The sequence below is a fragment of the Pleuronectes platessa genome, chromosome 7, assembly GCF_947347685.1.
Source record: "Pleuronectes platessa chromosome 7, fPlePla1.1, whole genome shotgun sequence".
Lineage (NCBI taxonomy): Eukaryota > Metazoa > Chordata > Actinopteri > Pleuronectiformes > Pleuronectidae > Pleuronectes > Pleuronectes platessa.
In genome coordinates this window covers 15,307,467-15,379,373 of record NC_070632.1, presented here as the reverse complement: position 1 = coordinate 15,379,373, position 71,907 = coordinate 15,307,467, and the positions used below count along the sequence as shown (strand labels likewise).

Here is a 71,907-nt window from a genome sequence, read left to right as displayed (position 1 = left end):
GGCTGACACCGTCTGACTACTGACGGTGCAGCACAGACAATGAATCGTCTGAATAGATCCAGTACATCACGAGTGAGCTGCATTGTTTACAGTCATACTTGTTATCAGATGGTTATAAAATGATGAATCTGCTTGGTGTAATGAATATACCACATTTAGAGCTTTGGACCACAGCTATTGTGACATATTATAAAAGCCAACACGGTGAGTTAGTGCTTATTTATCAGCTGCTTAGCCTTGAATTCTCAAAGCAGCCAGTTCCTCCCTCCTCCTGCTGCCCAATCAATTAACACGCGGGTAATACCAGGCCTATTAGAGGCAGCCAAACCTTCCCAGCCCTGTCATCTGCTGTTGGAACAATTGCTTAATATAACACCAGACTCAAAGGAGCACTTACTGGGGCCCAATCTTCTGGAATCAATAACAACAGGCAGGCTATATTGTTTCAAACAAGGAAACAGTGGGGGATGAGAGCGGGAGAGGAGAGAGATGGGAGGTGGGTCAATACAAGTGCCCCGTTTTAAGAGACGCTGGCTCAGCCATTAAAAAAAAAAAAAAACATTGTACGGTAGAGAGCTGCTGTTCTCCGACATGGATATAAGCACCACTTCCTGGGCAGAGGGCAGGGCAGAGGGCCCGTGTGTTGTTGAGGTCTGAGAAAGGACGTGGCCTCTCACCAGGCCCCTCCAAGACTATGAGAAAAAGTCATGAGGTTTGACCCCCGAGCGGCAGCACAACAGCTAAAGGGCAGCGGTCTGGAGGGAGACGCTGTGAGACCGTCTACGGCTTTGTCGTCGGCACAGCGGGACGCCGTCGGGGAGTGGCAGCAGCAGCCATGGCATTTACGGTCACGGGGAAGATTTCATTTTCTTGATGATAATTCCTCGAGAGCTGTCCATCAAGGTTGATCAAAATTCAAATTGGGCCATGAGCAGATGATTAGAAAGGCATTTGCCATCCACCTAGCACAAATGTCACCGCCTCGATAGCATAACAATGACGGGGCAGAGCCACCCAGCCAGGCTAATGGAGAGCGTTTCTCTAGTGAGTGAAGCTGTTGTCTCTCTGCGGCCCGTCAATGTCAGAGCTGCATGGATCACATCTTTCCCTGTGCCAGCCGGCAGACCTGGCTGGGGACAAAACCACGTATCGATCCGCCTGTAATCACATGAGCAGTTTGGGCTTCAGAAAAACTTCATCCTGAAGTGCTTAGCTTTAGGGACAGGATCCAATTTCTTTGAGCAGCAGAGGAGAGGACTGAGGGAATGAGGCAGAAAGATAAGGTGTCAGTGATCTTTACTACAGGCCTGAAAACAGAAACGCAGACAGATATCGACAGTGGGCCGTCTATCATCGGCACTGGAGGCCCAACTCTGCCAATGTATGACCCAGTGGAAACAGACCTCATCACCACAGGAATCCTTTAGCACACAGGCCAGCAACCAACCCTTACAGCTCTCCGCTGCCAAATTGGTTTGGTTCAATCATTTAAGTGAAGTAACAGGGCTTCATGCTAAAATATGTATTTTCAACAGGAGTATCAGATCGCTGATGAATAAAAATCAACTGGGGAATGAAATACCACATTCCTCATAATCCTCTCACGGTGTGCTCTTGTGCATTCTATATAAAGAAAAAAGGAGAACAAAGATGAAGAGCTCTGACAAATTGTGAAGTTTCTGTGAGGAGTGAGAGGAAAAAATGACAGGCGTTCTGATTTTGAATAACGCGTCTAGTCTGGGAGCAGAGGAAGAGGTTCTGACAAACAAAGGAAACAGGTGAGTGATTACAGCTGCGTCTTTGGAAGAAGACCCCGATCCTTGAGGGAGGGGAAGGAGAAGGATCATTCCTGACTCACTCTGATCTAAACACATGAAGGTTTCACATACATATCAGACTCAGAATCTCCAAATGAACACTGGCAATAAATGAATCATTAAATAAATGTATCACATGCCTGTTTGCCCCGTGTGTCTTCCCTCCACGTTCTAAAGACATTCGAATTGAATGCTCTTAAAGGTCCAGTGGGAAAAATGTAGGTAAAAAGGATCCATTGGTGGAAATTGAATATAAAATAATCTTAGTGATGTTTTCTCTAGTGTGTAATTATCTAAATTGTACGAATTGTTGTTTTCTTGTTGTTTTAGCTCCCCGCTTGGATCCTCAATGATCTGAGATTTATTTTTTGAAATATTACAAAAAAAGAAGAGTAGGAAAAAACGAATAGAAAGAAAATATGTTATTTTACAGCAACATATTGGTGTAGACACAGGTGGACAATCTGCTGACAGACAGACCGAGCGAGCCGTCTACTGCTGCTATCAACCAGCCCACCATGACTTCTCCCAGCTCCCAGCACACTACCTGCATACGTCCCCCCCAGTTGCCATGGCAATGGAGACTGGCGTAAATAGTGACGGGCAAACCACAGACATCAGAGCGGCTCTTAAGCAGAAACATCAGACGACTGCTGGCGGAGGTGATTTATTAAGCCCGTGTTCAAAGTCCATCTGAACCATAACAAGCCCATAAGCATGCAACGGATCGAATACATTAAACCGGTTGAGAAAGCCCTCTCCCTCTTCATTATGGCGTTCATATTACATTCCACCATGCATGAAAGGCTGAATGGAAGGACAAACAATAATCTGAATAAAATATACCAGCGTGTGCTGGAAATCTAGCTCACAATCTTATTTGGAGCATATCATGTTTATGCACAGAGTGAGCCAGAATTTGCTCCTAAATAATTGACTCCTCCAGTGTGAAGATCTCGGGAGAGCCTTTCGGTTTATTCGGTGAATGGCCTTTGCAGCATGCGCGGCACATTAGCCTTTCAGAAATGTCTTGTCAGACCCGCCACCAGGCTGTACGCACACTCTCCTCTATTCGCCTTCCCCTGAATAATAACCTTCAACTAACCTTTAAACCACGGCGAATAATTTCAATCCTATTTTCATATCAATGGCTGAGTCAAGCCGGGCAATTATCTTTTATCCGTATACTTTGCCGTCAGTGGAGAGAATAATAAAGTTTTCCCTCGTGAGGAGCTGGAGAAGGAAGAAAAGAGAGGCAGCCAAAAAAGCGAGGCAAGATGCAGGAGATGCTATCTAAAGACATTAATGCAGCGATGAATTATTCAGTAATGACTACAAGATCTGTCAAAAAAAAAAGAGAAGCGCTGCTAACATCTGCACCGTGTTCTGAGGGGGCTGAGCAGAGCAGGGCATTGACGCCAGAACGCCTCTGAAGATAAACATGACAAATTGGCAGATCATCTGTTCAATTAGGATAGCAGAGCAGGTGTGCCGGTGAGGCGCCTGTGCCACAGGATGACACGGTTACCAAGCCAAACCAGAGGCATGATGGGAAATACCTTGTTTGTGTGACAGTGATTTAGAGCGAAGCACCATAAGGATACCCCAAGAAAAAAAAAATTGGATATTCCCCCTGGTGCTCATTAAAATTCAACTGCAGACGGCACCCTGCACTGCCCCCCCCCCCCCCCCCCCCCTCCCTCCATTTCATCGCTTCATCCTCCTGCTGTTGGCTCCTCGACTGCCTGACTGGACCTTCCAGGATCATTTCTTATTAATCCATAAAACATACCGTCCTGGTGATTGGATTGAAGGGATCAGTGGAGCAGCAAAACATGAGATATGGAAAAATATCATGCATTTCAGCGAGCAGGCAGGCAGGCAGTTTGTGGGGTAGGGGGGGGGTTGGCGTTGGGGGAAGAGTAGAAAGGAGAATAAGTGGTGAACAGGGAATGGAGCTGTGAGTGAATATGTGTGCATGTGTGTATGTGTGTGTGTGTTTGAGAGAGAGAGAGAAAGATGATGTTGGGGGGAGGAGAATCATGGGGCAGAGGAGGGAGGGGAGGTATAAAGGGAGATGGAGAGGAGGGGGTGGGGGGGGGGTGCAAGCAAGAAACATGTTTTGAAATATTAATCCGTGGTTCTGGCCGTGGGCTGGTGCACAGAGATGAGAAAAGAAAAAAAAAGAAGCAAGGGGGAACCTTTGAAGCGAGGGAATGTTCCCTGCGTTTGTGAAGTAGGCGCAGGCGGCCATGTTGCCGGAGAACAACTGGGGCAGGTGCGGAGTGCGTCTACCTCACATCTGAGAGCCCTCGTCCCCGCTCTCCCCCGTACATACGCCTTATTGGTGCAGCGTGTATTTAGAGTGCTCCCTTTACCCGGCCCTGACACAAATGAGATGAGTGTGTTACAGTCTCTTAATCCCCGGTGCCTTGTAAAGCCTTTGAAAGGAATACTTACTGCGGCATAAACTATCGTTCACATTCTTAAAGCGAGCACATGAGGATCTGCGCTCTGAGGCGGGAGACGACTTCCTGCGAGCGGCGTCCACCGGCTGTGGCATCATCGGATTTAGGCGAAGAGGAAAAGGGTATAATAGGATATCAGAGGATATTATTGAACCCTAATGACCTGCTGAAACCCTGCAATGGGCCTAATGGTTTCAGCACTCTGTTGTGACGGCCCTGTTATGGCCGCGGCCCACTTGCTCACAGCCAGCTCGCCGGCGGCATCACCTCTCTGCCATCTCTCAGTGGCATTACACATGATCGCAGTACACGCACAACACTCCCCAGTCTCCAGCTGTAACAGAAACACAATACACAAGCAGAGGCATGAAGGCGTCTGCAGAAAGTGGCATAAAGTGAAGGCTCATTAACCATGGAAGAAAAAAAAAAACTCATTTAGGTGGATAACTCAATATGCAGTCCTCGGGTTTACCACGGCAAACACATCCGCTGTGAAGACAATACATTAAAACACTTTGAAAAATCACATTGGGAAAAGTCATCGTCATTAAAGCGTACTCAGGCTAAGTATCTTAGATGAATTATGCTCCCTGCATCAAAAGGCAGCAGGAATAACATTGAGAGTGTGTCCTTTTCTTTCTATTCTCCGGCAGCACCCTGCTGGGAAACTTGAAATTACCCTCTGTCTGGCTATTCTCCACTAATAATAATGATAAAGTTTATACTCCCTAATTATGCAAAGAACTCTCAATTAGCATAACTCGTCCTCTGTGTCAGTACAAACAGTAGAACACCCCGCGGGCCCATGATGGTTTCATTCTCAGCCTGTTGTTTTTTGTTTTTTTCCCTTCTTTAATTTCTTTTTTTCCTGGCTCCTCTTGTGAGTTAATGAAGATGTATGTTAATAAAGATGGTGGTGGGGGTGCAGGTGTAAAAGGAGCTGCTGTCTAGGTGGCGGGGATGTGTTAAGTATGCTGCCCTCTGCAGGCCCCCCAGGGATGCTGCAGGGCTGTGAGAGGCACAGGCCTGGGGACTCGGTGGGGAGGCGGTGACACACTCTCTCTCTCTCCCACAGCCTGCAGCGGAGATTAAAGATGTATGTTTAGGGCAGATCAAATAGAATTCAGAAATCCACAGGCCTACTGAGAGAAAACAACACATTACCAAAGATTTTAAATAAAACCATACACACTGTGTGCTCGAGGCTTCGTCTGAGCCCCGAGTCCTGGCGGCTGATAACATCCATCAAGCCTGCTATCATCAAAAGAAACAGGCCTCCTGAAAACCAGAGCTACTGGTTGTGATTTGTGCATTTTTAATGACGATGCTGTCCTGAGGGGGAGGCATGAATGAAGCTGTGAGCAAATGTCAGATTCTTCCCCTTGCAAATGAGTGTATAATGGTTGCATGGGAGATGGCAATCAGTCCTTACAGACACAGATAAATGACTCCAGGGACTCAAAGGTGTCACACATAGTTTTTTTTTCTTCTTTTTTGATGCACAGGAGCAAGGGAGGAAAATAAGACATTAAAGGCGGCGGGAACAGCGGCGGGGAAGTGTGCACTATGTACTACTGAGTGCTGATGAAAGTGCCTGTAAGTCCTTAAGGGTTTGGCAGTAAACACTACAAACAGACAATCCCCAGAGAGCCCCATCAGCGCCCTCCTCCTCCTCCTCCTGTCTCTGAGGAAGTGCTCTTTGAGAGGGGACGCCATTAAGACCACACCGATTGCCCGAGACGCAGCATTTCTTTGAAAAAGTCCAGCCAGATGCCAGGAACCCTCAAATAGATCCAGCTGCTTCTGCTGACTCGTGCTCTATCAGGTATCCTCAGCACTGGTGAAAGTCACAGCTGATGGTGTGGAGTGGACACCCATCCACCACATGACGCAGCGATATCCAATCAGCAGACGGCGTTTTACACATCAGCAGCACTCCAGAAGGCCCGTGTGTCGGCTCAAGTGTCCACATTCCTGCTCGGTGGACGCTCGGCCTGACCGCGGACACACACACGTAGAGTGACGCGTACAATGAGCAGGGTGGAGCTCTGTTTCCTGTGAGAAGGGGAGATGAAAGGTCACATCATGGTGTCAGATTAGACATGGCTTTGAGTCCCGTCCTCTCAGAGCTCGCTCAAACACATTAGAGGGACATGTTTTCCCATCGCCTCATTTGAGGTGTGCTTGTGAGCCTCACAAAATCCTCTCCCCTCTTTAGATCCCACTTCCACCGCCTCGGGCGCTCGCAGAGAAAGAGAGGCAAGAGTGAGAAGGAGAGTGCGTGTCTGTGTGTGCATGTCTGTGTGTGTGTGTGTGTGTGTGTGTGTGTGTGTGTGTGTGTGTGTGTGTGTGTGTGTGTGTGTGTGTGTGAAAGAGAGGATTTCATGAATGCCTTCATCATTTAAACGGCTGTGCTGTCGCTGGAGCGCAGCATGAATAATTCATTGAGACTGCTCCTTCTTCAAACAGACAAATAGAACAGGATTACGCCTCCACAAAGCAAACGGTAAACACCACAATCAAAACAACAGAATTAATTAGGTAATTAGGGAGACAAAATAAATGTGAAATAATGATAAACTCTTCAGAGACCGCAGCTGCAACTCTGTTACAGTTTTCAAATATGCAGATACGAGAGTTCAGACTACATTACGGGCTCAGAGGATTGTTTGGAGTGAATGGCATTGGCAACCATTTTTATAAAAATGATGAGATTCAACATATAATCCAAGCATTGCAGCGTTGAGGAGGAATTTCAAAAGTGTATTTGCAAGACGGCCTCACACAAATCTATATGAAGCCAATCAATCAACAGATGATAAATATTCAAAAGCTTTTCCAGGAGATGATCAACACCGAGTGTATTTGCTTACTTATTGTTTGTACTGCTTAAAATCCCAGGGCTAAAAGGACCCGTGCTCTTTATCGACGCTTGCGTTTGAATTTTGAGATTATAAATCATGTCTGTGATGAATACATTTCTATAAACACAATGACACGGCTGAGTGGGAAAAAAAACACAGATGGAGGCTTACATAATTGAAGAATGAACTGCAATCCAGCTCAAGGATTTGTAGTTCATTTGCAGTCAAGAGTTAAGAGGGCATTTATCTCCTTTTCATTCCAGCTGGAGTATTTCACTGCTCTGTAGCTGATTAAAAGTGTAAGCAAAGAGAATCCCCCTCATCTGTCGGAGAAATCCAACCATGAAGAACAAGTGACAAAAAGCATGTGGGGGGAGGAGACCTACAGAGGATTTTTGTTTGCCTTGTGATCTGGAAAGGTCAGATGCTAAACCCTCCACTAGCGGCAATTAATGTCTTCCACTGGCGGCGCAGGACGTGCGGCGAAACGTCAGCCGACATCCTCGGCTTTCATCACATGACGGAGCATGGCAACCGGGGGTGGGGGGTTGGGGGCTTAGGTGAATATGAGCTATCCGTTTCAAGCAATATTTAAATCACATTTCCAATTTGCAGCCCTTGAACAGCAATTTAGAGCGGGATGAGGAGGTTGAGGCATAATGACAGCTTCTCCAGGGTTTATTGAAAGTGATGAATGCTCAGAAGAGGGGGGATTGCTCAATGTGAATTCATGAATTTGAAAGAGATGATTTAAGCAGAGATCGGTTTGAAAAGTCCTACAGCTCAATGTGACGCAACGTTTCAAGGGCAGGAGCATGACCAAGTGAAAAAAAGGAAAAAGGAAAGAAAGACATCCTTTCAATCGCCTGAAAAGCCCTTTTTTTTTTTGGCCACTGGAACAAATTAGCTCTCTAAATCTGATAATGCATCCACCCGCACCAGTTTCATCAGCAATATCAGGGCGAGGGGGACACTGCATCACACACTAGAGTGGAGAGAGGCAGCAGAGAGCGTGCAGCATATAATGATGGATGAGTATGAGGATGGAGGACAGGCCGCGATGTGGACCCAAGCAGCAGGGGTCACGGAATTAAGGAAAGAGAAGCAGTCGTTATGCCGGAGTGTGAGTACGAATTTACTGCCGAGCTGCCTCTAAACTGCAGGGACTAACTATATAACCCGCTGCCGGATGCAAACCCCTGAAGACGGCATTAAAAGGCTCTACAAGACCGACTGGAATACAGCGCTGCTATCAAAGGACCACAGGAACAGCTCCCCTGTGTTGGGAGAAAAGAAAATACATCACTAATAAATGAACATGAGATACAAAGAAAAGGGGAAAATCTGGGACAAAAACGAATGAGGCGCTCCTGTTTTGTGAGAGTCAAATGGAATAGAGAATGAGGAGCTGCTGCTGCTGCTAATGTCCTGCAGGGGCAGGGCGGCAGTTTTTTTCGACGGCAGCACATCCCCGTCTCTGCCAGCACTCATTTACTGTTCTCATTAATATCCCTGCTCTGAGGAGGAGAGAGACAGCAGCCGTGAAACAGCCTCCCCCATCTCCTCCTCCTCCTCCCTCCCTCCCTCCCTCCATCCATCCATCCGCATGTGCCTGTTCCACTGGGTCCCCCTCCCTCTCCTCTCATCTCCGCCTCTCTGTAGTTCAGTAATTGGGCTCAGCTCATTGTTATTCAAAACCCTGTAGAACCAATTAGCTGCAGACCTCCTGACCCTGGGTTGCTATGTAATGGTGCAAGCTAAAGACTCTAAGTGAGGAAGCCAAGAGCAAAGGTTTTAAATTCCTTTAGTTCCTGATTAATAATCCTGTCAGGGCGATCAGAGACATTAAAGAGAGACTCTGGTTCGGCTCCTGCTTTTATGGCTTCTCCCTCATTTCTAGGCTGTCCATTAAAGCTTAATGATGCCGGGGGTTGCTCTCTCTCCTCGGTCTTGTCAGATAAATGTACAGTTAACAGGATAATGAGGAATCCTGATCCCCCAGCAATCTGGGACAAAGCAGCCCTGTGACCCCACCGGGGAGAAGTAGGGCGTATAGCTAAGGGGAAGATGAGCGGACAGCAGAGAGGACGGCGGTGGCGGCGGTGGTGGTGTGGATGGTGGACCCGAGATGTCCGGCCACCCCGGAGGGTAGAGATGAAAGAGACAAGGGCAGATAAAACCTAGGGTGGAAAGCAGAGATGAGAGGGATGCAGATAACACCTCATGCAACATTGATGAGGAGACTGAAGGTAAAAGAGGAGCGGCGGCCGAGGCTTCCTTGACAGCTGGCGCTAAAAGTCATTTGTTTAGCTGGGAAACACGGTGCAGATGTTACAGTGCAACACTGAGGAAATAACAACTAATCAGCTGCCCAGGAAGATGGTTTATTAAAACCTGTTTATGTAAGCTGGTTTTATAGCAACATATGTCCATAGATTGATTAATTTTGCATAACAGATCAACACGCCACATGCTGCGTAACATTTAAATATTTAACAGCACTCCGGGGCTTAAAGCATTTTGGGGAAATATACACTTCATCCCTCTCTGGCAGAGATTCAGATGAGAGGATCAACGCCTCTAACAGGTCGAATGAGAGCAGCACTACAGCCTGTTTACATTCAAGTGGCGACAGCGTTGTAGGAAGTGTGACTCTCGTCCGTTGGGAGGGAAGGATGACGTAGTGCGGCTTCACTCCACAGATGGGGGAGGTCAGGGTGGAAGGATGCATCGACGAAATGCCATGGGAAGCAGTTGTACGTGTTGGGACTGTCACACTGGCAGTATTGGCAACAGTTCAAAAATCTATTTTTTTCTATATGAAGACGACCAACACCTGACTCTCCTTTTTAGAGACTCAAATTCAAGTATAAATCAGTGTGATTAGAACTCAGTAAAATTGACCGAAACTATCTTTGAGAAAAATTTACTTCACGCATACTTTTACTTTTAGTCACTGAGGAGGCGGTATTTCAGACCTATTCTGCAGCCAACCACCAGGAGGCATTCGAGACGTTTTGGCTTCAGTTTTAGGGAACAGTCACATGGTTCATCTTTATATACAGTTTCCACTGGTCAAAAAAACTCAAGAACTCTGACTGGCAGGGATTGAAAACATGACACACAGCCGGAAAGAAAAACGTTTGGCAGTCAGAATGCTGATGCTGTACCTTCTCCTGAACTAGATTATGGCCTGCATTGAATTTCCAGGCGTTGATTCGTAAATAGCCATGAAACTTTATGTATTTATTGTTTTTTACATCTTGGCAACAATGTTAAACAGCAATTTGTCGTGCACGGAGCAACATTGGCAAAACAAGAGGTGAGAGAGTATCTCACTTCCCGGCACCTTCGTGAAGTTGAACATGACTCACTGGAGAAAACAAAACTGAGAGACAAATTCAAGAAAGAAGTCAATCGCGTCTTCACCCTTTAACTTTGGTGCAAAAGAGGAATCATCTACTGTCCTTTTAGTGGTTAGTTTCCATTTTATGGAACAAATAATTGTATGAAATCCTCAGGAGGCACAACACCTACTTTTCAGATCGGCCCATATAAGGCCACTGACTTGTCCTGTTTATGAATCGTCTCTGCAGGGGATTACAGTTTGGGAGCCAAGAGGACACAGAGCTCACACCTGTTTTCTCAAACCTGTGGAAAAGTTGTGGTGTTTGCATTCCTCGCACTCAAGTGCTTATTTGGTCGAGCTCTCCGGGCTTGGCCGAGAGTAGTGGGAGGATTCACATGCGATGCTGTAAACACCGGGCCGCCTCGAGCCCTTTGACACTGATGCATCGCCTCCCAGGCTGCTATAAATCCTTTTACAACTAACTCCATAAAGCTCTTTGATGCCTAAATATTTATGGTTGCCTGCGTTTCCCTTGAGGGTTGTTCTCTGTCAAAGTACCAACAGCACTAAGTCATGTGGAGCGACTCCAGACATCTTATCAGGGAGTCAGGGTAAAGGGCCTGGTGGTCTGGATGTCTCCACCAGGAGGAGGAACACACAGGGAGGAAGGACCACTAATGAGTGCTGCTCCCTCCATCACTTCTGCTCACCCACCTCTTCTGTTAGTGGACTCAATTGACCCAGCAAACAAACACACCGCTGGGTGACCTCTGCCGACCAGACGGACAAACAAACAAACTTTTCCGTGTCAAAACTACCAAGCTGGCCGCTGACAGGGACCAGGATGCGCTCGACCCAGCACAAACACGCTGGAAATATCAATGGGCAGAGGATGACAACAGACATGACAGGCCGTAACCTTACCTGGCTGCCGCATGACTGACGGATCAGGGGGTCAAGCGGTGTCACCACTGTAGTACACGCTGTCAGCGTGTGGATACGAGACTGTCGGAGGGTAAATACAGGTGTGCTGACAGTGAGTCTCATCGGTGGGCGCCTTTCTGAAACATCTCATTTTACACGTCGCGGTGCTGTCTGTTGCTAAACACGGCTGCTCCTTGAAACAAGTGACTCTGAAAAAGCAGCAGCGGGCCTGATGAGTCCTCGAGCTTCCTCCCAGTGCTGTGATTACTGACGTTTACCCTCTTTAATATGTGTAATTCCCATTTTCTCTGATTCACGAGTAAGAGCCCTCAGGGGGACCACACTAAGTGGCAATCTGCCAAAGAACCTCCTGCAGGAGAGGCTCGAAGTCCCGTCTCCTGCAGCAGTTAGACGCAGCAGTGGCAGTTACAGGTTACACTCACTCTACCTTTATTATTGTTATTTGCATCTCGGGGCTCGGATGATAGCTTGATTATACAACGTCTAATAGCATGTGCTTCACATGCAGGTGTGACACCATTTGAGTTCATACCTATATAAAGGAACAGAAAAATACTGAGATGCTGTTTGACAAACACTGGCTATCATGTACTGCAAATTGCACATTAGAGCCCATATAATTACCACAGCTTAGAACAGCCGGCATAAATAAATGACCACAGAGGACGCTAGGACAGGTATTTTTCTAAATACGTTTTACAATACAGCCCGATATAAACACTTCACAGTAAGTCATAAACACGTGTGCCATCTAGTCCGACATGTGCACAAATATCACATTGGAAGTTCGAGCCCAGTATGTCAGCTGACAGCAGCAGATCTCGACGCCACCCCACATCAGCCGATCCCCTCCAAGGCTTTCTAATTGGCGAAGCTCATATTGCGCACTCTGTTTAATCTGCTCTACTCTTCCTGCTTCCACTGCAAGAGACCCACCTCATCCCCAGCACCTCCATTTCATACTGAATCTGACCTAATCACAGTCACGTGTTGTCACTGATGCTGCTCTGCTCTGTGTCAGGCTCTTTTAGACGCTGCTCCTCCTGCCTCACTTTTCACGGAGGCTCATGGTAGCAGTGAAGGAAAACATTTAACAGAAATAAAGAACTTTCTGGCAGGGTGGTGTTAACTGAGGGAGTATATTTAAAATCATGAGCTTACTTCATTTTGCTTTGGCCTCAGAGTGTTTACAGAGTGAGGCCTATTCCCCAATGCAACAGTCAACTGAATCATTACGGCTGAGGCAGGGCCTCTTCTGAAACCACTTCAGGAGTTCCTTCTCCCCCTGAGGACTCGTCACACATATGCAAATGTTTCAGTGACCAACCTTCACCTCCCTTTTCACCTCCAATCTGAGTGAGCGAAGAGGTGAATACAAGCGTCTTGTGGTCAAGCAAGTCACAGTCATTTTCAACTTTGACGAACTTTGACCCTTGGTATTCGCTTTGCATTCGTGCACGTGTAGCCGCACCCCCGAGGCTGTCGCAGGTGCGCTTTGCTCTCGCTGAAGGAGGCGGGGTCTAATGTCAGTGCTCGCTCTGATTGGATCAGTAGACCAATTCCCCTCTCATTATTGAGTAGTTTTGGATGTATAAAATAACAATGTAGAAAGTAGAAAGTGCATGATATGTGTAGTGGAGTAAAAGTCAAAAGTACCAAAAATAAATGGTAGGGATATGTGCTCTCCATGTCTGCATGTGGAGGGACAGCGGGGTTCCAGAACAGAGCCATACCGCCAAACATAACATATAACTATTATTGAAAGCAAATTCATTTTAAAAAGTGGTCCTGACTGAAATGAAGAAAAACCAGGCACTTCTGTTCTTTTCCCATCTGGCCTCAGCTCTTAACTTTATTTCCAGTGATTCATATTATTTTTCCACATCCCTCCTCTGCACTGACCCCCGACGACGGCTGGCTCCGACCCGACCTGAAACAGTAGCAGATCCGATCGACACACAAGCAGAGCCAAGCGGTCCGCTGTCAAAATATTTTATTCCCCCGCTTCAGCTAAACAATGGAACAGAACTTCAGAGTCGAGTCAATATAATATTGGTTTTCTCCCACTTCCTGGCAGGAGGTGCTCTTAATCTCCACCGGCAGAAAGGATGTGAGAGGTGGTGGTTTCATTTAACGTCTAGTTAGTGTCCTCTTTTCATCTCTGGGTTCCAGAGCGAGCTTCAGGCCAAACACAGAAGGCCCTCTGTGGGAGAACAGCTACTCGATGACAGACCCACCAAGAATGTTGCCCAGACCGCCACATGTAATACAGCACCAGAGTTCCCTTATTAAGGAGTGAAATAATTTCCACCAAAGTGGTTGGTGGTGCTGACAGCTCAGATTAATGCTCTCTGTAAAACAGCCAGAATAACAACTGCTCCTGCATGCATCGTGAAAACCAGTACGTTTGGCTGGGGGAAGCCCGCCAGCTCTACAAATTCATGCATATTTGGGTCTGTGAACATCTGCCAGTGCAAATAATTTATGCTGTTCTCTCAGCTAAGGGGCAGCGAATCCCCTCAGAAAACTTTTCTCAAACTTCAACAGCAAGCCTGCGCGTCCCTCCCCCCCCCCCCCTCTCCCTGGTGTGAAGTGGTGCAGACACACGCTCCAACCGCAGACCAGGCTGAACGAGGAGGATCCTGAGGCGTGTGGGAAAGTCCCAGGCACCACTTCAGTCGACTGAGAGCCAACTGTTTCCTGTCCCTCTCTTCAGGGCCTCGGGGTTAGGAGTGTGCTCGTCAAGGCCATACACATAACATCCTCCGTGCTGCAGCATGAATGGAGCCTGGCCCTGGGTGGGATCTCCAGAGCGAGCCCCAGACCCCGGAGCAGCTATCTGCATGCACGCCTCACTGTCAGGGCCCCGTAGACGCGTTCCTCCACTGGAGCAGTGAATATCTCATGAGCCTCGCGGAGGACGTGGATCAAAAACATTTGAGCTCGCCGTCACTGCACCGCACTTCCAACAGCCCTGTTGTTGTGTTCCAACACAACGGTATCAGGTGATTAAACATCCGGCGGGAGTCGTAGTGATATTCAGAGCGCCACCTCCAACAGATGGCATATTAATCATTAACTGATTCTCTGCCATTTCTGTTTGATCTACGGCACAGTATTCTGGGCTAATTCAGCTCCACTATGAGCTGCTCGCTGATCACGGCACGACTATTTATGAGTGCGGAGGGAACCTATCATTTTCCTCTAAAATTATAATAATACTCTGCTCTCTGTTCCTGCAGTGAACCATCCAGGCTGGCTACCGAACCAGTCCTTACACCACTACATCAGCAGGAAAATGGAGCAAAGACCATCCAAATATTTATGTAATTATTCACTTGACAACTGATTATAATGCCTTACTTTGTCCTTTGACTCACACTGTGGGAGTGTGGGAAAAAAAACTAACTAACTCTGCAAGGCGTGTGTGTGCGTGTGTGCGCGTGCGTGCATCACACAAGGCAAAAAGCTGTCAAGAATCTGTCCTCTCCTCCTCATTACTACTCTCGGCTTCACTCTCCCCTCGCGGTCCACGCCGCTCTCCTCCTCCTCCTCTCCTTCAGCAGACTGGCAGGAGGTCAGCATCGGGCCAATCCCCGGCAGCCCCAGCAGGGAGCTGCTGTCAACAAGCAACACGGAGAAGTTTGAACACCGAGGGCAACGCTGTGGCACGTCGAGGTCAGGAGGAATCACTCAACCCAGAACTGACCAACAGCAAAGTTGGAGGAGATGTAACTGTCACGGTCCAGGACTCCTCGTGAGATACCACCACCACATTCCCACACATCTACAGGAAGCTGCTGCCTGTCAGACGGGAATTTACAGAAGGCACGTTGTGTTATGTTACTTTGCAACTAATTACATTTCACATTCAGTGGACAGTTTATTACTTACTTAGAGCTAAAACAGACGAATACAACAGACCTGCAGTTTGTCCTACCTCCATGAACCTTGTTATTATTATTTTAGAATAGTTGGCACTGGTTTGGATTTCACTTTAAGGAGATTTTTGCAGCCTTTTAGGTATTATGCTATATTGAGATTAACTCTACTACTTTATCAGGATGAGATGAAATTGAACATTATGGAGGAAGGATTCACAGTACATTATTTGTATTAGACTGTGTTAGTTTAATTTAGGTGTTCCTAATAATTTGGCATCTGGAGTGTCTCATACAAACTGTTCTCATCTCAACAGATTATTCCTCAGCGAAGTCTGCCCTCTGCAGGTTAAATCATGGTGTTTTGTTGTTGAGGTTTATTATGGAAACAGATTTATTGTAAAATTAATATTTTTACTTTTTGTTTTTAAAATAAGAAATCATTTCAGAAAAAAAAAAGACTAAATTAGAGCTGGATTGAGTACAACAACAACAACAACAACAAAAACAGTAAAAGTTAATGTTACTCCACTGAGCTGAATAGACAAAAAAGTGTATTAATGTGTTGCCATAAACTATAACTCTTCCTGCAGATTTCCATAAGTGCAGGCTGCTGTATAGATAATAGATAATAAACTATAATGACACTCAGCAGAGTGGAAACCTCCATTAAGGCTCAATATTCTCCTGATGAAACCACATTTAAATTCACTTAATCCATAACATATCTTCGTAGAGACCAATGAAAATTGTGGAAATCTGCCCCCTGATCCGAATCTGAACCAAACGTTCTTCGTTCCTAACCCACAACAGCTACACTGGTAACTGGTAAGTAGCTTATCACCAAATCTAAATGAACACAGGGACAAATCTCCAGCACTGAGATGTGATCACAGGCCGACACTGAGCCGTGGATCAAAGCTGAGGGAGACACTGGGGAGCAGCAGATGAAAGAGGAACATTAAGCTGTTTACTGAGGTGACATGAAAAAGGTGTTTTAGCTCAGTATTGGGCCTAATGAGGGAGACGCAGGCTTCTCTTATTAGATATTCAGAGCTGTCGGTTCTCAGCCTTTCACATCCACATGAAAAGAAAACTCCTGTTTCTGCCGAGGTGATGTCTAATAATAGTATAATTAGCTTTCAACTATTTTGCTGACAGGCTCACGTTCGCTCTGAAGGTAGCTGAGGTCTCAACACTGTCACACCACAGACGGCTGGTTCCCAACCTCCGGTCTGGACCCCCCACAAAGAGTCAGAAGATCAGTTTAATCGGTCAGGAAACCTATTCATGATAAAACTTTCTAATCTTTGCAATTTTTATGCAGTATAAACTTCTGATTCATTATACTAATTAAAGAATAATAATTTGAATAAATTAAGGGAAAAAATTGTCTGTTTGAACAAAAGCGGTTTTAGACATGGTGTTTTGAGAATGTGTGGAAAAACAGGCCAGGACAGTTTCTGGAGTTCATCTTTCACATATGAAGGCGCGTGTCCAGCAACAGGAAAAGGTCCGGGACATCCAGGCGAGGGGAGAACCCTGGTTAAAGCAGACAGGAGACCGGACACCAGCGTCTGCTCTAATCGTCAAAAGTTCTCCAATCTCATAAGTTGACATCTTCATCTTCCAAGAGTATGAAACCTCTTTTTCATCCTGTATTCTTTTGAGTTTTTCTGCCGTATGTTAGAAAGGTCAACTACTCGTCCTCTCGTTCACTTTTCCTTGCTGTATTCTCACAGGAGCTAACTTGGACATTTTCCGGACGTTTCACTCAGGTACTGGCATGAAAAGCTCTGCAGATTGTCCAGAGCACCTGACTGAGACAATTGCCAACAGCCCCTCCGGAAAAATTTCAGGAAAAGGTCCACATTTAAGTTCAAGTCTGAAAGCAGCTTTAATGAAACTAGATAGACGGAGAGGGGGTGGGGGTGCAAGCTGCTTTGTTTTAACAAGTCACAAGCTAAAACTTTTGCAAACATAAAATAATGCATGTCAAATCTTATCCTGCAAAGTGACTAATAAGTGCAGCTGTCAGGTTCACTTGCTCCAATACCGTGGTGGAAAAGAAATATAAAAGTCTGGTTCTTGAGTGGATTCACTTTGCACTGGGGTGGGTGGTGTCTCGGGGAGCTCATCACGCACACATGACAAAAAAACCAGAGTGTAAATTGAGTAAAGTCCCCGACACGCTCAGAAGTCTCCCACTGTGTTGGGATCCTGCGCTGCACAAAACCACTACTATGCCGCATTGAAAACCGATGGATCAAACGGGCCTCGGCCTTTACTTGGACTGTGTTATTGGAAAAAAAATCTCAGTAAGAATTACAGAATCTGGCCACTTCTCAGGAAAACAAATGGACACAGATGTACTTTTCCATTTTACAGGCTGTTTATGTCTTGCAAATTCCTTCTCCAGAAGAGTGGGGTATGCTCTTTCATGTTTTAATGGCGCCGGGTGACCGCAAGCCTTTGTGGCAAATGCACTTTTCCAATACTAATGACATACAGTCACATGAGGCTCTTGGCAGCGGCGTGCTACTGAGGCTGCATGCCCAATGTGTAATTAGTCTACCACTAACTCCTAGTCTGGGGAAACATTCACAACCAGATTAAACACTGAGGGTTTTTCACCTCAGAGAGCCCGAAGCAGATGGATTCACTCCGGAGGCGTCGAGGAGAAGCACAAATGGCTTTCATCAGTCACTTAAACTGATAACACTTGTTGTCTAATGGATGTGGGGGGGGGTCTCAGCAGCGCCTGGAGGAGTTTGTCTTGAGTTTACGGTCTGGGCGAAGGATTGTATGACTGTCTTTTTATTGGCATTACATCTCTGCAGTAACCTAATCCGTCCCCGGGGTGGCCGTCTCTCATGAGCTTCTGTTAGAAGGAGAAATGACTTTGGAGAAATAAATGTAAAGCAGCCAGCGGGGTCAGCTTCCCAGCACCTCACAGGAGCTGCACATACACTGAGAACCACAGAGCTTCAGTGTGAAACTGCTGCCACTGTTGTTCTGTGCAATCCTGCCCCCTGCTGGCTCTCACTCAACACTACACCAGATCAAACTTTTTCAGACGTGGAGGAGTTAATTGGATATTTACTTACAGGTAAGTATAAGGGATGTTATAATTATCATAACACAAACAAATGGCAATGTTTTCATTGGCATTTGTTTGTTTGTTGGCAGGATTATTCAAAAAAGACTACTGATTGCAATTTACTTTTGTGGAGCTGTGGGATATGACTCGGGGAAGAAACCCTTAAGTTGTGTAGCAGATCCAGTCCAAATAAAAATCTTTCATTAACATTGCAAGACACAACTTTGCAAGACTTTTTTTTTGATTTCTCAGAGAATAATTCATGAATCGAAATGAAAATAAAATGGAATTTAAGGGGACTGATATGTACGTGTGTGTGTTTGGAATTTGGTGCCGCTTGATTGAATATAAGGGGAGTGACTGTTGGGGCTTGGGGGGAATGAGCTCTACTTTCATATTGATATTCACAAATTTGAGATAAAACTACCAGAATGTTCTAATATTTTGGTTTGTTCGATGATTATATGTGAGAGAATGGATATTTTGCCTGTGTTTAATGTGAGCAGTCTGCAGAACGTTTCTGTGTAAATGATTTTGTATCTGATCCCTTGAGTACATGTACATGTAATACAGTGATAATGTGACCAATCAGCCATGGTTGTAGCCCTATAAAAACTGTAGGAGGTTGAATCGAAGATCACATCTTTTGTTTTTTAACAATGTAGCTATAGTGTAGTTTGATATATCGTCTTCTGAAATGTAGTGAAACCCTGAAAGGTAGTGAAAAATGGCAAAAACCCAAGTTAAACAACCTACAAATTGAGCTGGATCGGAAATTAAACGTATTATCCAAACGTTATAGTTTATACATATAAAAGATCAACTCTTATTTGCTCTGATATATAAAGCAGAACCACATATAGATGTTACAATACTCATATTAAATCCAGTCCATCCCCACAGGGCAGGGAACTGAGGTCGTGTCTGGTGCCTGATCCAAGCTGTTCCAGTAGACCTGTCTGAAGTGAGTCTTTTAGATGAGAGCAGACACATGAGGAATATAAACCTGCAGAAACCATCACTCAGGCTTTGTTTCAATAGCCGGGGCTGTATCATGCACATGTCTGTCTCTCTCATCTGTGGGGGTTATGGCAGCTCTACGGCTCGGTGTCACCAGGGTCACATTAAAGCAAATCACACAAGAGGGAGGCCTCTGCGTGACCCGGCCTCAAACGCAGAGTGTAAAGTGTTAATCGCGGCGGTAAACTGAGCCAAAACCGGCACTGAGGTGTCTCCCTGAACAAATCTGCAGAGGAGACCTGTGTGTGTGTGTCTGTCAGTCTTTCTGACGGGCTGTTAGAAGCTATCAGGCCGCTGTGATCTGAGAGCACACCCCAGTGAGGAAGGCATATGGTTCTGGTTAAGGCCGAGGGACATTGGATTGAAGAAATTCCTCTTGAAACGGTTCTGAGCGGCTCTTGCCAAAACAACTGCGAGCGGCTGACACAGACGAAACCACAAATCAGCCTGAAACTAATATTTAGCTTCTCTTTTTCATGTCGAGTAACAACAGCGGGGAAGACGCCAGCTGGAGGGGATTCTGCTGAACACGTTTCGGAGCAGAGAGGTGAGAGGAGGAAGGGGCTGTGGCCTGGTTTCAATAGCCTATTACGTTTCTTTCCTCTACCGCGCCACATGCTTTCCATCACCCAGATGTTATTCCACCACTGGCACCCTGCTCAAACCCTCAGAGCAGGAAAACCATTTCAGCCGATATGAGAAGAAAATGCTCACAAGTGTCTGCGTAATCCCCAGAGACTGATCACATTCACCAATCCACTTGAAATTATTTTCAAGTGGAGTAATAAAAGCTTGGAGGCAGAACTACAGCACACAGGCCCCAGACCTTGTCTTGTAAATGTTTAAATTAATACCACATGTCCAGTTCATACCAAGTGAGCCATAAATTACAATAAATATTTTTTTAAAGGATGGAATCTTGGCTGAAGTCACTAAGCCACAATTAGCTGAAATAAAGCAGGTCGCCATGGTCCCAGGTTACTGAAAGCTACCAGACAGAACATGAGCAGATGATTAGGTTTAAAAAAATCCAGCAGAGCCTCAAAGTGAATGAAACAAGCCGAGGACGGGATCGTAGGAGGCAGAACAGTAAAGGCACCTGGAACCATGAGCAACTCCACATGTCAGAGGACACTTTTAATTAAATATAATATCAGGATTATTAGATGTTTGAGGGAACTAACAGTGGCCACAGGTGTTAACTGTCATCTAGTGACAACAATGTTTTCATCAGTGTTTTCCTTTAGCAGCACTACACAAAAACTACTTGGACGGACCACCAGGAGACCTGGTAGAAGGTAGTATGGGTCACGAAGGAACCCATTAAAGCTCGGTAGGTTATTGATCGATCACTTAGAACAAGCAGAGCTGCAGAACAACAGGAGCAGAAACATGTAAGAGAGAGAGAGTGACACAGACCAAGGCAAGTGACAGCATGTGAGAATACAGCAACTGGTCTCAGAGATTTGTAGCATTCAAATAATGACAAATAGCCTAAACTGTACATACAAGGTGCAAGTTCACCGCTATACTACTAACTTCTAATAGAGCCTGACCCATAGGGATTTTCATTGGCCAATACTGATACTAGGGAATAAATCTGTCTGACACCGTGATATCAGCCGATATATTTACTATAAAAAGATTTAACAGTAATTCCTAAGATGTTACGACAAAGAAATTTAATTGATGCTTTTATAGTTTACAGTTTAACCATAAACTTTGAGTAAAACAAAATTGCAAATATATAGAACATGAATTAAGCACATCTTTTCAAATAAAAAATAATTTGTAAAAAATGTTTACATATCAGCAAACATAAACGCTGATAGCACACGTCTGTGTAAAGCTCATATCGGCCGGCTGACAAATCAGTCTGGCTCTGCCTCTAGAAATCCTTGAGTGCTTTAGGCCTCTCTCACAGAGGATCTGAGCCACTTGTACACAGCTTTCCGAAAGCGAATCACTACGGCGCCATTATCGTAGCACTACTGACAAATCCGTCTGTGTTTAATCAGATTTATGAACGTGTTAAAGAATATCCAAATGTGTAATGAGATTTGTGAATGTGCACATGGACCTGCAAATGTGTATTTAGAACGTGTGCGTGTGTGTGTGTGTGTGTGTAATCGGATTGGAAAACGTGTAAAGGAAATATCTTCAAATACATATTCAGATTGTGTATTTATATCTGTAAATGTGTAGACAAATGATAAACGCATACATGGAGATGAATGTCGGAAAAGGATTCTGATTCAAGAGCTGAAAATCCAGACAAGTCTTAAGGTTTTTGCTCAGTCGGCCTCGAAAGTGGCTCTTTTTTTCCGTGACTTTTGCTACACTGCTGCCGTGCAATGCTTGGAGAGATTCGTCTGTGTTTTCAGGAGCTGCAGCCTTAATAAAGACTCCTTACTCACTTTGCCCTCACACCACTCAAACTTGCATGTCTTGCTCAGAGGTGACAAATATGTACCTGCTCGGTCAAATAAGAGTCATTAATAATTTGAGTTTGTGTAATATTTCAGTCAGCAGCTGTTTAATACAACATTTTCTTAAACATAGATTAAATGTGATGACCCCAGGGAGACAGTAACATCTGTCTCTCATGGACTTCTCAGTAGAAGCAGGATTGTAAAGCTGCAGAAGTTTGGGACAGAACTTGATGAACATTCACAATATTGATGTAAATGAACTCTGCTGAAGATCTCAACTTTAGATCATTGGTTCATTTGGCTTTAGTCCGGTTGAAGTTTCTCACCTGCAGCAGCTGCAACACCCGGAACAGAACAAATGATCCCGGTGCCGCTGGTCCAATCAGAGGCAGGGGAGAGGTGGGACTTTGGACAGTTTGGCTCCGTCTGATTGGATGGTCAGGTGGCAGGGCACTGATTGGCTTGTCAGGTATAAATTGAGCTCAACAGCATGGTCAAGGACCAGAAGTAAAAAATCCCATTAATTTCGGGAATAGAAATATTGTAACAATTCAGAGGTAAACCCACCACAAGCTACGAGCCTGGGAACGATGGTTTATGCTTCTGTAGAGGCCACAAGTCTGTTTGATATCAACCAGTTTTAAGGAAAACGTATTTTATTTGTAACGTCAACCCACAATTCCCAGGTGCAACAGCAACGTCTCTGATTGGTGCAGCATACTGTTACCATGGAAGTTATCCTACAACCGCGAAAATCGGGTGTCATTTAAAAAATAAACTTACTTAATTAGTAAAATAACATAAAGCAATAACAAAAATAATATATATGCATATTTATTTCATTCTTATTTATTCAATGTATTAACTCTTCTATGTATCAACTCTTTATTGTACCCTCGGCACCATTGAAAATGAGGGTCTTATCCCTCAATGTGTTTTCCGAGGTCTAAATAAAAATAAATAAAAAAAAAAAAAAAAAAAAAATTTTCACCACTTTCTAGCTTCCTGCAAATTTTGGTAAGAATTTGAGCACGTTAAAGTCCTCAAAAAGCCAATTCATTCGCCTGAATAAAAATTATGATAACAAGAAACTTACATAAATATTCTATTTTAAATGTATATCATAGATTCAGTTAGGCCACTGCTAACTTTGCCAATTCATAAGATTTTCTTTTATGGACAACTTTAGTTAATCACAAGCTGCAAAAACCAAGCAAGAGCCGCAGAGGAACCCAGCAGCCAGCAGGGGGCAGCCTCAGGATATCACATGGAAACAAGCAGCAGCAAACTGCTTGGAAATTAAACAGCAAAGATCCAGGGATTTGTTGTTGTTGTAGATTCGTGCAGTAGTGAGGCCTCACCAGGTCTGTGCATGAAGTGGAAGTCAACCTGAGAAGCTAAACTTGAACAAGGACCTCCAGAGGGGGACAGAGAAACTGCTCACCTTCAAAGTGAAAGTTCAGGAGGCCAGAGGTTTGATTTGATTGATGAGTAATGAGTGACCCTTACTCCTTGTGCTAGTTGATGGGAACAATATGTCATTTATTTGATCACCGAAATGTTAAATGTGTCCCACACTGTGGTTCTTGTAAGGCGTCAGAAGCCAAGGTCGGAAACTACTGGGTTATTCTCTAACAATAGGTTTTTAAAGCATGTTAAATAATCCAGTACCTAAAATCCCAAAATATAAAAGTAACTTATAATATATGTAGTAAAGTAGAAAATACAATGGTTTTCTCTGAAATGTGTATCAAAAGCAGCATAGAATGACACAGACACACACACACACACACACACACACACACACACACACAATATTTGTCCATCTTCTTCCTGTGCTTAGTTTCTCATGGGAACTGGTAGCTAATCCAATCCTTATTGTTAATATAATGGCAGTGTGGCCTACGCGGTAGAGTGTGGTGGTTCGATCCCCACTCTTCCCCTGCATGCAAAAGTGTCCATGGTAAGACACTGATCCCCTAAAACTGGCAGGACTTTAACCACCGATTAATTGCACATTATCTTACACATGTAAATTTAAAAACAAAAATAGATAAATAAATACAAAATATATTAAACAATTATTTTTTTTATTAAATTAATCATGCGCAGTCGGCTTCTGCACAGGGGGTGCGCAGTCCATTTCTGCGCAGGTGGTAAAATATATATATATTTTTCTATTTAAATTAAAAGAAAAAGAAATTATAAATAAAAAAAAAGATGTCACCACTTTCTAAGGTCCTGCAAATTTTGGTAAGAATTTGAGCATGTTAAAGCCCTCAAAAAGCCAATTCATTTGTATGAAAAAAAATAATAATAACGAGGGGCCATTGGGTTTGCAAACAGTAGTCACACACAACCCATACACATCATAACAATACATAAAACGAGAGTTAAACATCAATTAGTCCTTTGTTAAAAAACTAAAATATATTAAAATGTGTGTGTGCCATACACCAGGGCTACAGCTGGTTTAAAAGTCCGACTGCTGAGGGGACAATGATCTTAAAGATGACAGAAATGGAAGCATGACCACACACTACAATAATAAAACTAGAAAAATGGATCCACGATCAACTGTCATATGGTCCATGTTATGGTCAATTATTACATAATGTAATAATTGTTGCATCTTTCTCCCAACATGTGAACTACTTTGTTGTCAGTGTTGAGCAAATCATTTCTCCTTCAAATGTCTTGTTTTATTGGATCAACCATCCACAACCCAGAGATATTCAGTTAATCATAGTTTAACATTTTTGAAACTGGTACCTTTACGTTATTGACACTTTTTCCAGAGTTGTTCGATCAGTTGTTCAATCAGAAATGTTCTGTCTACTAAATTATTGACTACTGTTGTAGTTCTAAGTTATTAACTACATGAAATCAAATATATACTAAAACCTGTCTGTCCGTGCTCAGGCCCTAATAAATAGATATACAATGCCAGTGAGTATTTACACACATTAACACAAACAAATGAAAACAAATCGTGTTAAAGTAAACAGACATAACTAATAACACAATTACTCATAGTAAAATGATAAATATTAAATTTTGTGCAAAGATTGAAGGTTTTTATTTATTTGCTATTAGAGGAGACAATGAACTCCTATAGATCTCTGCTTCCCTCTATTAAAAACACAAAAAGGGGTTTTACAGTACCTTAGAGAAAAATTAGGCTGTGCAGTTTGAATCAAGCCCGTAACGGGTTGATGATTTTGGTTTCCACTGACTGTTCATCATTTGTTCTCAAAGTATATATATATATATATATATATATAAATAAATAAATAAATAAATGGCCACAAGATAAATCAGAGTATACATAATGCTTGTGCAGCTATTCTAAGGAGTTTCCATTGACTTGGAATTAATTTGGGACAACCAAACCAAAACCTTATATCCCCCTAACCAGGACCTCAGAAATTAAGTAGTCTCATCAGGACTGAGCTTTGGTCCCCATGAGGTACAGCACACACAAAGACAAACCAACTAGAGAGTGAAAGACTTTTATTAGAAAACGATGATAGCCTACAAGACAAATTTAGCCAGCATCTGCACAGGAAACAAAATAAAAACCAGGATGAAATTCCTTTTCACGAGATTTTGGAAAACACCGGGCAAAACAAGCATCATAGAAACTAAAATGTGGTACTGAAAAACATACCAATACAGGAAGAGTGTACTCAGCAGCTTTCCACATGAAAGAAAAATACAATTTGTCCAGGGATTAGTGTGACATCTTGCTCTGATCCTTCCTCAATAAATCGACAGATCCCGCACAATCCGCTCTCCGAAGGCTGTTTGTGATCCCGTCCTTTCCACAGTCTCCAAACTTCCACAAACAAAAGGCTTCGAAAATAAAAATCCTTAAACTGCCTTGCGGTGGTACTCTGGAGGGGCAACTTCATAGTCACTTGCATTGAACAGCGTCGCCGAGTTCTTTACAAGGTACCTGGAACGGAGCAACATTTAACTAATGTTTGCTGCAGATGAATCAATAAGAGTTTTTATTCACAGCTTTGTGAAAGCTTGAGTACTCACTTGAGAAAGTCTTGTAGATAACTGAGCAGGAGTGCAAGGCTCTTCTCGTCCAGCGGAGTGTACGCCAGCATGGCTCCGATTCTCACTTTCAAAACCAAACAAAAGAGTTTTACAAACCACACAACCGGTAACCTTTATTCATAACACCTTTCTATTCCCACTTCACTGGTTCAATTCTTATAAAGCAGCGCAGAACACAGGTCATAAAGCTAAAGAAATGTGAACAGTGATCTTCTCTAAATGAAGGTAAACACAGCTACAGGCTGCACCCTTGTGCATTTCTTCAGTTTCCTTTCTATGTACAACAAATAATTCAATAGCGTGTTAGGGAGCTGTTCGGTTTGCTTTTAATGTACAATAGTTCCGATTTTGTTTTACATGCTCATCTCATTGAAGCCAGTGTTGATTTTCTAGATATTAACCAATTTTTTAATGTTTTTGAGTCAGAAATCAAGATTGTGAGTTAAACATCAGAAAAGATCCCTGTGTCTAAAGAGGCAGAGATCTCATTACAGATGTGGTATTTTATCATGTCAGACTGGAAACTACAGTTTAATGCTTTTAAAGCTTAGATGAGTTAGGTAGCGAGCTTGAGACTTAAGGCTGAGTACCAATTTACATCATATCAAACAGTGTCAACATTTGATACCCGAGTGCATCTGGATGAGAGGGTAACAGAGGATAGAAGGAAACGTGAGTCCACACTTCAGGTCAGTGGGTGCACACGAAAGCTAAAGATGAAGAATAGGTTAACTTGATTCTACAGCGAGAGGCAGAGGACTGGCGAGAAGAATGTTGTTAAAAAATATTGCAACAGTGTTTGTACCGAAGAGTCTGAGTAGATGAGGAGCGCCATAGATTTGAGACATGGATGTATCCGTGTGATTGGCCAAGATGTCTGCATACTGTGGCCTCTCAAATTTGTAGAGAAGTTGCGTCCCCAGCATGACGTTGAAATATTCCCGGATACCAGCAACCACTTCGTTCACAGCAAACTCCCTGAGCGAAGAAAAGAAGAAAATCTTTAATCTTTACAACACAAAGAACTGGGAAATGGAAAAAAGAAGGTTGCATGTTGTTGGATTTCAAAATGTGAAAAATTAGTATTTTTACTTGCTGTCAGAATTTCCTCTTGATCTCTTGTAATTTGCATAATCTTCAAGAACTGCATCAATGGTCTTTTTGGCAGGCAGGTGGAAGAGCTAACAACATAGAATAAAGAGACAAAAATGCACTTTATGCAACAACATTAAAAAAATAAAATGCTGTGAAAACGGATACATCTTTAAAATCACTGGTTACTGACCTGTTTTTGCCGTGTAATCAGGTCCCAGTCATCCACAAGCCACGGTTTCAACTCCTCAGGGATTTTTACTTTAACCTCCACTCGATTAATAAAGGTTTCCTCCTGAACAGATATTCAGAAATTAGTCTTTTTCTACGAAACGGCAGCAAGTACATATTTAAGCACCGTACTCAGTTTCAGTGCAGTCATAGATTTGTGAACTCACACTTTCAACAGTTGGGTCAACACGTGCCCTTTTCTTTCGTGGAGGGTGGGTTGGGTCTCCTCCTGAACTTGTCCCTTCGCCTGGTCCAGGAGCTTCACATAGATACAAATAATTTACTGTTATTAAATTCATAAAAGATTTTTACTACACCATGTTATATGACTGCAGAAACATTTGTGCAATAAACTTGTAGATTATATTTTGGAGGGTTTTGGATTACGCAATTTAACAGTCAGTTATAATTGTTTACTTACTCTTCAGTTTGTTCTTTTTGGTTTTCCTACAAGAAAAAAAAAAATAGTATTGAAGTGACAATAAAACATTTAATAACAAGTATAGCACATGTTAAACAGCAGCAGACAAATAGAATACCAAATGACTTGCACTCACACATCAGTTTTCTGCGGTGGAGGAGGTATCTTCTTATTCGGTGCAGCTCCCCTCATTCTCCCTTCTACATAATGGTCTCTAAAATGAGAAAAATTGCATTAATTCAAAATGTACACAGAAAATTGTGTGAAGACAGTTTGCCTTTCACATATGAAGAACGCAGCAGGAGATTGTCCGGTTCAGAGATGTTCACAACAAAAAAGGAGGCAGGACGTATAGATTCCACTGCAGATATCACATGTTTCAGTTTTCAGCACATCGACACCAGTGTCAGCTCTCATAGAATCTCATTCGCTTCTACGTCAGCATCTCCTACATTGATTGCTCCTCTTTTTCATTCTTAGATATTTGTCTTTGTTTGAAGATCTGCGTCTGTTGCATGTTGGAAACATTATCAACACGCCAACTTACTCACTGTCAATTTTCCGGACGTTTTCCTGCTGTATTCTTAACTCACCACATTATTACATTGTTCTACTAAAATGTGATTAAATGTATTATTTATATATTTAAGCATTGGCTCTGTGGAGCTCATAATTCACTCTTTATTGTATGACATTAAAAACAGAGAGACTGCACTTACTGATTGGCCCTCTGAAGCTCTTTCTGTTTCTGCAGATTACTGTCCACATACTTTAGCACTCTGCTTTCAGGAACCCATTCGTCCCAGCTGGAGCACAAAGAAAATCCAACAAAGGACGAAATCAAGCACTTGTGAACTCTTCACAGTGCAAATCTTTAAGATTGGATTTAACTGAACAGGGAACTTACTTTTTATTCCAGCCGCTGTAATGAATAAAGTATTTGATCTGTTTTTCCTTGATGTTTGTCTTCACACACTGCAAAAAGAGACAGGATTGGCTGTTAAAACAAACACAGAGGTCAGAGACACAGAAGATGATCACGTGATCCGAGGTTACCATGTCAGCCTACCTTAGCTTCGTAGAGCAATGGCCCATGAAAACACAGCACTCTTTCACCTGCACACAGTGGTGGTCAATTAAAAATCAGCATGAGAGGAAGCCAACTCCACTACTTCCACATACACATGCTGAAAGTTCGTTAGTGGTTTCAGATTAGGGGAACATAAACAATTCTCCTCAAAGTCTTGGACGTCAGCCAGAACATAAGCCTTTAGTCAACCTGTGGGATGAAGTGCAGGCCTAGAAAAGATAGAATATTTATTACATTTTATAATTTTGTCAGGAAGCCAGATACAGTACATTCAAATAATAACACACGAGTAAAACAGAGAAAATGCTGACATTTCAGAAAACGTTTGACTCGCTGACAGTTGACTTTATGTCCAAAGTCCAATCAATAATTAATCATCTCATCATTTATTTACATTGCACCCAGTTAAACAGAATGTGTTTCCATTGAGCCAGTCACATTATCTCAAGGTTCAACAAACACTAAATCCAACAGCCTCAGAAACAGGATGTATATTATCTACTTTAATTTAGAAATGTGCTTTTCTTTTTGAAACCATTCAAGCAATCAGTGGTGAATGAAAACATTAAATTACTTAATTGTTATGCACTGTACTTGTGTGAATATTACTCTGTATGTATTTCTTGTATGTGTTGACTATAACAAGTCATTTATTTTCCAAACTAGCCAGAGAAAACTGATGGAAATGATTTCTCTACAGTCATTTTGCTGTTGATTAATGACCATTGTCCTTATGGAACAAATCCATGATATGAAACAACGATCCTCCTGGAACCTTCTCTTTCCTCTAAATGGTTAATTGACCTCTCAGGGGTCACGCAGGTGTTCACCGTGCTCTCAGTGTCTTTGATAGAGAGCAGCGTTGATCTGTCTAAGAGAAAGAACTGCGGTGGGTCCGTGAACACCACATGAATGATGCTCCAGCTCGGAGCTAGCTGCCCAACAACATGGCTGCAATCGGGAGCCCAGGCTGTGCTGCTGCCGGGCCGCTGCCGCCGCTGCGCTGTGTTGGAGAGTTAACCACTCAACACGGAGTCAATGTGGAGAACTACCGGGACGCGGTGCCTCTCCGTGGGCTCGCATCAACAATGAAAGCTAACGGCGCTAGCTGCTCGGCGGCAGCGTCACTGTCAGCTAGCGGCTAACCAGCTAACGCTACCAGCGGCCGCGGCGCTGAGAGAGGGCGCGGAGCCCGCCCGCGAGGAAATAGAGAGGTGGTTACCTTCTTGAAATTTAGGCTTCGGGTCCTGTTTCGGCGCCATTCACGGATTAAACTAACAAAATATGGGGAAAATCGCCAGCTCCCATTCCAGTCTGAGACGGCGCCGCTTTCTACATACGTCATGACCAGAGAGGTGACGTATTAAAACTGCGACGTGAGATGCGCCCTCAGACTTGTGAGAAACACGCCGTGATTCACATCGCAACTCTTCCGCATTTTATTTCCCGCAATTTTTGAAATTTTCTTTGTGTATATTTTTTAACAAATTTGGCTTCTGAGGAGAAACCAAATGAACACATCTTTACCACAGACTGATGATGTAATTATGTCAAGTGAAGTGTGTTTGCAGAATAAATATAAGGAAATATAACACAACACAATAACTTTACCTGCGGTTGATAGATTGAGTTGATGATACAGATTTGTAAGTGAAAAAGTTCAACATTTATTTAAAATAAAGAATAGTGGCTTGCTTATTGTGAAAATATGCAACTTTATTTCCTAATTAGATTTCTAACCCCTGTTTTCTCTCTCTCTCTCTCTCTTTCTCTTTAAATGCATTTTTACGTCGTTGTATTTTCATTTTTTGTATCTTCATACTCAGTCTGGTTTTAAATACTATGTTTGTATTGAAAACTTATTGCCGTTAAAAAAGTATGACCAATTGCAAAAAAAACACAAATGAATGAAATTAAAATAAAACACCCTTGTAAATCTATTTGTATTTAAAATTTTGTTCAATTCCTCTGGCACAGATTTTAATTAGTGGTTTGTTTTACAGAAGTAAAAGGAATATCCTAAAAATAAGTTGTAAAGCCAATAGCCAAGTCATTACTAGTTTAGATGGTTTTGATGAATTTTATCAAAGGTATACAGGAAATTTCTACTAATCAGAAAAATGTATTTGTAAAATATGGGTTTCATATTTTATTTATGTATTTAATCATTTCTGACTCATATTAGTCATTCATGGAAACTGCACAGCTACTATAAGGCGGAAAAATTACTAATTATCTCTGGTTTCAGTATATTTCACCATGAAATATTTCAGATAGGCTGCAATGACCTTTTCAAATGGAATAAAAATATCTCATTTCAGACTACAAGACTTTCAAGATGTTATAGTTCTATGTATATATATATATAAAAAAAATCAATGTCACCCTAATGCAGCTGTGTAGGATTTTCTGCATCTGTCCATTCTTATACTAAATCGTGAATGTACATTCTTGTACACAGGTCTCTCTTGAAAATGATGATGATGCAACCACAGTAATTCTTTCTTATTTATTATACATGAACAGATAAGATAAATAAACCAAATTAATAAATCATAAATGCTTTGGCCCCTTTTTTTTATTTCCAGAAAACAAAAAAATCATTACTGAGTGTAATGTAAATGTCAACTTGAAACCCCCAAAGGATCAGGAACACAACTTAAGACATGTTGTCTTCAGAGTCAACTACTGTCCTGCTCCTGTGCCTCTTCCTCTGCAGTCACAGCAGCGAGGCCACAAAAACTACAAAATCAGTTCAGTGTTTCACACAGTGGCAACAGACTTCAAACTCTCCTCCAAATTCTCACCTGTCCGGAGAACATTTTACTTTCTTGCATCTTAAAATATATAATGAATAACTAATTATGGCTTTGCATGGAACTGAGCAGACATTAACACTATTACAGACATACGAATGTTGTCGTTCCTGTAAATGTGTGTTACAATAAAGCAGTCCATTATAGAGCAAGAAATGTGCCAATAAAATCATAGTTTTAAAGTATTGAATTGTCATGGATGTATAAATTGCAACCTTTGTAATGATTAATGATTAATAAAGAGATAATCTGTCATTTAATTCTCTCAAAGCATTTTCTTATTCTGTCCATAATTGTAAATTAATTATTTAATTGAAAAAATGAAGTGGCAAATTTCATTTTGAAAAGGCTTTTAAAACTGTACTTATTGCTACTTCATCCCAAGTGAACTCATGCAGCAACATGAGCTTCTGCTAAAAGCCTTTCTTGAATTATGTGTATTTCCCTCTTGATTCCATTTTTAAATGATTGTTTTTTTATATTTTAAAGACAAACAGATTATTAACTGACAAGTTAATCTTTTCGCTGTAGAAAGATGACATAAAACACCTTTTAGATTTTTCATGGAACGGCCTTCAACATACTTAGAAATTCAAAGGGAAGTTCAAATACGATTAACAGTTTTTGATCTCACTGATCGCTAGGGGCACTCAACAGAAGCTACACACTCAAAGGACCTGACTGCTTCAGTTATAGATGCACAAATGAGTTCTGACGACTGAATCTAACACCGGCTGAGTCACAACCTCAGTGTCTGCTGTGCACTTCAAATCTTTGCGTTCTCAGTGACAGTTTGTTTTAAACAAGGATGCAACCTTTCTCTTTCACAACACAGATATTGATACCTCTATTGTGAGCCTGTTCTATAGTGAAGAGTTTAAAAGGTTTGATTGCCTTTAGGGGTTTTGCCAAACAACAAATTGAATAAAAAGTAAATCTTAAAGCAGAATGTGACAGGATGAGTTCTGCCCTATGACCGACTACAGAGATGCACTTTCTTATATCTGTTTAATTCTTACAAATATCAAACAGCACAGTAGACCTTGTAGCGGTTCAAAATGATCAAAGCCTCTAATGAGTTATTGACATCATCTGATAATAAAACGGACAGAGAAACAAAAAATGGTACATTGCGTGTCAAGCAACAATGACATTTTTAAATAGCATTAATTATATAATTACAAAAGAAATATCACATACAATGACAGCAATGCGTATCCACGAATCAAACAAATGCTGGAAATATATGATAATAAATAATCCTAACTGTAAGCACAAGTAAAGAAAATTAAGGGAGGAGGTGTGTCCATCATTACTTCAATAGTTTTGAACTTCTAGGCCAAAATGCATGTCGTGATACACTTGAAGACTAAGCTATCACAGATATCTTAATTAAAGGCTGTTGTAAATACACTAAACAACAAAAACAAGGGGCTATGCTAATCCTGCGGACTCACTAAGAACCCGCATAGCACTCTAACAGGTCAGCTTTCAGGTAATTCGCAGACACATGCAAAGCTGGAAACTACTAATGTTCTTAATGAAAATGTGAACTCTTCACAGCTCCATACAAACCTTTAGGTAAAAAAAAAATAGAAGAAAAAAAGCAAGTGCTAAAATAAAACAAAGATAGCATGAAATGTCATTAACTGCACTCGCTGAACACTTTTTAAGCCTTTCAATTAAATAAATACTTTAAGTGGACCAGAAACTAGCCTTGTCTTGAAAGCGGAGAAGGAATTTGGCGACTGGGAACTTCACTGTCGTTCGAATATGCACAGTGAAAAGAATATTCACTGTGTATCTTTTGCATGTAATAGAGCATTAGAGCAGCTGTGCTTTTAAAAAAAGACACAATACTGCAGGTCTAAAATGTGAATAAAGGTCCGATTGTGTCGCTTGCCAAGAGAAGGCTGCTTGCTGGACTAGAGCCATTCACACACTGAAAAAACTCGCTCTTACAATACTGACTTACTTCCAATTTATATGTATGTTAAATAGAGTATGAACTCTGATTTGACTGAAGAAAGCAGAAGGAAACGAGTGCAGAGTCATGACAACAGAAGGATGTAGCGTTTGCTTTTGCAAATTCTAGTGGCAACGGTTCCTCGAGGCATAGGGAATGCTTCTTTAAAAAACAGCATACATCAAACATAACTTACATCATAAATAATTCCTTAAAAATAATATGACCACAGCATGAATGTCTTTCAGAAAAAACTACAGTGATGGCATAAATGGCCAGATCTTTCTGTTGTCAAAACATTGTCATTGACAGAAATGATGCCATTTTGAAAATAGAGAAAGTGTTACACATTTTTCCTGTTTTGCTGTAACTTGCCTTTTGTACATCTATAACAATGCCCATTTTCTTTATATTCTAAATATCATGTTCCATAAGGTGTCACCTTACTGGGTTCTGTGCATGTAACATACTGAAATAATGCCATTGACATGGAATATCGAAACAAAACTGTAAAAACCAGGTACAAAAGATACAATATAATCAAAGGACCACATGAAGAGGTGTGAAAAAGTCTTCAGTATTCACAGAAAAATATCAACTGAAGTAAATCACTGGACAAGAAGCGTCCTAAGTTTATATACATATGATAAGTAAAATTGAAAATAGATTTTCCTCTCTGTACATAGGACTGTATTCTTTCATCTTCCTCTTCCTTATTTACAAAGTACTCCTGTTCTCGAGGTCCCCCGTGTCCTTCAGTTCTGTGTGGGTCTAGTCAAGAGAGATAACGTCAGATATGGAGCCATAAATGGCCGCTGCAGCTTCCACCGAGGACCTCGACAATCCTGAGAGGGCGTGGCTGTCCCTGTCTCGGTCTCGCTCTCTGTCTTTGTCTCGGTCCCGCAGACTGCTTGACGACACCAAACTGCTGGTGCTGCCACTGTTGCTGCCTCCGTTGGTGGCCGCCAGCGTGCTGCTCCCCGGGGTGCCCGGCGGCTCCCGCAGCATCTGAGAGGAGCCGTACGGCAGGAAACGGTTGAGGAGCAGCTCGTGGTCCTCGGACGCCGATGCAGCTGCTGCGGCGGCCATCACCATGTTGTAATGCTAACAGAAAAAGAGGAAAGCAACAGTTACCCAACAACCAAGCTTAATCCTGAAGTATGAGGCTGCCTTGTGACACTCTAGTTCAGGGGCTGTTTGTATGAAACAGAGATTAAGTAGCTTCTAAGCGACTAAGAGAGAAAACACAAAAATATATGGGTTTGGAATAAAACACATTTAAACTGTAAAACTACCTCTTGAGTCGTTGAGAGGTTAAAAGTGCTGGGCTCAGTATCTCAGCCATCTGACAGATTGACTACCTCTGCCAAGGAAGTTATGTTTTTATCCCTGTCCTGTTTGTTTGTATGCAGGATTGTGCAAAAACTACAGGATAGATTACAAAGAAGAATAATGGAAGGATGTGGTACGGGTCAAACAGGATCTGAATTGTATTTATGACTTTCTTTATCATTGCAAGACAAGATTTTTTGACATCGTCACTGATTTCCCACGGAATAATTCATGGGTTTTTATTTTTATTTTAAACGGGCATGTTTAGAGGGCATATATCTTTGATTCTTGGCAATTTGGGATAGCTTGATTGGATTTAAGGAGACAGTTGGGCACTGGCGGAGCTATGGCCTCTACTAAGTGCCATTCTGATTACTTCAGTGTTGTTCAGACTAAACTGTGTGAATAAGACTCGAGAGGAAACTATTTGCTGCGACATTGACGGGTAAGGTAACTGTAAGTATACCTGATTGTCGCCTTGGAGGAAGGAGAAGAAATTTAGATCTGCAAGAAAAGAAAGAGGTCTCAGTCCAATAACATTCATCATATTTGTTGTTACAAACTGATTGAACAAACAAACAACAACAATACCTGGCAGGTCACTAGTTGTGTGGTAATAGTGGCGGTAGTCCTGGATAAGAGGTGGAGGAGGAGGAATGTAGCTTGTCTCCACAGAGGGAATGCTGGGAGCTCTGGTCACAGGTGAATCCTGGCCGTGTAGGTTCAAAACTCTGAGAGGAAACAACATAATCATGTTAATGACAAAAAGCAGCAACACAACACTTCCTGCTGGTGGTGTGGTGACTCACGTCTTGTTTGGAGGTGGAGAGACTGGTGAAAGTGAGGGACAGGCCCTCTTAGGAGGCGGCTCATCATCAGGTTCTTCCTCCGAGGAGCTGTCCAGCGTCAGATCAATCACATCAAACTTCTTGTTGTCGTTTGACCCCCGTTTCAGCTCATGCGTATCTGTTCGAGACGAATCTGAGAAGAAACAGCTTAGTTACTCTCTGCCCACAGATCTTAATGACGTGAGCACACGTACAGAACGTGCAGTCTATGTGCTACATACCGCTGTCGACACCATTATACGAAGCAGACAGCTCCTGCACCTCTTTCTTTGACCTCATGGGGGACCAGTTTCCATCTTCTAAGAACTGGATTTCATCACAATCAGAACAACTACTCAAGATTTCCATGAACAACCTGTGAAAACATAATGATATTTCAATACAGGTATTTTTTGTGGAATTTATTACAATCGTCTTTAGACCTGATATTAATATCTTCGATCCAATTACAAGAGGACATCTCCGAATACATCTGGTCTTAGAAGGTCTCCACAAGCATTTCTGTCATCGGTGTCGATAAAGACCAAATGTTCTTTTTAGGCAGTTCAGTTTGTGCATTTCATTGTGTGAGGGAGAGCGCAGAGCTGAGAGAGGCTCAGCAAATCAATGTAAGCTCTGCTATAAAAAAAAAAAAAAAAAAAAAAGATCAATAAGCGTGGGTGTGAATATTGTGGCTGTGGCATCAAATAAATCTGTGTCTGGGGAAACTGAGAACTGTAAAAATACAATTGGTTCATTGTGAAAGTGTGAGCTGGACAAAGGATGTAAGCACAGTAAACAGTTATACTGTATACTTCACTTGCTGAAAAAGAAAAGAACATCAAAAAGAATTCATGCAGTAGATGAAGCAGTGTTGTGCTCACCCGTCAATTATGAGGTGCTCATATGGAGCCTTCTTGTCGCAGACTGGACAAACCCAGGTCGGCTTCTTCTCATTCATTTGGATGTAAAGCGTAGCATCAAAGCACTGAAGGTGTGAGCACGTTAACGCTCTGCAAGGGATTGTCAGCCTCATCTTTCCCAGCTTTAAAAAACAAGCAAAGGGAAACACACGGTAAAAATCACTCTCTCAACACTATACAATATAAGGATTTACGACAAATTATAGCAGAAGCAATAATATAGTTCCCCAACACTTAGAAATGTTCTTTATAAAACAGAATAGTAGTGAATAATATTTACAGGACAAAGGAGAGAGACTCGTAGACTGGTAGTGGCGATTTCGCTCTCTGGATCTGCGGTCAGTTTTTCTTTGACTGAGAGAAAGAACGAGAAAAGCACAAGGATTACATACAAGAATGAAGATGGTTGAATAAAAAAAAAGAAGAATGAAATATGTTGATTTATTCATTAGGACCCCAATCTAGCTTCTAATACCCTCACTGATACACACAGAATACATCTGACAATACAAGACAAACACCACACTTGGATTTACTGTATAGCTCCACACACAGTAAACAAATGTTTTCATAGAATCACAGAGTAACTTAAGTCCAAGCAGCACTTGATTCCCGTTTTATGTCCTAAACTTAATTCCTGGAATTTCCAATCTATCATTTTATGAAAAAATAACATATGTGGCAAAGCTAGTTCAACGTTGTCACAATAAAATGAAGCGGTGACTTACTTAAAGCTCTTGAGTGGTCAGGGTTCCTAATTCCTTTGGCCCTTAGTCTTTGCAGCAACACTGCAGACGACTGCTGTCTTACCAAATAAACGGCCATGGAAAAACTCTGATAAAAGAGTAAAAAAAAAAAAGGGATTAAAAAAGTCAAATATCCTCCTCAACGCTTCAGAGGAAAAAGGAAAACATTTGGTGGTACCAGAGCTGTTTCATAACACTTTCATAAGCCAATATTCTGTTATGGATCTTCTTACCCTCCCAATTTCTGAGGTCCATGACACCACAATTGTGTTGGGGACGGTGGTGGACAATCGCACGAGCGAGGTTATGTTAATAGGACGACTGGGCCTTTTTGGTTCAACTCCATTTTTGGTGGGAGGAAGATATCCCTGCAGAAAAAACATCAGACATCAATGACTTGAATTGTCGGTGGCTGGTGGCTCTATATGGAGCCAAAATAAGGAGAGATTAACGACAAACTGTGTGGACTCACCGGCAGATTACAGGGTTTGCCGTTCACCTTCACACACAGATTAGAGGGGAAATGATCCTCCTGGGGACAGCTCGTCTCCGACAAACAAAATCTGAAAATACGGAAAGTAGATTATGCAAAGTGATAAGTTTAATGTCAAAAGTAATTGGTTTCTGTTGCCACTTTCACAAAAAGGTTGGCTTGCTTGATTTATTTTACCATGTCAGTTGTGTCAAGTACAGCCATCTCCATCTATGATATAGGAGAGCACTGCTTAAAGGATGGCAGTCATCCCAACACTGAACATTTAATCCTGCAACTGTGCTTTGACCGGATTGTTCATTCAAATTTTTTATCATTTATTTCTTATAAAATGGCGTAAGTTCAATGTGTTTCAAAACCTGTGAATGTGAATCCAAGACACAGAAATGCCCTGCAAACCTCATTCCACAGCTCACAACCTGTTCTCATGGTAAACAATCTTGATTTCTAGCTTTAGTATTTAATACCACCCGTAAATTAAAGTAAATCTTTTTTTTTTTATATTTAAAGTTTTTTTTTTACTTTGTAAATCTTAATATTAAAGTGAACCTTAACCACATGGATGTTTATAGGATGTACAGTTAAGTTTTAAGACAAAAAAATAATGAAGTAATGGAACTGTAAAAGTGACACGGACATTTTTGGTTCAAAACTGAGAATAGCTTTAAACATACTTACTTTAGAGCAAATATACATCTTAAATAAGACAGAAGGGTTTTGTGCTGAGAAGAAAAGTATGATAGTTAAATGTACCTTAACTGGACTTGAACAGCAAAGTCACATTTAGTCGCAGATATGTCCCTAAAGGATAAAAAGAGAAGTCAGGTCACACTGGTGAGAACAGCTAAGCACAGATATTGAATAATAACTCAGTTAACTGTAATTGATAGGTGTCAGATAAAACCTGAGAGTTACAATGCTCTCACTGTATCATTTGTTACTCCCTCTGAGCTGAAGACAATTTGCACCAGAGCTTTCTCACTTACATGGAGCTGCTGATTTGTTGAACTTGTTGTGGTGTTAATGCGAAGGCATAACATGATTCCTGGAACCGTTGGCTATTGTCTGAGGCTACGAAAAAGAAATTAGAAACAGAACATCACAGTCAGGGGACAAATCTACAGAAAACACTAATCACTAATATGATCACATATTGAACTTTTACAGGGCATTTTGGATCAGATATCTGTGGTCACAATGCTCCATCAGTAAACATCAGAGAAGTGTTATCACTGGAGCCAGAGCTCAGCATGAAGTGGTGGACTCACCCAGGCTGGTTGGTTTAATGAGCTCATCCAGCACGTCATAGAAAGGTAGTCTCTGGAGTTTGACATCAGGGTGTACTGGGTGCAGGGCGGAGGGGAGGTGAGGCAGACTCAGCTCATGTTTAGGCCCAAGTAAAGATACAGGCAGCAGAGGTGACGGCGAACCGTGGCTGTCAAACCCCAGCTGAGCGAGGCCAGCGGGCAGGCTGGAGGCAGAGTGAACGCCAGGCAGGGCCAGGTCCACTGGCGAAACCATTTTGGTTGGGAAGCGCCGTCTGTAGAGCTCCTTGATCTTCATCTGGACCGCAGGACTGCAACCAGCCTTGAGTAGGTGGAGAGCTTTGGTCAAAAGTTCATGTTTGCGTCCGTGCTTATTCCGCCCTGCATACCCCAACAACACCTGGAGCTCCGAAACTCGAAGGCTCATTACCATTTGCTGGTGAAAAATAAAGAGTGGGAAAATGGTCTATTATACCCCGGAGAACACATAATTGCTACACTGATGTAAAGAAACACAATTTCTTTAGACCTTAAACATGATTTGTTTAAAACATAATATCAAAGCTGATTGGCTGATCCTAAATCTGCTTTGCTATCTTGCGAATTGTCCATAGAAGGCAAATATACTTTTTTTCAAATAAATGTACAAAAAAATTAACAAACACACCCACTCTGAGATGACTTCTTTGTGTATCTAGTTTGTCTAATCCATAATCTATCAATCTCCTGACACGCAGGTGATAATACAGGATGTGGACACAATAACACAAATATCTGTACAAAAGAATTAAATCGAATACAGCGTCACAGAAATGTTGATTCAGCTTTGGTTATCTTTTCAGAAAGCACAGTATGATCTCGTATTATATGACAGGAAGGACATTGTTATTTTTGTTGTAGGAGGTTCTCAAAAATAGAAACATCTTACAACAACACATAATCTAAAACCCTTGTTATACTTGCAATTCTCCAGAAAATAACAAACATCCTAATGCCATTAATTTGAGCAACGCCACAAGTTTAGGTCCACCCAGTATAATAACAATCCCTTGTCCCTGCTAGTGAACAAATCAAACACTTGATGTTAGATTTAAAAAGCCAACCTGATATTATGAAGCCTAGAAACAGACGTAACTGTCAAACTTTGATGACCAGTCGAGGTAATCTGTGAATTTGTTAGCACAGTTAGCCCCGAGAGAAACAGCAAAAGGTAAATATTTGAGTAACAGTAAACATCCTGGTGACGCTGGAAATCTAGCTACATACCTTCAGACATACGTAGGAGGAATAGTCGATGTGAATAAATGAATTGAGCTCTTGGATTTAGTTAAATGTCTTATTAGCGGTGCTGCACTCATGTATTTACTGAATTTAAATGACACAGATTATTTTATCGTCTGGTGAATGTGGTGTCAACAGAGCAGAGATTAGTTCAGTGGGGGAAACAATCAAAACAAGAACGTTTCGCGTTAATATCGACAGCTGCTGTGTATTGATGACCTAAACTGAATAGATAGGAAGAAGGAGACATTATAAAGCAGCTAGCAGCGCCTGCACGATACAGGTGTCAATCCGATTTAAACACTTACATTTACATTGTTTACTTCATCCCGTGTGTTTGAATAGTAACCATCAACGTGGGTGAACATCAATCCTATGCAGGCTGTGGATTAGTTCTGTATTTAAAGGGGCTTCACATTATATCTGCTCAAGAGATGAGAGGTTGGAAGCTAAATGCCGCTCGCCTTCCAGGGAATAGACAGAGCCCGTTTTTTGAAAGAGACACAGCGGTCCGGTCGGTGAATCCCTGTTTCTATCAGGTGGATGAAACTACGCAGCTGCTGAGTTCAAAAGCGCTAACGTGACTGGGTCTTTGGTCTTTTACTGAAAGCGATATGTGGCCTTATCTGCAGGGGACCGCGGGGACCGCCTAACGCAGCGTCGGCAACAATAACAAAGCTAATGCTAACGAGCTAGCCAGCCAGCTAACAGGCTGTTCGGGCCTCCCTGCCTCTCTGTTTCGTTGGACGCTTCAATCGCCCCGCTCCTCGCATCTCTGCTGTCGAACAACAACGAGGCTTTGGTTTGAAAGTGAAATATCGCAATGGGAAACGTCTATTTGTCAAGCTACGGTAGAGGCTAGCTTTACCTTCAGTTCCGCACTCTCCGCCATCTTGTTGTACTGGCTGCGCATGCGCAACAGCCAGCCTCAAGGGACAGAGAGGATTCAAAGTAGTCCGTCGCTTCTTGGCAGCGGACAGCAGGGGGCGCTGCCGGAGCACATACAAATACACAGGGATCAGAATATAATAGCTGAAGAAACTTTATAAACAAACCACTTACACCCAGCGCGTGTGGCCTGTACACAAAACATACAAAATAACACTTTTTTTTCTTCCTAGACAGTAACTGTTAATCAATTATTTTAGGCTACTTCTTCACAGTGTTACAGTGCTTGTACTTTACTTGTGTTTTTGCTTTATTGGTTTACTGAAGATTTAACATATCTCCATATAATAAAAGGCTTGGTCCCAAGATCAAACCAGAAGTTATCAACCTTAATTGCTTGTAAGTCCCAACCGCTCATCAATTATACGGGTTTTACTCAAATAGCCAAATCAAATGTCTAATAACAATTTGAGACTGATGCGGTGGCTCACAATGTTCCACTTGAATAAATCAATATATATGTAGAGAAAAGACAAAAACAACAGAAGTTGTTTGTGTATATTGATGACTGATTTTCCTCTTTTCACAGTGAACCATTAGGTGGCGCTATGACCCTTAGTTAATATTGACATATGGAGCTGTTCTGGCTTGGACACTGATCATGTGACAGAATTTCGGTGCTGCTTGGACAATGCACTGTGGAGTTATGACAACTTCGTCTCCTTTGGCGAAGGATCAACCTTCGCCGCACCTCAAGGTTTTCAGGGTTTGAGCAAATGTCACAATTCTGACCATGGTCATATGACTTGTATGAGATCATTGAGCTGTATATTGTAAACCAGCCAGAAGCAGTGAATCAAATTTAAATTCCTGTTACTACAAACATGTAGTTTGAGGGAGACTGTACAAAATACACTGAAGTTACAGCAATTTCATGTGTCACAGCGACGCGTTGAAATTTGACAACACGCCACTAACGTTCGACCAAAACTCACAGTTTTCATAAGACCTCATCATCAATGTCCTGAGGCCCCTCTGACAAAGTTTGAAATGGTTGGGTCTATAGACAAGGAGGATTACATCAACGTTTAAGAAAATACATTTCCTATTGCCACCAGGGGGCGCTGTGATTTTGATTCACGATTTTGTTTGTGAATGTCATCAGGCCAGGACTCTTATCATAGACGTCCAGTTTGGAGTCAATTGGACCATGTTTGTCCGAGATACAACAACCCTGTGTTTTGCTGGGGTATCATCAAATTTTGAGGCCACGCCACGGTCACACCGTGTGATGAAAACTCACCGTTTGATTTAGTTTTAATCTGCCAGGAGTCAAGATGACACTCACCGAAATTTGTAGTTGATCTGATGAAAACGCTATGGGGAGTTTTTGAAATTAACAATGTGTAATACGGCCAACATGCCCAACTTCCTGTTGCATTAATCAAATTGGTGCTAGGAACTTCCTTTTTCGTCCAGTCAAAATACACATTTACCGAGTTTTGTGCTGTGCTTTAGGGGGCGCTGTTGAGCCCGTTTGCCACGCCCATTCAAAGTTCAGAATACGTACATTTTCATCAGGCCTTTCGCGAAGTTTGGTGAGTTTTCGAGTATGTTCAAGCGAAAAATGCGATTCATTACCCTGAATAATCAAATGAAAAGCAGTCGGTGCTCGGACCCTAATCAAGCACAAATGATGAGCAATTGTTGGTTCCATACTGGGGAGTATATTTTATATATGCAGAAAAAAGGAAAGTTATTTTTTTGCCCGTGGATATAGTCTTTGCTCTTTCTTTATTGGTAAGATTAAAAAATCTATTTGCTCATATTTTGCTGTTTGACATTTTGCGAATAAACATTTGCTCAGATGAATAATCCACATTTCCTTTCATTAAACGATTTATTCAGTAGAGATGAAAACTATGACATGAACAAATAATCTACTCTTAATACAATATGTGGCTACTTACAAGGTTGCGGGGGGTGAAGTGTTTAGCCTACTAACTTCTGTGTTTGTTAAAAATAAAAAAAGAATGCATGGTTTGACCGCTATATACTTATTTTAGGCCTAATTTCAATGCACAGGCTTTCTTTTTTTTTATTTCACACGTTTAAAGTGCATAACAACCAAACTGATGGCCTGCGGAGGAGTACAGTAAAAAGTAGTGGTCAGCTAATTCACAATACTGTGAGGATCAGGAGCAATGGATGGGCTAATCCAAGCTGCTGTTATTGACATAAGAAAACCCAAATAAATGAATAAATAAACAACCTAGAACTATTACAAGGTACATATACATTGTCATTGCACTTTGCCACAAATAATATATATATCAATTGTATTATTTCAGGAAAGAAAAGCAAATGTCACCTTATGCCAAAATGGACACATGAACGCTGGGAATGTGGATACACATTTTTAAATATTACAGTGAAATAATACACGTCAGTCTTCTCTGGACTCGAGTGTCTCTGGAGGTTATTGTGTCCTCCTCCTCGTGGTTTGCTGTCGGAAAGGAGCTGGAGGTAGGATGAGGTGTCCTCTCTGGTTTCCATCAGGTCAGGTGTATGAAGGTGGAGCGGTGTGGCTCAGGGCGGCAGCAGAGGAGACTTGAAGGAGCAGGAGCCGCTGCAGTGGCGAGGAGTCAACATCTTACACGAGAAATGGTGCAAAGCGTCGTGAGCTTCTATGAAGAAGGGGATATAACCATCAACCGTGAAACGTGCGCGCGAAAACAACACATGATTGACATTTTATACAAGGTGAAGGGGGGTGAATAATAGCCTTACGCACGCGTTTGTGCAGGTTTGATGCGAACAGTAATGTGATCAGCTGATTCACGACCATGCGCAAAACATCGAAACAACTTTGGGTCAAACTTTAAGAGTCTAAAGTTTGGATGTACGGCGGTTAAATGTCTGTCTGCAGAAACGTCTACATGCACCCGCGCTTATATACTTGTGCTTTCTTGGTCCAACTCAAGTGTTAAGCATTGGACACTGCAGAACCAAGACGTAAAGGAGGCGTGTGAGATGAACCGAGCAAAAATCTTAACGTCAAATTGTAATTTCCATTAGGTCACAGGCCACTGCAAATGTGAGGAAAACACGACGCTGATTATGCGTAAGGCAGGGAAACCCCCAGTAAGACACAAACTAGTTCTCTTTTGATTTTAAGACTTTCCCCGAGTTAAATAATTGATATGTAAACAGTTTATATAAGTGCAAGTGAATTCTGCAGGAGATCCGGGCTGATCCGTGACGTTGCGCACACACAGAGCATTTTACTCACAAGCTGTCAATCATCAATCACGCCAGTAAAACGTGCCACGGCGGTTCAATCTGTGAATCGATATAGAAAGTGATGGTGTGTGTGTGTGCACGTGCTATGTCCGCTCCCTCCGCTCCTGATATGTCTCTCACCTCTGACGATGTGAAGCTGCTGAACCATCTCCTCCCTGTAGGAGAGCTCCCTCTTCATCTGATCCTGGAAGTTATCTGAGGGACGAATGGGAGCCACACATTTCAGTCAGCGGGATGGGGTAAGTTTCTAACATCACAGCCAGTCAATGAGAACCAAACGTCACAGAAGCAACATGTTCATTTAACCAGGCTCCCCAAAATGCTGAAAACAAGCCCATGTGTGAGTTTGTCTTGAATATTTGAATGAACCTTGAAAATTGGTTGAGCTGTAATGTCCGAGGGCGTGATGACGAGATCACACTCACAGATTCACTCGCCTCTGCGGGGCGCTGTTCTCAAGCTTAAAACCAGACGGACTCCAGGCCTCCTCCACACTGGCTCATGGTGTGGAGATATATCAATGAGAGCTTTCAAATGGAGATATAAGATTCACCATGTTCAAGAAAAGAAACCTGTAATTTATCTGTGGTTCATTTATTTCTTTTGTTTTTGAGAAAAAAATATTGAATGGAGCAATGGGAGTTGAAATGAGCCATCAAGTGTAAGTAAAAGCTATAAAGTGTAAATCTTAAAGTTCACCATTTGTTTTTACTTAAACAGATCTTTAAAAATACAATTTGTAAATTTAGGGTTTTCTCAATATTTTAATTTGGTCTTGTTTACAGATCAAGATTCGACCAGATCCTAACACTCCTCACTGCCTCCTTATTAAAGTGTTGTAAAAATATGAAACCAATGCTATAGATGGAGGATCAGTCGCACGGTGTTGTCACTCAGTTGTTATGGCTTTGTCCCAATAGTTGGATCCAAATATCATCTATGGATGTACAGAGAAATATAAATGTATTTATGGGTGTGACACACAAAGATCTTAGTTTTACAAAGACGCATCACTGGGAACTCATGTTATATGTGTTAAAAAGCAATGAGACAATAATAAAACCCCATAATACAATTGTAAAAGCCGGAAGTGTTAAATAATTTTTGCTAATTTGTTTATAGGGAAATCCACTATGTGCACACTTCACAGTGGCTTTATCACTTTGTCATTCTGAATTAGTCTATAGTGCCTCTCTAACATGCATGGTCTTGTACAAAGGTGAGACAAGATGAATATGATTCTAAACAACAGTAATATATGTAGTATATATATGTCTATGAGATATTTTTGCTGCATCTTCAGTCTCCAGTTGCTATAGATATCCACACACTGGTCTTTAGTGTATCATTTTAACTTGGACTCAAAACCCACAGAGACTTGGATCATACTGTATGTGCTGTAATGTAAACATTTTGTTAATGAATTTTAAAGTCTAAAGTCTATTGTTTTTCCTCTCTCTGGAGATTTGAGTTTTTTTTTTAAAGATAAATATCATTTTACCAACTAGAGCTGTTCGGGATATGCTGGTACTGCTTTTCTTTTATTTTTCACAGACTACTTTTAGTATCCATTCAAGGTGTTACTATACGTTTGATAGAAAGCTTCCAAATCAGAGTGTGAAGATTTGAGAGGGTGAGATTTTGGAGAAATTATGGACTCCATATCGTCAGTTGCTAAGGCTTCAGTTTATAATAAGCAATATTATCTTTTTTTTGTGATCAAATATTTTTTTGTTGATTAACTGAAATGTGATATATTCATATTCATGCAAAATAGTAAAGAGAGGAATCCTGCAACCACATGCACATACAGAAAACATTAAGAATTGCACAGGTTCAGGACATGATCATTGTAATAAATCTTTCAATGAGTTGGCCACAGCTCGCCAATCATTCAGTGTAGATTCCTTCGCACCATTTATTCTGGCAGTTGACATCTCCAGATACACAACATCCAAAAAACTCAACATCCAGTGTCTAATGACAAGAGAGTGGGGAGACTTCCACCGCAGTGCGACCAGCTTCTTAGCGGCTGTAATACCAGCAAGCACAACCCGCCTCACAGCCCTCGATAGACCAAGTCCAGATAAGTCAGTCAGTAGCAGGACAGGTATAGTAGCTGGAACCGCTACAGAGGTCAGATCTGATAGTTTAGAGGCCACCTTAATCCAAAACTGTTCGACCGGTGGACACTCCCACACCATATGAATGAACGTACCAGGGGAATTTAAATTGCAGAGGCTGCAAGATGGATCATTTATCAGTTTCCTAGCATGCAGTCAACGTGGTGTGAGATAAGTTCTATGGACATAATTGAAATGAATTTGTTGGTGGTCCGGGTTGCGGGAAGCCTCCCTGATATTCGTCCACACCTGTTCCCAGTCAAAATCTGGATCTAGATCAGGGTGATCACTCCTCCATAGCCTATCCAGCACTAGGTCAGAATAAGAAGATTCCAGGAAAAATGAGTATAATTCTGAAACCAAGCCCCTACTATCTGTCCGTGCAGTAACCAATCTATAAAGAGGATGAACAGGTAAAGCCTGCTGTAGCGAAATGCTGTGTGCACTAAGAGCATGTCGAAGTTGTAAATAAAAGAAAAATGAAAAGGCCGGTAAGGCAAAATTGACTCGCAGGTCCTGAAAAGAACCTAAACCTGAACCACTAAAAATATCACCTAAATAGCGGATATTACTGTTACTCCAAGGAGATGCCACGATTGGTCTACTCCCAATCATAAGCCTCTCGTTGTGGAACACTGGAGAGAATGTGTGCCATTTATAGGATATTTTAGAAAGGGATTCAACTGTGCGCCAGGTTTGAATAAGGAAGGAAACTATCGGGCCAAAACGCCGCTTGCATTGTGAGTTAGACATGTTGGAGAAAAGGACCCCTTGCAATGTCATTGGACGAACAATATCTTCCTCCAATCCCCGCCAAGATACAGATATATCAGCATTAACCCACACAAAAAGAGGTCTAAGCACAAAAGAGTAAAAATATAACCTAAAATTGGGAACTGCCAATCCCCCATCTGCCCTGTGTCTCTGCAAGGTTGCCATTTTTAACCGAGGACGCTTTCTATTCCAAATGAATTGTGAGATACTAGACTGAATTTCCTTCCAATAATTGACAGGGGGCGCAAGGGGAATCATAGAGGACACAAAATTGATTCTAGGTAAAACATTCATCTTCACAATAGAGATACGGGCTCGAAGAGAGTTGGGAAGGCTGGTCCATCTATCTAAATCGGATTTCACTTTATTCCAGATTTCTAAGTAGTTGTGGGAAACAATGCGGTTAAGGGAGGGGAAGATTTGGACTCCAAGATATCTAAACTGTTGTACAACAGGAATATTAGGTGGGTACTGTAGTTAAGCAATATTATCTGCACCAGTTTGGAGTTTTATGTGTATCATATATGCATAAATCCAGATGTTTTCAAAATATTTGCTATGACAATTTCCTTTCTGTTGACATTCTAGCGAATTTAAGAGAAATTCTCATATTTCAGCTAAAAATCCACTCTCTCCTCATTGGTCAACATTTTTACATTTTAGATTAAATTTTTTTTCTATATGTACATCTAGAGTATATTTAAAACAAGTTAATTTATTCACAGTATCAATGTTTATAAATTAAGCTGAGCACCAAAATATTTGTTCCTCAACCTTCTTCCCCATTACTATTTTCTAACCATGCGTAAGTATGTTTGGACTTAAGGTTAAAAAAAGAGTCCTCTCAAATCTGTGTTAAAATGGTTTTGGAAACACATTCTTCTAAGGGAGTGTGTCCCTGAACCTCTTAGTGTTTTGGGATGAATGACGCCCTTTAACAGGTTTTTGCTTTGCAGAGAGAGCTCACGCATGCAACTGCTGAGGTGCATCCGGTCATGGCATGGCAAGGCCCGGATCACAAATACGACAGAAGAAGAACACTTAACTTTGAACTGAAAGACTTTAGAGTCTCCATCTATGACATCACTTTCACAGTGATAATAGACAGAGTGGTGGATAAGGCACTGATGCAGAATCTGGCTTACCTTTCAAGTTCTGAAATTCTCGTTCCAGTCTTTTCCTCAGCTCAACCTGCTCTAACAGCTGCTTCTGGAGTTCATCTAAAAAGCAGACACAAATACAGGCTGTTTGAGGGGCGGAGGTACAGAAGTATTGTGTGTCCTTCTAGGGCACTTTTCAATTTTTAATGACAGGGAAGAGGACATCCTCATCATTTACACTGATAATTTAGAGCAGGTCTTTTGGGCCTGAAGCGAAAATAATTATCTCCACTTCTACATTTTTTGGGACACAACAGAAACTGCTTCAAGGGGGAAAAAACTGATATTGATGAATTGTTATATTTTATTTTAACTCTGTCGGAAAATGTGAAGTTTTGCCAGTGAAACTTTGTACATGCGAACAAAGTTAGAAATAAATGTGGACTTTTCCCTAAGGCATTCAAATTTGAAGGAGATGAGCAATGTGGGAGGAAGTTGTTGAAATTACTTTATTGAATGGAAAGTGGCAATATCCTTTTCAAAGCTCATTTTAATTACTCTTAAAACAATTGTTGATAATGTATTAAATAAAATGGATGACGTGTAAAATAAGTGTGATTTCTCCTCATCCAATAGTATAATACTAATACCACTACAAATAATGACAATGTTATTATATCCTTTCTTCGCGTCACTGTCTTACCTTTAGCCAGACTTTCTAGATCTCTTTGTGTTGCCACAGCTCTGACTGGCGCGTCCTCGCCTGAACACACAGAAGATAAATTATATTTCTCTCTGAAAATGAAAAGTGGCGCCTCCGCGTTTTTAAACAGACTTTATAAACACGGAATTAAGCTTATATTCTCCGATCTCAGTGTGACTTACCGTCTTCGGGCTCCCGCTGGTTCTCCTCGCCGCTTTGTTCATGAAAAGATTTCGTTTCGATCTCCTCCACTGTGGAGGACGGCTCCTCTTTACTCGCACCATCATCTTACAGGAGAAAATGAAGCGATGTGAGGTTTTCCCTCTTTTTCCGATTTTTAAAAAAGATTTATTGTTTCAAACGCAGAATAAAAACACGTCTAACCATTAGCTGGAAGAACTCCACTCTGGTAACTGGCAGCTCTGAACTGATACGGACTGCTCCTTTGTTGCAGCCCAGCTCTCTCCGCTGGGAAAACCTACAGGAGAAACAATCACCACTTCTTTCAGCTCGTAAAATTACAATACGTTTATTTAAATTATAATAATTAATTTATATAGTATCTATAATTCATAATTAAAAATGTAGTCTAAAATGGAAGGAAATACATTTTTATTTAAATGATGATTTATGCGTTTTTCTCTGGACATGCTGCGGTTACACTGATTTAACATGAAGGACACAAAGATGTTCATGTGCGTAAAGATACACACAGGCTTTAGGAAAACAAAGCCACTGGAATGGAAACTTAAAAGTGAAGGGTTACAGTTTTGTGTTCCTCAGTTTGAAGCCACTCACTTCAGTAAAAGACGCAGTTATGTGGCTCTCTGATAGCTGCTTGCTGTGCACGTCTCTGTCAGAGGACTGGGCCACGTGGACGCTCGTTTTCTGGGAGTCAAACACCCTGCTCTCCGGCAGGCCCTTACACCCCGACTCCTTAGGTGAGACACTGCGTGCCAAGCCGGGGGGAGTCCGAGCGCACACCGAGGACGGAGGCCGGGAGTCCCCCTCGTCCTCCTCCTCCTCCTCGTCAGGTGTTTTGTTCGTCTCAACGTCCACGTCCGGCTCGCCCTCGCTGTCCACGCAGGGGGACGCGGAGCGGTAGCTGGAGCTCTCGCTTAAAAAATCGGGCGACAGATAGCCGGTGCGACAGTTGTTGTAAAGGGCCCTGTTGCCGTAGAGCTTAGCGATGCAGTCAGCGTCTTTAATGACGGGCCTGAACGCGGACACGTAGCTGATTTTCCGGGGCACAAGCGCCATCCCCTCCAGCGGCCTCGCCTCGTCCCCGGACTTGTCGTCTTCGTTACGCGCGGACTGCGTGCTGGAGCACCGGTCGTTCTCCACCATGCTGTCTTTGGACGTGTTGGTGCTCCGGTCACTGTGCTCGGACATGTCCATGTCAGTCTGCCTGGGCGGGCACAGCAGCTCTGGCACGGGCTTGTGCTGGGTCTGGTGGTACGGGGGCATCGGCAACGCGCCCGCCGCGGGCCAGAACATGGGGAAGGAGTGATAGGCGCTGTCCTTGGTAGCAGGCCACAGGACCCCCGGCAGGCCCGACTTGCTCTGCTCTCCCATGATGCTGTCGTCTTTCTTCTGACACAGGCCGAAGGCTGGGAACCCGTATGGATGAGGGAAGAGAGGTGGTGGGATTTTTTGCAGCATCCCAAACCCTTTATTTGGCACCGGGATGACCGGGTAGCTGCGTGCACTCGTCATGCCGCCGCGGTTGTCCTCGATGTTGATGATTTTTGCAGGGATCTCGGGTGACTCCCGGGGACGGTTTGGTCCTTGTGATTTCATGTGGGATCTTGAATCGGACCCACTGCCCGGGAGCGTCCTCTTCCGACTGCCCCCGTTGAACATGGCCTTCACATCTTCCCATGCGTGGAGTACATCTGTCTGGCCGCTTTTATCAGTTAATTTCAGATGTCGCCTCCACGAGTTAAAATTGGCTGCATCTGGCTGCGTGTACTTGGACTCCGGCGTGCGGTGCGAGTGAAAAATGAATTTATTTGGGGAGAAATACATGTTGCAATATGTGCACTTGATGCACTTGGCTCTGGAGCTATTGTATCTTGCCGGGATGAAGCTGCCTCGACTCCCCCAGGCGCACTCGTGGGACACGTCGAAAGCAAAATTTTCTGGAAGTTTAGGAGGCGCGTGAGCCCCAAGAAACGACTTACAAAGTCTCTCCGCCTCGCGTTTAGTGATCATCCCGCAGCGCCTGGAGGAGATAGGCATGGCCCCGGCTCGGCGGAGGATCTCCAGCTGGACAGGGGTGCACTGGACGCAGGTGATGCCCAGCGCCACACGCCGGTTGTGGATCTCGTTGTAGCTGTAATTCTTTAGGAGGGTGTTGGATATCTGTGCGAGGCAAAGTCTCTCCTGGCCGTCTATCACTAAAGACACGATGGGTATTCCGTACAGCACCGTCTGTCCGACCTGGTTGGGCTTCAGGTTGGTGCTCGGGTAGGACAGTTCTTGCTTGGAGCTGGGTGGGGAGCTGGAGTCTCGCCCCGACGGTATGGAGTCCATGCTTGGAGGCCTGGAGGCTGCGGAGACGACGTTTGACGTGGACATGTGAGTTTTGGACCAATTCAAACCAGCCTCAAGCAAAACTTTATAATACGCAAATTATTCAAAACACACTTTAAGCTCTTTATAGTAGTGGGTATTTATTATTTGTATAATTGTAAACACAGAAACAAGACAAGTAAGTTGCAGGTCAGTGTTTTACTTAAGTCCAGTATTTAACAGATCGGTATTGAGCCATAGCAAAGGTTAATGTTAATGTTCAAATACACCTAAAACTCGACTTTATTTTATTTGCCTGTAACTTTTCAATTGTTAGCATACAAATATCTGCAGGTTAAAGCTCTGGATAAATTCATCATTGCATCAGACCGTGCGTAAAAACCGTTGGAATATCAGATTGGAGTCATGGCACCTGCTGGAAGAGCCTGAGACACAGCTTGAATACTCTCTGCTTCAGTTCCTAAAACTCACCTTCAGTGTTTGCGCAGCTCCCCTCCGTCGTTCCACCACAACGCTGTGATCAGCTGAATGTCGGAGCTGGCGAGAAGTGTGGTGCCTGGTTGATCCGGAGGAAGATGTTTGCTTCAGGAGTGGGTCGCAGTTGTCCGCGCAGCACCGCCTCCTCCCTGCTCACTTGCTCTCCCCCGTCTCTCTCTGCTCCGCTGTCGGTGTGTGCGGATGGTGCGTGTTGTAGCAGCAGCAGCAGCAGCAGCAGTGGCCACATGGCCTGCAGACTGTAGTACAGCCCCCTCTACGACATAGACAGCAATCAAGTGACGGTGAAAACTTAGGGCAAGGCACTCCCACTCACACTGGCAGTCTACATTAACTATGGATTCACAAGCAATGAAGATGGTTGGAGTGTTCGGTGTTGTGGCAGCCTGCAGGTGCACGCATGCGGATAAGATGCTGGAGAAAGTCAAATGATTAATTAGAAAACAGCTAAACATTTGATTCAATACAAACTATATATGCACCATATGTTGAAACATATTCTACATAAAAAAGAAAAGAAAACATCCACATCAGTCTGTCATTACTCAGTATAGCTTATTGTAAGGACCGGACCTTAATGCGTTTAATTTATTCTTTTGCACTTTCCTGTTTATAAAGATGACAGTGTGAATGGATGAGGCTGCAGTGGGATTTGTCTTTCCACTAAAAATTAAAAACACAGCAGGGACCCACAGACCCATTGTTGTGTGAGTGGACGGAGTGAGGGAGCGCAGGCGTGCGTCATGTGCTGGGTTCCCACGGATTCACCGTTTACAAGCTACAACCTCGCCTACACGCGTCTCGACAATAACCAGCGGCACCAAAGGTCACTGTGTGTGATGTGCACTTCAGCTCCCCTCAGAGCCGTGAGACAGAGAGCAAACACAGGGACAACACGCACATACATGCATGCGCCACGACTGACGACCGTTAAACTTTTTTTTTTCCAGTCAATAAAGGTTTTGGGTTAATCATTTCCGTGCATGTGGCACATGCGCGGCGCGCATCACCGTTGCAATATTGATGAAGGTAACAGGACACGCGCCCCTGTTGGTCCTATTGACTCCACAGGGACTGAGCTGTGCAGCGATAAGAACAGTTTGGCCTTAATTATTATGTTTGCATAATTACAACAACAATAAAATTATAATAATAATAGCATTTTTAAAATAATTATATAATAATAATGATAATAATAATAATTAATAGTATTATTATTATTAATTAGCATTGATGAATAGAGTTTATGTGTAATAGATCCTATATTTGGAGACTAATTTCAACGTTTTGTCTTTAAAAACTGTCAATCCTTTTTTGAACAGCTGCCAAATGAAAAAATATATAGTTATGTAGTAGTAAGATTATTGTTGAAATATAAATATAAAACGCTTCTTTAAAATTATGTCAGATTAATTTAAAACGCAGGTAAAAAACAACAGGACTTGAGAACAATACACGTATGAAGTGAACACAATAAAAACAATGCAATTCAAATACATGATAGAAGTAAATGAGATAAAACATAAGACTCACTCCACCAAAATTTATAATTTTCTTCATTTCAATTCTCTCGCATAATGATCTTAGTTTTTTTGCATATATGATTTAATTCACTCATCTTTAATAGATGAGATCAATGTCAAAAAATATGAAGTTAAAAAAAATTTAAATCTATTGGAGAGAAAAAGCCTGCGACATTGAGCAGAGATTGTTCCAGCTCGAAGAGTCCGCTTACATCCAAAGAGTTACAACATTCAAATTATACAGCAATCTCCTCCATCTGCCAATCTATTGATTATTGATTGGATATGGCCTGTTAAACCTGGGCTGTCACCAACACAACCCTCTTAATTAAAAGTCATTGTTACTACCTGATACATTCATTTTATGTCCACTGTGAACAATCCCTGCGGAAATTAAATGAATTAAAATGCCAACAAAATGCAAATAAAACTTTAACATCATCTCAGCCACAACCCCACACTACTGGAGATTGATATGAAATCTGTATTTTCAAACTCGTTCACTGTAAGAAGTGAAGTGTGACGGGTGTGTATCAACACAACGAGGGCAGGGAAATGGGAAAAGTAGCCAAAAAAGTCAGTGAGGTCATTTACCAGGCTCCTATAAACTCTACCTTTTTGTGCCAGAGAGAACGGCTCATTTAAAATGGTGTCTGCATTAATCACAGTGCTGCATCAAAGTATGATAATCACCTGAACACTCTATTAAAATAAAAGTGCCAGCCCAGGGGAAATCTTACCTTACTCTTTAATTGTTTTGAGGCTTTGATAGGCTTTTTAATCTAAGATTAATTTATGCATTCTTAAATAACTCTACATATGATTAATAAGCTTGAAAATTAAAAGGAGACTGAAGCAATTATAACAAGTGGTTGGTCATCACCTCATTAGATGGGTTGAGAAACATGCAATTTGTGTGCGTCTGTGTGTGTGTGTGTGTGTGTGTGTGTGTGTGTGTGTTTGCCTGACTGGGAATCACAAAATGGAGCAGTGGATGAGTGGAAAATGAGTGTTTGATGAAAAAAAGAGCTGGAAAAGAGCTAATTATTCAGCTTATTTCTAGTATTTGCTCTCTATGAGTGGGTGAATCACTTTCATTTATTATTAACTTCAGGATCTATTGCCAGTTTAAACAAGGCCAATCCGAATCAAGATCAACTTCGACTGCTCAGATCGTTCACCGCTGACCACAGCGTCGCTCCTGAAAGGATCCTCAACTGCAGGCAAAACAAAAGGGGAAGATCAGCTGTTTGAGAGGCCACCGGAGAGACCCCGTGAAAACACTGAGACTTGCTAAATGGTTGCTAATGTGTAAACAAGACATCACTCCTCTCCTCCTCTGATGTTTATTTGTCTCCTAAAAGCCCACCCCTGGGTCCTGACCCCCACATCCTCCACCGCTAAACGGAACATTTCTTCTCGCAGGAGGTGGTTTGCAACGTGTGTGTGTGTCTGAGTGGGGTGGGGGTGAGGTGGGTGAGTTGGGGGAGTTCATCACTGCATCAAATGAGGCTGAGCCCAGGGACCCTTTTGTCACAGACAGGGACTCATCTGCCAATGGTGAGCTGTGAGGTCCTGCGGGAAGGGAGGAACAAAGGTGCTAAAAGGCTGTGTGACAATGAAGGTGCTCCGAGGAGAGCCTTCAAGTGTGGGGGACACAGCCTGCACGGGACAAGCTGTGCCAATCACTCTGCAATTACTTTTTTGTGCGATCCAGGGGCCTTGTGAGGGCATTCATGGAGAGACGCAAGGACACGAGCAGCCATGGCAAGGTCCATGTCTCTTTGCGCTTTCCTCCTTACACAGAGCTGACCTGAAACTCGCGATGACAGAAATGTGTAGTAAATCACCTGCTCTTCTGTTGATTCAATTGTCAGAGAACGTGACTGGAAAACCACTGGCAAATTTACCCCCGTTTTTCCCACTGAAGACACATCAGAGAAGAGGACGGGGATGATGAATTTTCACATGAAGCAGGCAAAGTATTATTTGGTACATACAGAAGTAAAGCGTGAAATGAAATGCAATGTGGTAAAGTTGTGCTTAAAGAATTGGCACAAAAGAAATGGAAAAGATAGAAATTCAACATAAAAACTGTCAATATATTGAAAGATAAGAGTAAATCATTTACAATATTATACAAATAGCCGATGATAATTCTCCATCCTGATTGGCTTAGGGAAGCTTATCGTTTCTCAATCTTAAAATAAAACAAAAATTGTTGTAAAACTATTGCATTTAATGTGCTACACTGTCTGGGCATGAGATGACGACTGAGATCAATATAACAAAAATTATATTTTTCTGATGTTTATACATTATAATAGGGAAAATTACCCATGACAAATATCACAAATTATCCTTTTCTATTAAATGAAAGTCCATCATCATCTCATTTTGTTTGCGTTTCATTACAACTTGCTTGAAATTATATAATTAGGACAGCACAGTATGGAAAAAGAACACCATATTATCATATTGTCATGATGTCATTACACTAAAAGTCAACATGATGATACTGACTTTTTCTTTTAGCCCTATCTACCACAAATTAAGGACAATACACAGGCCTCTGCTATTTCATGATGACAACTCTTACACTTAATTGTCATTACAGCGACTGACTCACTGTGTTTAGAGTATTGAGGGAGTTTAAGTTTTGCGTATCAACACTGTACGCTACAGTGTAATAAAGAAAAGATGCAGGAATTTGTCTACATCCAACCTCGAGCAGTTTCGATGGTGTAATGAGGAGTCAAGTGAGAATGGGAATTATCGTAATGATAACAAAGGTCTATGCACCATAGCTTGGGGCTGTATTGTAGGGCATTACCATAAAGATGCGATGTGCTTGTATTGCAGGGTTTTTGTGAGGGAGCAGGCCAAAGAGATAATAACTATTAGTAGATGACAGTGCTTTGTGGGATTCCAGCTGTGGAGCCCAAATTTCCATACAGATAGAATGGCTCTGGGTGGATGATATGCGTGTGTGGGGGAAGGGCTGGGTGACTGTGGTCTCATCCCACACACACACACACACACACACACGGACACACACACACGCATACACGCACAGGTCTGTAAGTGTGAAGTCTCAGTGTTGGACTGTCTTGTCTCCAGTCAGACTTTGGGGTGAGACAAGAGCCTCCGGTTTGAACACTCTCATGGTCTCTGTGGAGGAACTGTCCAGAGTACTGAAACAGTCTGTTGTTGCCCTGCTGACAGCTTTCAAAGTCAGGAGGTGTAAATAGCTCAGACTGTGTGTGTTTGTGTGTGTGTGTGTGTGTGTGTGTGTGTGTGTGTGTGTGTGTGTGTGTGTGTGTGTGTGTGTGTGTGTGCGAACAGAGAACCAGAGATTTCCATCAAGATCACATGCAGGTGAGAGGGTGGGTGACATACTTGTCAGCACCAGGAACTGGGGCAAACAGACAAATATCCCCAGTTCCAATTTGAGGAAAAAAATGTACACCTTCAAGGGTATAAACTTAAAAACGCACAACATCCCCAGAAATACAAGGTGGATCCAGCGTGTATGAAATACTTGCATGAAAAGATCGATACCACTCTCATATCTGCATGGTCAACTATAGACGCTTTCATCTGGGCCTTTCTATTTGGAGTTTGCATGTTTCCCTCCATGACTTCCTGTGGTTACTCAGCTCCAGAGACATGTGAGGTTGAGTGGTAACTCTAACGTCCATAAGTGTGAATGTGAGATCTGTGATAGACTGGCGACATGTCCCGTCTCCCCCACTCTGCTTCAGTCCAATGTGACCCTGTGTGATACTTTAGATGTGCACATATATATATATATATATTACAATTTTCAGGCCCAAGCCTTTCTCCATTGATTAAATTGGCTGCATTGAAAGCCTACCTTTGGCTATCTTCATCACTTGTGTGTTGGGTCTTACAGGTGGTGGCGGACAATTTATGTTGACTTTTACAAATTCATATAATAAAATTACAAATGCCCAAGATGTATTATTTAAAAATGTTTGGACGTTTCCCTCTAGTATTGTCTAGTATTTATGAAAAGCTAAGATAAACTAAGCTAAGCTAAGCTAAACAGCTTCCCCGTTGAAGGACAGACATGGGAGAGGCATAACTCCTCTCAGCTAACTCTCTGCAAGAAAGTAAATGCAGGCATTTTCCAAAATGTCAAACTTGACTTTTCATGTTGAAAACTGGACCTGGTTTTACATAATAATTAATTCAACTATGTGTCCGCTCTATGTGAACTGGAGCATCAGCTTGTGAGAGTGTCATTATGACCCAGAAAGGACATGCAGATGTGAGGATTGAGGGCTGAGTTAGACAGAAAAAATGTGAGATTGGAAGGAAACTGTGATGAATTATCTATGGGAGGAGGTTAAGTTAATAATAGCTTTAGATGAGGTGATGATGGTGGAGAATTAAAGTCTAAAGTCTCCCGTGTTCCACTCGAACAGCTGGTGTAAATAAGTCCACAAACATCTGTAAACACTGATGCAGATATTTTCTACCAAACAAACACAGCTGTGTAAAACAGGGCCCCGGAGACTGGGACAGGTAAAAGAGCCGGGATCCCAGGACTGAGTCGCTTATTTGGTCGGCTTCCAGTGCTGTGACTGCTGTGTGCGTTTATGTAAGGGCGAAGCTACCAGCGAGAAGACAAAGATAGTGAGAGCAGAGAGCGTGAGGACACCAATCACCCCGTAATTATCCCCCTGGTGTGTGAACTGTCCAACTCTCCGTCCTTGATAGATTCACCTGACCCAATAACACAACACATAGCCACAATGGACTTGGGGCAGGATAAAGACAACACCATAGATCAGCCAGGGATCAGCAATGAGACAAAGACCTAACATCTGGGAGCTGTGGTGAAATTAAAGAACCGAAAGACCAAACCAATCCTGTTACAGCTTCCCATTAATAGCCTGGGAGCTGCTTGAGAAACGGCACAAGTGAGGTAACGCAGGATTCAATTTCATTTGATATTAAAGAAACACCCCTTGGCATCCCTCCCTCTCCCCCCCCCCTCTCTCTCTCAAACTCCTTCCCTTTGCTCCTCACATCACTCTGTTACCTTAGAGTGATGTATTAAGCCATTTAAATTAACAATGGAATGGCTTATTCTAATGCGCCCATCCTGAGGAGAGCCCGGGATGTTGCTTGCTCGAGTGGGACATCAACACAAACACACACACACGCACACACAAACGAATACACACACACACACACACACACACACCACCTCTGAACCCCAGGCTGGGCAGCGATGCATGTCGCTCCTTCCAGATAGCCCAAACAATCATGCCAGCACTCCATCCAAAAGCAGACATTCATATGATGATCATGATGTGGAGAGGGTGAATAATACTGAGCCTGTCGTTACCGGACAGAGAAACTACGGCTCCCAAAGACGAGTAAATACACGTCCTTTCTGAAGTGGAACAGAGAAAAAAGGACCAGTAAATACACAAAACTCCTATAAAAGAAAATGACTCTTTTAGGGAGTTTGAGGCAGCGCAGCACGAGCTGTGGTCTTTATGAACTCCAGCAGCAGCTTGTGAAAGCTCATATTACTTCCTCTCACACACTCTATGTCTTATACAAACGTCTAAATCATTGATGCCAAGGCCTTGGTCAGCGGAATACAAATGAGGATACAGTGGGTGCTCCATCTGTCCCTGAGGGGGTGTGCAAAAATAGGTGTGAGAAAAGCACAGTTTGATTGATGCCTCTACACTCTGAATAATGATCAGTTCAGAGGTCAAACTACTTCAGTGACATGCATTATATCATTAATTACAGACATCAATAAACAATAGGACACTGCCCATATGTTTAAAGTGTGCTTATGCCTTGTCTTCTCCCCGCTGGATCATTTCACAATTAGTAACTGTTACACACTTACCTTAAAAACACAGATGAAAAATAACCCACACTCCCCAGCTATTGATCGCATTCTCAGAACAGCGCCGTAAAAAAATGTGGCGTAGTAATTACAAGTGATGAGACAAGAACATTTCGATCTCACAGTTACATATGCAATTAAAATATTATTCATTACCTCTTAAATAAAAGCCTGGTACTGAAATCCCATTAAATTTGGGATAATTGTGTGTGTTTAATTATAAGCCGTAGCAGGAAGGAGAGAGGGAAGGAAGGGAGGAAGTTTCTGAGAAAGTAGCAGAATGTGCCGTGACCTAGATATGGCGGAGGAGACATTTTGTTTTAAAAGTGACCTTGCTGTGAAACCTCGGCTCAGAATAGCTCAGATAGTTTTCCACGGACTCTCGGAGCCCAGACCGATTTCTTCAGCTTCTGGTTAAATGGAGCTTTAAGCAGCGAATGGGGCCATCGCATCTTCAAATGTTGCTGATTAAAGCTTTTCATTATAGTGAGAATATAATGCTTTAATACTGTGAAAGAGTTTACCGCCACAAAGCCACTTTTTACAGTTTGATCTACCACTCAAGTGTTTATATGGTCAGATGCTGGTAGTAATGCATTAATGTACTTAAGAATAATTTAGACATAGCTGTATTTACCAAGTACATTACAAGTAATTGTTTGCTACTTCTTCTCCTCTTCATTGTAGAAGGAAACTTTGAAAGCCCTTACTTTTGAGAAACAGCTACTTTTTACTTTGCATTTGAGAGGAATAGTTTGACATTTTGTAAAATTGAGAAGATGGAAATATGAAATATGAAGCCACAGCCAGGAGCCTTGTTGGCTTAAATTAGTATAGAAACAAGTTAGCACTGTATGTTCAAAACAAGAAATCACCACAGTTTTAGTAAAAAAGGCTAAATTGTGTGAACTAATTTTCTCAGATGATGCGTATGTAATAGATCGACTGATTCCTTTACTGTCATTGCAACGAGTGCAACAAAACTAGTAGTAAAACACAGATGCATTCACACAATACAAATGGTGCTTATTTAAAGTTTTATAACGAAAAACCTATGACACACACACAAAAGATAACACAATACGAGACATAAGACAACACAATTTGAGCTGAATAGTCGCACTTGGGGTAATGTACATGTGAGAGTTGCAGATGGTTGTCTAAAAATATATACAAATACATCTACACTGTATATAAATAAATGTATACATTTTGTAGTGGGTCCTGTCTCAATATGTTAAATGAAGTGAACCAAACTATGGAATGAAAACAAAGGTGAGATACAGACTGACAATCATGGTACTCTTTGTTTTGGACCAATAAGATACAGCAAGTTAGCTGGTGAGCTTCAGAGGAGCTGGTTGGTGGATATTTTAATATTTAGGCAATTCCCCATATATACAGTCTGAGGTGGTGACAGTAGTTTCATATTGACTTCACAATCATAGTATCAAGTGAATGTGTGTATTTTCCAGAGTGTTGAGCTATTCCTGTATTGTTTTACATACACAAACTATGATCAGTTTATAAAATGTTTTCTGCATAGTTACAGATAATAGTCCCTCAAACTACCATATAGCATTAACATCTAATATGCAGTTTACAGGGCCGTAGTGCTTGATAAAAGTTTTTTTTTATACTTAAAACAAAATTTTGCTGAAAATATTTTCAGATTGTTATCTAAGTAATTTATAATGTATGACTTTAACTTGTTTAAATAGCCGTACTGCTATTTAAGAAACATGTCTGAATCCACCAACAATTTTTTTATCTTTTATCATTTTTTACACAGATTGATTCAGGCCCGTGCATAAGTTCATGTCTAAGCTGTCTGCTGCCCCGGCACAATATCCCCTGCTGGCTCCCTCAGAGCTGCTCGGCTCGGGCCGGTGGCTTCAACCTGCAGGCAGCCGCAGGACAGCCCAAGCGGAGCTGTCTGCCACTCCTGTGCTTCATTAGGAAACAAAATATAAGGTTTCCACTCCATTAGGAATGACTTTAGGAGTGAAAGCACATAAGACGCCGACTCACCTCATCAACAATGCATTGCGATAACGGCTGAGGATGAATGAGAGCGAGCAGAGAGGGGAGAGAGGAAACAGCATTAGCCAGTATACAATGTCTTTACAGCAGAGCGAAAAGGGGGAAAAAATCATTAATGCAATAAAATGTGGTCAGATTAATCAAACGCCTCAAACTCTTATGAAAATATTACAGGGAGAGAATTTTCTATTACATCTAATGGTGTCTAATCTAATACTGGCAGTTAAAGGCTTGGGCATCTATTTATTGTGAAACACAATTTAGGAAGTTTAAAGGGAAGCAGTGAAGCATGCGTGCAGCATAGCCGTCAGGAACATAGGCAGAGATCTTTTCCTGCCATTTTCTTTCCTCTAACTCATAAAAGCTCACCATTAAAGACTGTAGGTCACTCTGAGTTTGGGGGAAGAATACACAGAGAGAGATGGCAATATGTAATTAGCGTGTCATAATCAAAATGACCCACTCGGACACTTTATGATCAGCGAGACAAAATTACTGCACCACTGGTGGCAATCTGTGGGCATGTGCTAACACCATTAACGTAATGAAAATACAGAAATGTTAATAGGCCGCCTCTTCATACGGACCAGGCTGAGGCGCAATGTTAATTTCACAGTGCATTTTCACTAACCTCCAGGTTGTGGGGAAACGCCAGGCTCAGAAAACATACAATCTTGCTGTAAATGGCTTGGAAGGAGGGGGGGAAAGTCTCCTTGTCTCTTAAAACAATCGGTGAGAAGTATCATTCCCCTGTCGCACATCTCCAGTGAGAGACTCTATGGAAGATCTCATTTTCAATTAAAATCTCATTTGCTTGGAAGTTGAAATGAAATCATGTTGTGAATTAGCACATGAATTTACATATTGGGACGTCTGCCAGTGTGCAGGGAGACTAATTTACCTTAAAGACTATTTCTTTCTGCTTCTTTTTTTTGTTTTTTTTGTTAAAGAATCTCGGTGATGGCGTGAGAGTAATGATGCATAGATCTGAGAAAACATTTACCAACATCCAGCAGCAATGAAAAACTGGAGTGTGAGATGTAAGTAGTGAGGAGAAACAAATTCTGTGTGTGTTCCTGTGCAGTCGAAGAGCTTTTCTTACAGGCGGAAAGATTTTGATGAAAACTTCAGAATAAAAGAAGAAAAAAATAAATCATTAGCCAAACTTGTAAAACCTTCATAAAAAATGTAGTAGAAGATTGATGCTTTACTGTTCACGTCTTCGTACTAATGGGACAATATTTATCCTTAATTATGGATTTGAAGACATTTCTCTTGACATCTGAGGTGTGCAGGGTTTTTGTTGGGGAGAGGAGACATGTATTGACAAATCTTTTTCTGTCACTCCCCAGCACTGATGCCAACCGTCCACGGAAAAGCTTGTTCTTGTAATTTGTTAAGTTTTTAAGAGTCCGACCTGCATCTACCTGCCCTTGATGGTCCTCACACCCAGAGTACGTGCCTTCAATCAGCCATCCACTGGGCCGCAGATTGTCCACAGTAAATTACTTGCTCATTTCGCAAGGCCTTCTCTGACAAAGTGCTATAGCCGTTATTGATTAATTCTTTCAATTAAATAAAGCTTTGCTCTCTCCACTCCTTGTAAATACCCAGAGACCCCCTATCCAACACAATATCCATTCTTTTCACACTGCTAACATTATCAGTCTGCACGCAAAATTAATTCCCCCACTATTGCTGAAATAACTATAATTGCAAACTACACAGAGAGAGAAATTGGAAAGGGCTTTTAATATACATTTCCAGGTGTATCCTCCATTTGTTCAAGTCAATAACATTTTTCATTAACATTTGTAATAAAAAAAGAAAGAAGTTCTGTCCCCTGCTCATTTCCTTTTTAATTCAGAGATGAATTCACGGCACAGTTTCCAAACTGCTATACGTGCTCGACTTTCTCATTTAATTTGGTTTAAGACATCCAAATGAGATTAATGTTGGCTATCAACTCTAAAGCTTTTTAATTTACATATTTATCAGCTGAATGAGCCATGACTCACAATAGGTAAGATGTATTAATGTGATTGCGTGTTGATGCAACATTTTAATATAATAGAAAATCAATATGTGGATGGAAATGGAGGGCAACTGGAAGAGTGCAATTCTTGTCATTTTAGATATTTATTGAGTTATTCCTGTGATGGACTAAGTATTTGTGAGGACGCCTTGAAAAATTCTATTTGCTATTTAAAAAGCGGCACAGCGTTATGTGAACAGCTGTATTCTTTCCAGGAAAGCAGAGATGGTCAGCGTGCAAGGACGTTCAGGTGTCTCCATAGACGGGCCGAGGAGAGAGGGAAAGAAGAAGACGGAGACAGACCCCCTCGTCCGTCCCCTCGTCTTCATTGTTATCCCACTGCTGATACGGCAGGTTGGCAGAAATCAGTGTGGCTTGGCCTCAGCGGCACTGAGGTCAGCTCTCACGCTCGTCTGTGCTGGAATTATGGGATGGCCTCTTGCCCACGGCACACCGATTTAGCTGTGACCCTGAACACAGCCTCCCCCAGAGGTTGACACAAATTTTATCGCCACATTTTCCCAACTTTGCTCTGGAAACCAACTCGACACACCAACCCACAGCCCCACCAGTAGCTCTCCCCACAACGTCATATCTCATCTCCACACATAATGGGAAAATCAGCGCTCTGTGAACAGGACTCTTTTAAGATTCATTGAAAATAAGGGCATGTGCTGGAGTGACAAGGGAGTCTGAGCGCTCACAGCGTTTACCAAAGAAAATTTATATTAAGACTTGTACTTACCAAATTGTCACTTCTTTTAGAAAACGATATTTAGAAATGTCCTCAAATATTTCAAATAATCATACATGTTGTAAATTCACATTACATTTGAATTAAGAAGCCTAAATTATGAGGAGTGGTGAGAAGTTTCCTTATTTTCAGAGTGATGAATTCATGAAACAAATGGTTCTGAAATTAACAATGTGTCCAAATAGTAAATCTTCTCGGCATACAAGCATTTATTGTTTTATAAAGGTATAAAACAACAATCACGACAAATATGTTTACAGTGTTTGCACTTCTCTCTCCAAACCGTTGGAGAGCTCAGAGTTCTACCCAAAGAGAAGGAAGAAGGGGGAAAAATGAGGCAACACAAGAGACATAATAAATCAGAAAGCTCTTTGCTAGCGGCTGCATACACATTAGACCACATCTTCAAGATTTTCAGAGCAAACCGTAGAGCAAAACTCCATTACCTCCTGACACAGAATGCAAATGAATCACAACATGGGGTGGGATGGAATTAAAGACCCTTCTCTAATCAATGACAAGCCAGGATGAAACCCTCTCTTCCATGGCTCTGCCATAGGCAAACTTCAAGCCCCCTGAAAACACACACACACATACACACACTTGTGTGCACACATGCATGCACACACACTCAAAGACAGACTGACAGACCCACACATGCACAGATCTGGCATGATCTCTCTGGCTCATTTCCAGCTTGTCTTTTGGAAAACTCGTAGCGAGGACGTGAGCTCTTTGCATTGAGGGAGTCTTGTCTTAACCTGCTGTACCATCTTTCCAACACACACTATTTCAGAAATAGCCCTTGATTTGGTCCGGTGGATGGTGCCAGACTCAGGCTGCGAGGTGAAGGGAAAAGCTGTCTCTGTTCCGTTGTGCTCTGTTCTGCTCAGACAGATGCACGGGCCTGTGTAAATGACAGCCTGAGCCTGAGGATGTCTGCTGGCTGCCGCGCGGCCTGCTACAGCCTGCAGGTGAAGTGTCTGTGGCGCCATATGGAGCAGGGAAAATTAACAACGAGAGGAAATTCTCCACAGCAGCGGGAGGTCTTGCTAGTCTCTCCTCCAAACAAAATTTAAAGACGTAGAGAAACAAGAGAGGGGGAGTGATAAAATTAATGGGGTTCAACATTTTAACACAACACCGACGGCAATGTTTGCACAGAAAAACAAGAATTCCCTTTACAGTTTAGTCACATTGCACTCCTCCATTATAAATCAGTGCCTGGCTTAAGTAGTTTGACCTGTTCTATAAATGTACATTAACCCTGCTGGTGCTCCCTCCCAGGTTCTGGTGTGTGCTCCACAAGCCCGGTACAGTGGCTGTTAGTGCAGGTGAGCTGCCTCTGTCCCTGGCGGCTCCTTATACTCGCTGCCATCATAGCGGCGGCGCCCCATGTGGAGCCTCTCTTGGTTTGGGTCATTGATTACAAAGAGCCTCCTGGTTTTGTCTGACAGATGTGAATCCATGCTATTTAATTTGGAGAGTTACCCTCAGAGGGACCACCATTAGCTATCCAATCTGACCACAAATAGTGTTCCATTAAGCAAAGAGTTTGAGAAGCTCCGGTGGTGTGTCTCCTGACAGCATGCAGGAAGCCCTGGCATATTACACTGAATGTTAAATGCTTGGTTGTTTAAACAAAAGGGAGATCTTACTTTAAAGAACGTCTTTGTTTTAGAGATACATAAAGAGTCCCCTCAGCGGGATTCTACAGGCATATTAGAGCAGAAACTGTCCTTGTTTAGTGTCTAAAGAGGGTGGGGTTGGTAGTTAAAATGTTAATAAGTGCAATTCAGTTTTAATTTAACAGCCCTCTGCATTCCTAATTACTCCACTAGCTGTGAATAAATGAGGAAGAGAGCTCATCTCTTGCCCTCAACACGAAACACACTCTTACCATCTTCGATATGGAGCAGAGGAGGACTGCGAGGAAAGTGATCTCAACTTATCGTCTCCTCATGAACCAAGCAGCATGGCTCAGTTAGTGATTTTAGCTATTATTTTCTCAGTAGGCAGAGGCCTTCAAAACTTTGCGAGACCTTTTCACGGATTTGTTGGTGAAGTAAAAGGAAAGTGAGGAAAAGTGCGAGGAGGCAAAGCGGACGAGATTCAAAGGAGAGGGGAAGAGAAAAGGAATGCTACGATCGCAAATTGTTCTTTTTAAAACATTCAACAATGGGTGCACGCATCCCTGTGCAGCCATGGAATCGAAGTGTGCATAAATTACTTTATGTAATCATACAATGTAGATTAGCATGATAATGGTGGGTGTTAATAGATGCCAGGAAGCAGGGAGTGACAGCACTTGAAATGAGACATGCTTGGGGCAGTGCGCTCACACACACTCGTGCATACACACAGCATTGGGGAATAGCCAGTGAGGCTCTTGTGCCATTACGACAAATGTGAGTGACGGGGAAGAAAGCCACATCTAGCCAGCTGCCTGAAGGCTGCTACAGTATTTCCACAAGTCTATAGGCTCCTGGTCTCTTGGGGAGCCCTATTAATTGTGAACAAAATGGTCCACCATTAGATCTAATGCTTTTAGAGACCAGAGGACATCTTACCAGGCACCGGGGCCAGATTCGAGTGATACCCTCCTAGATTAGCCAAAACATTTACCTACACACATGGATTCAACGTAGTCCGAAACCAAAGACGTGTTGAACTCTAGAGTTGGGCTTAAGAAAGAGGGAAGTACATGGAAAAAAAGTGAAGAGGATATGATTGAAACCCATCTTGACCAGCCGTCAGTGTAATGTAAGTGAGCAGATCAGGTGGACTGCTGGTTTAATCTCCTTCTGGAAAGCCAAGGTGAAGAGCAACCCACATTATGACAGGGCTTTGATCACAGCCCACAGTCGCCTGAAAAAAACCAAATGTCTAACAACAGTATCCATTAGTTAATCAGACTAAATTTAGCCCCCACAGAGACAAAAGAGGGCTAAAAGGAGACGGGGATAAACCTAAGAATAGGTCAAGGGCACTTATTAAAAAAGCCTCCTTTAACACAGTTGGCACGTTCAACAAAAATAAGAAGTCACATTACCTTTCATCCTCCAAAGCCGCAGCAGATCACCAAAGCACGTCGGGGGTCCAAGGTGGAAACATAAGGACCTCTAGATTTACAAAGCGCACCGGTGCGACCACTCCTGTGGATTAATCCAAATCAGAATGCCTTTAAGACAAGAGCAATTCGATCAGCTCTGATCCGGATTAGACACAGGCTGTCCAGATTTGTACTTTTGCATGGCGAGCAAGAGCGTCAGTAAAACGCTTAACTGTGGAGACTTAAAGCAACTTGACTATGTGAAATTATATCTTAAGCTTAATAAGCTTTGACGGTTCTGCCAATAACTAACACAGTCATGATAAAGACAATTAAAATGGCAACTGTCAAAACAAGGGCCTCATACGCCTTAACACCACACAAAGCTTCAACACTCAGAATCTATTCTGCGAGTCATGTTTAGCATGCGATTACACCAGGCTGACTGAATGTCCTTATTGATCTCTGACACATTCTGTATATTTTTCAAGAAAGAAAAAGGGGTCTCCAGCTCAGGGAGCGAACACCACTGACCTTCTGTCAGCCGGGGCTGAGGAGAAAGCTACATTCATGAGCAGATCTGAGGTCAACATCAGCACACACGCGCACCCCGAGGAGGGCTGACTGAAAATTAATTAAAAACGCTAGTGTGCTGTGAATGACGGACGCTTTTGTTGGTTGTCTGCATTGACGGAGGAGGCAGGACGGTCCCGTGTCCCCAGTGCTGAAGAGCCCCTGGTGGCCCCAGCCATTGTCTCGCTGCCAAGCTCTTGCCTTATCAGCGGCAGCATATCAATGAAGCTGCTGTCTTGTTTGTGCAAATGGTAATTACAACATCCACATTTCTGTGCATTGACACAATCACATCTTAGTAAGGAGTAAGATGGTGGATCTTTAAACAGATTTTTGGGATATACATGTCGAGTTTGTCTCCAATCAAGTCTTTCATATAATTAACAGACACAAGTCGTTAATGACTGTTAACCCATATATCAACTAAATATATAGTTCCAGCAACGCCCAAACAAGCTCATGGATAAATCCTCCACAGGCTGAAGTCTTCCCGCAGTGATATAGCGGAGAAGATTTAGAGTGCAAAAGCATTTAAGCAGAATGAAGCTCAGAGTTTAATGTGGTCTATCAATCCCGTTCACACAGGGCTGCAGCCTCCACATCCGTCCTGTGAGACCATCAGAGTAGTTTAGTGGCATGTTGCAGTTTAAAGGTGCAACAGAAGAGTCAGGTAACAAGGGACAAAATAGTCTCGCCAACTCTCAGTTTTAACTACCCAGGTTCCCTTTGGCCCACACTCATTAAATGCAGAATGCATTTGTCCTTGTAGGGTCTCTCTCTCTCTCTCTCTCTCTCTGTCTCACCTCTCACAGATATACACACACACACACACAAACAAACACACGCACGTACGTATTGTTGCTCACAACTCACCACATACAAAGGCAATGGCCATTAGGTGTAAATGGATGGTGTTCTGCCCAAGTCTCAGCCGAGCGCATGTTTCAGGAGCAAAGCAAATGCAAAGGCCAACAGATCCATTAAACTCCATCCACTAACACTGTAGCCTGTCTTCACCACAAACTCTACCACTACTGCAAAATAACATCGGTACGAGGCTCAGCCTGAATATCTCTGCAGCTGAGGGTAACAACTGTGACAGTGAAACATTCGAAAAGAGGAAAGAAGAAACGGATAGATGATAAAAATCCTAATTTCTTATAATAGAGACAAAACAGTAAATTTATTGTGAACAGTGATTATCGAGCTCCCACTAGTCCACTCTTTGTAAATTCAATATCACTGGGTTTTAAACTGTTGCTTGGACCAAACACAATATTGAAAGACATCAACTCCGGTTCTTGGAAATACAGTATAATTGGCGTTTTGACATTTGAGTTGATAAAGAATGAATCAGTAGTTATAGCCCTATCCATTATGTAACGTCTATGTCAATGTTAATGACAATTCAGACAAGAAGAGAGTAAGAAAACTGGAGTGACTAATTACTAATGGGGACACTAAATAGAGTCATCAGAATCTGGTGTAATAACACTGTATGACGACATTGGTTGACTTTAAATATGGATATGATCTATTCAATCTAATTGACACGTAAATAAAAGCTCTGAGTTTTGATCGTGATGAAACAAATCCTTGCACTACAGACTCTCCAACACGTAGTCTGATCCTTTAGAGGATAGGTTACCATTTATGTCCTACATGCCCAACAGTTTATGCAAGGTATTTTTTTCATCCCTTCTGCGTGTATTCAGATTTTCATTATATTTAGAGGGATTATTCAATCAGATGGTATCTCCCTAAGTAACTTTTGGTCGAGGGGCATGGGTCAAACAAACATATGGACCAAAAACACTTTTTCCTAAACAAATAAAGGACCCGTTCTAAATCTTATATTGATCAGGAAATATCATCAGTCATATCATTACATGTAATGAGTGGCATCATGAAGCAGTCACAAAGAGGTCAAGAAGAAAATAATAACATGCATTGCCGTGCAAATGACTTATATACAAGAGAATAACATGATTTGGAAGCAAGCCACAGTAAACACAGAGGTGAGAGGCTGTTGTGTTGTAGAATTCACGGCAGGCTACAGGGTCAAGAGAGCAGTGGTAAGCTCTATAGCCACAGTCAAGTGACTCAATTACCTCATTTGCTCTTTGTGTTGACCCCTCAATTAGTGTGGAACTGTAACAATCTGCCCAACAAATACAGTCATTCATCACCAACTGCCCAAACCACCGGCCCCGCCTCCGCCAGCCACCTCAGTGGAGAAGAGGGCAGACAGAGGTCAAATTAAAGTCTGGCCTTTGTAACTACCCTCCTTAATATCCTCACTTCAACAGGACAAGCTCTGATAGGTCCACAGACCTTACACAAGCTGCGCAACAAGCCACTGGATATTAAGGTAACAAGGAGCGGACATGACTGTAAGCCTCTCGCTGCAGCGCTGCTTGTTGGAGGATGGGGATTCAATATCATTCAGTATCTGACGGAGAAAGAAAGACATATATAGGTTTTTGAAGGAGCAGGTAATCTGCAGGTTATTAACTAGATTTGCACCCTCCTTCTCAAAGGTAATGAACAATGTTTAAAAGGAGTGCGGTAAGTAAGGGTAATGTAGGAGTAACTAAGAGAGTGATAGCACAGATATCCAGATAAGGTCTAAGCAGGTGTTTAGGGGGTGGCTGTCACACCCCCAGCTCGCTCCTTTCTAAACCATTCAGGGCGGCTCTCAGCTCCTGGTTTCACTGTCCTCACAGGCGAGCGCAGCCACGCTCCTCTTACCCCTCTCCTGCAGTGGTTAGGGTTGCAAGCCCAGTAAAAGCGAAGCAGTGATGATTTAATTATGATACTGGTTCATTCAGTCACACAGGTTAGGTTTCCAGATAAGGGTGATCTGATATGAGCTAGGGTTGGTTTAGGTTTACACGAGCACATGTTGGATTCCAAGCTGATAACATTTAATCTAGCAGGGCCGACTGGCCAGAGGGTGTGGGGTCTCTGGGGGAAAGGTCCCATTCGGGGGTCCAGCTCAGCTCCGTGGAGCCAGGCCGGGCGCTGGGCTCTCTGAGGCCTAGTTTATTCATGATAGATAACATCCATTGTCCTGCTACCTGCACCGGCTCATCTCCTGCCTGGCAAAGTGAGTGACGCTGCTCACTCTGGGGGATTGACTTCCTCACAAAACTGCTTCACAGGTTCCTGACTGACTGTTTTGATTAATGAGCAAACTCTGCACCTGAGTGGTAACTATCACAATTGATATTCAACTCAAATGTGTCAGCTACAGTGCTACTTCACCTTACTTAACTTCATCATCTTCATAAAGCGATGTAGCCAACCAGTGTGTGGCTGCCTGGCTTTTGTCTTTCAGAGTTAATCCCTCACTGTCCACTCACGACTCCAGGGTCGTCTCCTCACTTTTAGTTTGACCACTGACTCCTCTTTTAACCTATAATCAATACATGTGAAGCAAAAAAATGTGATTTCTTAATTAAAACTTGATGGAGATATCAATCTGGAGCCATTATGCACCTTATGGTGTCTGGCATTTAGTTGTGATTACACCAGAGCCTGTATACTCATTAGTCATTAGGCTGCTGTCATCTCAACATGTTTTTCTGGCCTCATTAACACTGCCTGCAGATTGCAACATGACTGCTACCTATAATGTTAAGCTTGGAGGAGTGGTTAATTTTCCCATTAGCATT

At 42.3% G+C, this 71,907-nt stretch overlaps 3 protein-coding genes across 4 annotated transcripts; all 3 read right to left on the bottom strand.

Moving 5' to 3' along the window:
- Positions 1-25,372: 25,372 nt before the first annotated feature.
- Positions 25,373-30,159, bottom strand: morf4l1 (mortality factor 4 like 1). The gene is made up of 12 exons (XM_053426532.1): positions 30,001-30,159; positions 28,758-28,804; positions 28,596-28,663; positions 28,408-28,494; positions 27,825-27,902; positions 27,689-27,714; positions 27,435-27,526; positions 27,230-27,331; positions 27,037-27,125; positions 26,750-26,922; positions 25,924-26,008; positions 25,373-25,834 (listed from the first exon to the last, which is right to left on the bottom strand). Exons 1-12 carry the CDS (start codon positions 30,038-30,040, stop codon positions 25,750-25,752), a joined length of 972 nt encoding a protein of 323 aa, XP_053282507.1. The 5' UTR covers positions 30,041-30,159; the 3' UTR covers positions 25,373-25,749.
- A 2,426-nt stretch (positions 30,160-32,585) lies between these two features.
- Positions 32,586-41,341, bottom strand: pias1b (protein inhibitor of activated STAT, 1b). Of its 2 annotated transcripts, XM_053426895.1 has the most exons (15): positions 41,296-41,333; positions 40,250-40,311; positions 39,150-39,582; positions 38,868-38,952; positions 38,635-38,682; positions 37,861-37,951; positions 37,622-37,756; positions 37,371-37,476; positions 36,923-36,996; positions 36,604-36,764; positions 35,962-36,095; positions 35,702-35,873; positions 35,484-35,623; positions 35,359-35,396; positions 32,586-34,664 (listed from the first exon to the last, which is right to left on the bottom strand). In XM_053426895.1, exons 3-15 carry the CDS (start codon positions 39,577-39,579, stop codon positions 34,332-34,334), a joined length of 1,947 nt encoding a protein of 648 aa, XP_053282870.1. In that variant the 5' UTR covers positions 39,580-39,582; positions 40,250-40,311; positions 41,296-41,333; the 3' UTR covers positions 32,586-34,331. The 2 variants fall into 2 exon arrangements, with proteins under 2 accessions (XP_053282870.1, XP_053282869.1); XM_053426894.1 differs by lacking the exon at positions 40,250-40,311 and having other exon boundaries at positions 41,296-41,341.
- A 2,563-nt stretch (positions 41,342-43,904) lies between these two features.
- Positions 43,905-51,853, bottom strand: skor1b (SKI family transcriptional corepressor 1b). Its single transcript, XM_053426893.1, has 7 exons — positions 50,117-51,853; positions 49,703-49,796; positions 49,501-49,605; positions 49,319-49,378; positions 48,661-48,735; positions 44,739-44,813; positions 43,905-44,002 (listed from the first exon to the last, which is right to left on the bottom strand). The coding sequence occupies exons 1-7, from the start codon at positions 51,851-51,853 to the stop codon at positions 43,905-43,907; spliced, it is 2,244 nt and encodes a 747-aa protein (XP_053282868.1).
- Between the last annotated feature and the right edge of the window lie 20,054 nt (positions 51,854-71,907).

Excerpts from the sequence above, each read along its gene's own strand:
- pias1b (XM_053426894.1), bottom strand. The coding sequence starts at position 41,340 with ATGCGCAGCCAGTACAACAAGATGGCGGAGAGTGCGGAACTGAAG. Across the intron at positions 36,765-36,922 it reads GAGTCTCTCTCCTTTGTCCT|CTGGGAAAGATGAGGCTGAC; the intron begins GTAAATATTATT and ends TGTTTTTTAAAG. Across the intron at positions 35,624-35,701 it reads TCTCCACCTCCAAACAAGAC|AGTTTTGAACCTACACGGCC; the intron begins GTGAGTCACCAC and ends GTTTCCTCTCAG.
- morf4l1 (XM_053426532.1), bottom strand. The coding sequence starts at position 30,040 with ATGGCGCCGAAACAGGACCCGAAGCCTAAATTTCAAGAAG. Across the intron at positions 27,715-27,824 it reads CCACCGCAGAAAACTGATGT|GAAAACCAAAAAGAACAAAC; the intron begins GTGAGTGCAAGT and ends TTTTTCTTGTAG. Across the intron at positions 26,923-27,036 it reads AGAGGAAATTCTGACAGCAA|GGAGTTTGCTGTGAACGAAG; the intron begins GTAAAAATACTA and ends TTCTTCGCTCAG.
- skor1b (XM_053426893.1), bottom strand. The coding sequence starts at position 51,853 with ATGGACTCCATACCGTCGGGGCGAGACTCCAGCTCCCCACCCAGCTCC. Across the intron at positions 48,736-49,318 it reads TCTAGAAAGTCTGGCTAAAG|ATGAACTCCAGAAGCAGCTG; the intron begins GTAAGACAGTGA and ends TCTGCTTTTTAG. Across the intron at positions 44,814-48,660 it reads AGAATTTCAGAACTTGAAAG|ATAACTTCCAGGATCAGATG; the intron begins GTAAGCCAGATT and ends TTCGTCCCTCAG.